At 38.2% G+C, this 72089-nt stretch overlaps 3 protein-coding genes across 7 annotated transcripts in view; 1 reads left to right on the top strand and 2 right to left on the bottom strand.

Annotated features, from left to right (window-relative positions):
• The window catches only part of LOC122015264 (CTP synthase 1-like), a 4976-nt gene extending 4462 nt beyond the window's left edge, over positions 1 to 514 (bottom strand). Inside the window, exon 1 of one of the 3 annotated variants that reach the window (XM_042572058.1) lies at positions 241 to 514. In XM_042572058.1, the coding sequence (XP_042427992.1) occupies positions 241 to 358 (118 nt within the window). In that variant the 5' untranslated portion in view covers positions 359 to 514. Of the gene's footprint in view, positions 127 to 240 lie in introns of those variants that run through there. The other 2 variants (XM_042572057.1, XM_042572060.1) reach the window with 2 other exon arrangements.
• Positions 515 to 42952: 42438 nt separating this feature from the next.
• LOC122016813 (bidirectional sugar transporter SWEET4-like) lies at positions 42953 to 45030 on the top strand. Its single transcript, XM_042574220.1, has 5 exons — positions 42953 to 43137; positions 43204 to 43240; positions 43355 to 43733; positions 44421 to 44540; positions 44618 to 45030. Exons 1-5 carry the CDS (start codon positions 43092 to 43094, stop codon positions 44807 to 44809), a joined length of 774 nt encoding a protein of 257 aa, XP_042430154.1. The 5' UTR covers positions 42953 to 43091; the 3' UTR covers positions 44810 to 45030.
• A 17623-nt stretch (positions 45031 to 62653) lies between these two features.
• Positions 62654 to 66165, bottom strand: LOC122016422 (rootletin-like). 3 transcript variants are annotated; one of them, XM_042573719.1, is made up of 4 exons: positions 65799 to 66163; positions 64552 to 65731; positions 63232 to 64337; positions 62654 to 63144 (listed from the first exon to the last, which is right to left on the bottom strand). In XM_042573719.1, the coding sequence occupies exons 2-4, from the start codon at positions 65693 to 65695 to the stop codon at positions 62806 to 62808; spliced, it is 2589 nt and encodes an 862-aa protein (XP_042429653.1). In that variant the 5' UTR covers positions 65696 to 65731; positions 65799 to 66163; the 3' UTR covers positions 62654 to 62805. The 3 variants fall into 3 exon arrangements, with proteins under 3 accessions (XP_042429653.1, XP_042429652.1, XP_042429654.1); XM_042573718.1 differs by having other exon boundaries at positions 64552 to 65697; XM_042573720.1 differs by having other exon boundaries at positions 63232 to 64304; positions 64552 to 66165.
• Positions 66166 to 72089: the final 5924 nt, after the last annotated feature.

The following is a 72089-nucleotide window of genomic DNA, read 5'->3' as shown; positions in this document are numbered from 1 at the left end:
CAAAGGAGTGAATCAGGCATCTGTGTTCCAGATGAGGCCCGAATCTTTTTGCCCTTGTCCGCCATTAAATCAGAAAGACGGAAGGAAAATCCATCTTTTAAAAAGGGAAAAGGGAGGGGAATGCGATTCAAGAAACGATTTTGACGATTTGAAACGAGAACACGCAAGAAATATATTATATATATATATATATATTAACATATTTTGGTTAGGGAGGATATGAAAGGCCGAGGCGTGTACCGATCTTAATGGAGGTAACGCGGAGACCGCAGGCCTTGAGGAGGACGCCGATGCTGCTGGCCGTCACACCTTTCCCCAACCCACTCACCACTCCGCCCGTCACCAACACGTACTTCATGATCTCTCCTTCGCTCTTTCTCCCCCCACTAACGCTGACGGCAATAGCAAAGAAGCAGAAGAAGAAGACGAAGAAGAAGAAAGAAAACAGCAGCAGAAGACGAATACGATGAGAAGCAACAACGTGGTTTATTTATAATCCTCTCGCCCAACAATCCCCATGCTCTTCTTCCCTTGAATACGAAATTTCTTTAATTCCTAACATTAGGAGAGAAACAAAAAAGGAGTTTTTTTCCACAACGTAATTCTTTTTTTGCTGAAAAAGCGCGTTACTTTTTGAAATCGTAATGATGTCCATGTTTACTACAATATGAAGATTTAAATGTAATTATAGTTTTTCTTAAAATTTGACATCACTATTTAAGTTTTGCGGTGCAAAAGTAACAACTCATCTTTTTTTTTTAAATTAAATATTGCAAAGTAATTAATTAACATATCCGTCTGGTCGTTGAATTGGTTTATCCGTCTGGTCGCTGCGCGGCTTTGGATGTTGTTGTGGCGGGTATTTTAATTTCTTGTTCTAAGTAAAAGCAATTAGGTGGCTAGCTAATTTGTCTCCCTGCGAGACAGAACATAGATTTGATGTTATACATCTGTTCTAAGTAGGTTCATCAGTGCAAACGTAGCTCCTTTTGTTTTACTCTTATAAATGGTGTTTTTTGAAATTATTGACGAGGTAAATGCAAGATTTCCACGCTTCAATTGAAAGGGTACACGTCATTTACACAAATATATAGCGTTCTCCTTTTCAAAAAGGAAAAATTGATAGAATAAAGTTACATGTTCCACAATTTATAGAATAAAATGGATAATGTTAAATCGCTCGGCAAAGGGTCATGGATGGATTCAACATCTCACATGGCCAAACATCATGTCGAGGAGAAACAAAATGGAAAAATTGAATGCCTTGACCTATTGGCCTCCTGATCGGACCAACAACACCGACATATAATTTATCAGAACGTCACATTGGTGCTCTATGTTAGGTAAAAATATGTCCTTAGTTGAATCATGATGAAATCGTGAAAAATACTCTTCCATATGGGGATTCTCTCGGTACCTAATTTATACATCTGTATTTAATTATGAGGTTGATGATATTAAACCACTTGCGATGAATAATATCATGTTTTTCATTTTAGTAATTCACAATAATATTAATTTCTTTTTCTGCCTTTTAAAAATAAAATTATTTATTTTTGAGAAAAAAATTTAATCAAATATTCTCATTTTTAATATTCTAGATAGAATGAGTTTTGTTTTCAATGGAACCAAAGTGGACTGATGAATTACTTAAGATCTTGTTTTAGTTATCTACATGCTGCTGACTATTGTAGTAAAAAGATAATTGCTATCTCATATATTCCTCCGTAATTCGTCCCAGATTATATAAATAGATTATATAAAGAATATATGATAAATCATCAGATTAATTTATAACGTGAGAGATATTGAGAGATTTTTCGTTAAGGATATATATCTATAAAAAAATTAATATAACTGGACACGACGAGAATGAACCTGCCGACTAGTGAATTAAGGAAGTGAACGAATTAAACACGATGCCGACATTAATGGCTTCGCCTGAAGTTGCCAAGTGGCGAACTAACACGCGACCCATCGGGTAGCGCCACGCATCGTTCTCATGGTTCCTTTTCCGATCGAGACACCCGACCGCACCGCGACCTTCCCGCCATCTTCAAATCTCGTAATCGTAGATGCCCCGACCATCTGGAGATGACTCGGCCGGGAGACGGCCCAGAAACAGCGCGCGCGAATTCACACGCGGCGCGCAGGGGCACGTGGTGGGGCCGCCTGCGGGCGCAGGCAGAGGCCGCAATCACATGAGTGAACGAATCTAATCGAACGCAGACACAGAATCTGAGGCCGCGCCAGGTCGTATCTCGTAATGGATTCGTGGAAGAACGGTCGTAACCGCCTTGCACCGCCCGTGGGCCCGGTGCCTGCCGTCGGGATCGTGGGATGTCGGCGGATTCTGCGGTCCGGTGGTTGCCGGATTTGAATTGGATAAAAAACCATGTGGGCGGGCAGGTCGCCGTATGCCTGTAAGGTCATTTAATCGGGGACCACAACCACCATCATCGAGTAATTTTACCGCCCAGATTCGGCCTAACGTGTCAGCAGAATCTTGACGGTTTAGTAGTCGTTTGCTTCCGTTAGATGTCGTTAGTTAATCAAGCGGCAAAAATAGCAGTTAATTTAACCCGACCAACTTTGCCGGCCGTTAGATGAATGACCACTGATCAAAATCAATGCAAAAGGAATGAAAAACAATGCATACAAAGTGCAGCAATCAATTTGCGAGTAAGCGAACGCATGCCAAACAGGGTATGAATTGGTGACCAAGACAAATCATGAAACGAATAAGATAACGTTGGCCCAGAGGCAAGGTATGGAGGACGACCCAGCTTGATGTTTCATCACGCACCCACATGACTTGAGCCAAATTGGTACGACCTATGATCTGACAAGACTGTGTGTAGGGATTACATGCATGAACACATGAATCCTTTCACATGCGTCCTTTTTTTCCTATTGAACTCTCCTATCCTTTTTTTCCCTAATTACACACTTTGGGAAAGCAGTTGGGTTTAGTTCAGGTGACTACTAGGTCAATTGTACGAATACTATAGCACTTGATGCAATGATAAAAGAGGACCCATTAAATAATGAAGATAATAATTAATATGAATGTCAAAGTTAAGAAGGTCAATGGTAAATGATCAAACGTTGAGGGACTAAGTGGATCTCTCCAATAGTGGTTGATCGGGTATATATTGTCCGATCAGTAAAGGACTGATCTAAGCAAAGCGCCCGTTTAGCAAAAATCATCACACGATCGTCACAAAGCAGAGAAGTGTGTGTATGACCGAAGCGTTAGTCCGGTCTGGCGGAAACAAACTATCGCGACTTGTCGTCATGCGGAAGAGCAACCGAATCCGACCGAGCGGAGGAGTACTCAGTCGAGGGGTTATCCCGCTCGGCCGAGCAGATGGATCACTGACGTATCCTTCGGGGAGATAGCACCACTAACACAAGATATGATTAACTAGCGGATCATACGACGAAAGCTTCTACTGTCTTATCAGGGATATGCATGCCCTGTTAAGGTATGGTGTCAGAAGCACTTTCCTGACATGTTCTTTCATAGGACAAATTGAAGAATGTGTCCACTATCAATTGGAGAACGTGCCCACGTCTCAAGAGAAGTGCGCACATCGTACACCATGACACTATATAAATGGGTTCATACATCGACGGAGGTACACGTTATTCACTATTCACACTTGTGTCTACTGTTGCCTCATCTGTTTCATCTTTCCGGTGACTGACTTGAGCATCAGAGGGTCAACACCGGTGACTCCTTCCCTGGCTCGGTACTGACGTTTCTTGTGTTGCAGAGGAGCGGAATCTATATCCAGTCAACGCTGTAGCCACATCCCCAGCTTGCCATCTCCACGATTTTCGGACAGGATCATATTGGCGCCGTCTGTGGGAACGTAGCTTGCATCTGAAATGCGAAGATGGAGGATACTGGATGACTCGCTACGATGACTTTAATAAAGGAGGAGCTGGATATGCTGATACAAGCCTGAACGACAAACATAATAGAGTAACAACAACAGGTGTTGGCCGATCGCTAGGTACAGGAGCCTGCAGCCTCAATAGTGGGTCATCAAGCCGGATATGGAGATCGAGTGGAGCATGTACCCGTTCAGGGACAGAGTAAGAAACCGACCGACATATATGGAGATGCGCCTAACGTGTTGATCCCCTTCCATCGAGCACTTTTGCACACTCCATATGAGGAGCTAAACCAAGTGGATAAGGAACGAGGATCCTCCTCGGACGATGCGCCCATTCAGGACGTGCGTAAAGGGAAAGCACTAAGGAATGATGATTTGCCCAAGGGGATCAATCAACAGTTCTCTCAGGGAATCTTGGATGACCCTCTGCTAAAGCACTACACCCAGTTGACGATCGGCGAGTACAATGGAATGATCGATCCGGACGACCATCTGGCCCAGTTTAATAACACGATCACACTTCATCAGTACAACGATGGGGTGAAATGTTGGGTCTTCCTCATGACCTTCTCCGGATCGACGCAACGCTGGTTCAGGAGATTGCTGAATGGATCAATCCATAGCTTCAAAGACTTCCAAGAGGTATTCTTACATCACTTCGCCAGCAGCCGCGGCTACCAGAAGACGAGCGTTAACCTGTTTTCCTTGAAGCAAGGGCCCAAGGAGGCATTGAGGGCTTACATCAAGTGTTTCAACCAGGTGGCCATCGATACTCCATTAGTCTCCTCGGAAATATTGGTGAATGCCTTCACCCAGGGGTTCACTGAAGGAGAGTTCTTCTGCTCACTCATCCGAAGGTCGCTGAAGGACTTCGACCACCTGCTCAGGAGTGCCTTCGTGGAGTTCCAGAAATTCCTCCTAGAGCTCTTTGGCGGAGTTGTAACTACCGATTTGATTAACCTTCTGGGGTGGAAGGGCGCTCAACAGATGAAATTCTGCTTTACCATTCACCATGAAATCAGCTTGTTCTTTCTTCATCCATAAACATTCTTCCTTTATAGCTCCATGTTGGTCCTTGGGGGCTATAAAACCATATTTTATGATTAACAAAATCTCAAAATCCATTTTAAAAAATACCTCCATCCAACATTTCCATTGTACGAAGTCTCCCTCGAACTTTGGTGAATGAATGCTTGCACCGGCCATTGCCTTGTTTCTTTAGTTGGCAGTTAGTCCTTCTGAGGCGTCCTCGCTCTGATACCACTTGTTAGGACCCTTGGTGGGCTGCTAGAGGGAGGTGAATAGCCCTGCAAAGAAAAACAACCTTCCTCGGATGTTATAGCTTAATTAAACACTTGCATGACATAAATTAAGTAAATAAGGAAAAGAAGAGGCACGAAAGAGTTACTTGGTTACAACCAGGAAGGTTGTTAATCCAAGGAAATTAAAAAGCGCACTGAATTCTTCTTCAGGTGAAGAAGCCTCTTTACAGCAATAACAACACTCAAAAATCAAAGCTAGACAGAAGAAGTTGTTTACAAAGTGTTTTATTTCAGCTTCAGGGACCAGGGCTGTATTTATAACCCTGGTTGGAGTGTCACTACAAAAAAAACACCCATATAGGAGCAGTTTTTTTTACTTTCAAAAGCGGTTTTCAAGCGCTCCTACACTTTTACCAACGGTTGCAAAATTGCTCTTCTTGTTGCCTTCCTTATATCCTATAGTAGCGATTTTTGTAACCGTTGGTACAAGTTGAAAAACTGCTCCTATTATTCTATGTAGGTACAGTTTGAAACCAATCTTACACGTGCATGTAACAATGGTTTCAAACCGCTTCTATAGGTATAAATCCAGGAGCAGTTTAAACCGCTCTACAACCCTTTAGGTGTAAGAACAATTTTAAACTGCTCCTGCATGCCATGAATATAAGAGTGATTTTAAAACACTATTGATGCTAGAAATTTAGGAGTGGTCCAAACCACTTCTAAATGTCATGGGTATAGAAGCACTTCAAAATATTGTTAAAGCTAGAAATATAGGAGTGTTTTTACAATATATGAGCAAATTCAAACCACTTCTAAATGTCATGGATAAAAGGGCATTTTAAAAAACTTTAAGAGCTCTACAAACCACTCTTGAACCGTGCTCTTATATGTCACGAAAATAAGAGTAATTTCAAAATTGATGTTAGAAATTTTAGATTTGTTTCAAACTATGCTTAAAAGTACAATCTATTGATTTATTAAAAGTGATCTAAATAATTTTATAGATTAAGCTACCTAATCAATTATGTAAATCAAAATTATCATGTTAATTGTGCCTAATGATGAATAAATCAACATGATTTGAGATTAGATACTTGCGAATACTAAATTAAAAGATGTTTTTAATTACAACTCTAAAGATTCTTTTACAATCAAAACATGAAGATTAACAAAAAAATCCTAGAATTCTTGTGAGGATGATCTGATCTCCGGCTTACTCTTCCCTCTGCCTTGCTTCTTGGGCAGTAAAGCCCGATGGATGTTGGGCATGACCCACCATTGGAAATCGTCGCACACACTAGGAGCTTGCCAAGCTCCTCATCATTCTTCATGAGCAATTGAATGTGCCTTAGGATGATGCACCATTTCTGGCCAACTCCAGCACCTTGAACAATAAAGAAATATAAATTTAGGTAGAAAAGGGGATCTCTAGTGAAAGAACAAAACAACGAAGTGATTTACTTCAACATCTATGTACTAGAGGCGTGTAGAGAGAGACCGGTGCACTAGAACCAACACGCTGAGAGTATCGATCGACCCTAAGGTAACGAGCGATGCACCCCACCGGGAACTGGAGATCAAGCTTCTATGACCAAGAAACAACCTTCGCCCCCTTGGCCTTGCTATGGCCACTCTTTGTCGTCATCACCCCCCACCGCCATCGAACTCATCGTAAGAGATAGAAGCTATTCGACGGACAAAAAATAGCAGCAACGATGGATGCTAGATGTGTAGGATTTGCGCATGATTTTATTGAATGAGTCATCACTCGGATTGCCAGCGCGGAACAGCTTTCACATGGTTATAATCCCCCTTTTCAATTAAGCAAAACATGCTCCCCAAATCCTCTAGTATCAATAATATTGAATAAATGGCAATAGCACGATGTAGTCAATCTCATTGGGTTTTTTCACTTTTATTTTTACACATTTTTATTTTTATTTTTATTTTAATATTTTTTACACGTATTTCCTTTTTTATTATTTACACTGTTTTACTTTTTTTTTTAAAAATTTTTACACGATATTCCTTTTTTATTTGTTAACATTTTTCCTATTTTTAATTTTTACACATTTTTCCTTTTTTATTTTTAAATATATTTTTTTATTGTTTACACGATTTTCCTTTTTAATTTTTTACACTCATTTCCTCACATTTTTTTTTTTTTATTTTTTACACGTTTTCTTGTTTAATTTTTTACAAGTTTTTTATATTATTTATTTATCTACTAGTATAATTTAGATGTGTGCAGTTTGAAGCATGTGTCATTTGCAAATCAATTCTTACTCATTAGAAAAAAAAAATAGATATGCTACCTTAGCGGCCCTCTTGTGTTGGCCCCACTGGACATAAATGAAGGTAAATACAAGTATACAGATGTTAGACGTATGATGGGGTGACCACAGGTCGTCAGTTCCTAGTAATTGACTGCTGACCATTATGTTAGAGATGTCATGCGTCCACCATTTATATTATACCCTAAGGGCATTACCCATTAGAGAAGAGAATATAAGTGGTTTATGGTCGCACTAATTCTTACCCATTAGAAGAGAGAATAGTTTATAGCAGCACTTTACCTTGGGATAGAAACAATGAGCAGTAATTGTTGAATAAGTGTGAAGAAGCTCTGGAATAGAAGAATATTGCTAATCCAAGACTATAAAAAGTTCACTATGAAGATCTCCTTCGGACAGAGTAGCCTCTTACAATAATGACAACTCACAAATAAAGTAGTAAACCAATAAATAGATTCATATATAAGTGATTCTGAACTACTAAAATCAGTGCTGCATTTATAGCCCTACTTCGTGCACCTGGAAGGGTTTTAGGCGTCTGGGTGTGGATAAAATTTTATCTACGTCACAATGGAATGCAACAGAAGAAGATAGAATTTTCTAGACGAAGCGCCCCCAAGGGCTCCCAGGGGATTCGGACGCCCGAACCGTGTTGATACTGTCCCTTGGACGAAGCGCCCAGGGGATCCGAGCACCTGGAAGGTTCGAGCGCTTGGACCAAGTCCAGGCACCCCGAATAGTCAACTTCTTATTGATTGTCCGATTTCTCCCTATTTCAGCTCCGTTCGCTTGAGTGATTTTGGTCATCCGGAATACGGCTCACCCGATCTCATTTTCTGGCATTCTCCTTAAGCAAGCTTCTACTTCGGCTTCTTGTCCCTCGAAAATGCTGCCCGCTTCCTTCTCGTCCGCCAGCGTACTCTTCCGCAACTCCTCGTTCCTCGGACGTATTGAGCCCGTCGACTCGTTGTCATGTCATCCTTCTAGCTAGCTACGTCTTTCGCTCGTCTTTCTGTGCTCCTAAGTTCTTACACACTTAGACACAAGACATCAAACAAACATAAGACCTAACTTAACTCGATTGACTACATCAAAACTACTCGAGGAACTAAAATCTCCCCCCTTTTAATGTGCATCAACCTAAGTTAGAGTTAGGGTAATAAAAACATAAAGGTAATAAAATAACAGCTAAAACTAGAATTTTCAATTTATAAAATTAACCTCCCCCTAGACTTAAACTCTCATTTCTCATTCTCCCCCTTTGATCACAGCAAAAATAAAATCAGGAAAAAATAACGTTAGAAAAAAAATTGTAGCTTTTTCTAAGGGTTAAGGAAATAGAAGTCAAGGGAAAAAAACTTTTACAAAATAATTTTCTAACAAATCTGAATTTTTCAAGATTTAAGAATCATATTTGTAAAATTATTTTGTGTAAAATCATAATTTTTGCAAGTTAAATTTTGAAATTAGATTTTCATACAAATAAATTTTCAAAATTTTTCTAAGTATTGAGAATAGAATGTATAACAATTGAAATTTTAATTTTTCAAAGATAAGTTTTCAATATTTTTTAGCTTTAAAAATAAGGTTTTCGATAATTAATTCATAGAAAATTTATTGTTTATCAAAAATTTATAAAAAAAATATTTTCAATAGAATTTCAAGGGATCTATCACTATAATAAATTGAATAAGAATTTTGAAAGAAGGATTGTATGAAAAATATTTAAAATAGATATGATTCCAAAAATAAATATTAAAAATAGTTTTATTAATCTAAAAATCATGCTAATTTTTCTCGTTATTCAAAATATAGTGATAATTCTCTAAAAAATTAGGTTTGTCAAAATACATATCCAAAATATTTTAATTTTAAATTATGGCTTTTTAATAAAAAAATTATAAAATAATTTTTAATTGAATAAAATTATTAAAAATTTAATACTAAGAGATTTTTCATTCTAGCAATAGAAGAAAAAATGTCAAAGATAAATATTAACAGTAAGCATATAAAATTAATTTTGAAAGTGAAATTCATATTTCTAAACATAAAACATGCATAATCATTTATTTTAGACTAAGCAAGATTTAGGGACTCAAAATAAATTTTTACCTACTAGATTAACAAGAAATTTCTTGGGTATATATTTTTATGATAATTTTTTAATTTGACCCTTAGGATATTTAAGATACCAATTTATACTTTTATAATTTTTTTCAGGTATTTTGATTATAACATGCAAAGTGTCTTGATTTTTCAATTTGGTCCTTCAATTTTTTCATTTTCATCTTTTAGTTTATCATGCATTTCTAAGGGGCATGTACTTGATAAGATTAGTTTTAATTCAAAAACTTTCTTTTTTATTATTTTTTTAATTTGAGCTTATATAATGATCTAGTCATAGATTTAATACTTGAATATAACTAGTCAGGAGGTAGTAAACATCACTCACTTACCAGATCTGCTCTAAAGTTTGTTTCTTCCTCCTCGTTGTAGCTTTCTTCTGAGGAGCCTCCCCCTTCGTCTATACTTTCCTCCTCGTGACTTGCCATTAGTGTAAGTCCAGCATACTCCTCCAAATTAGATTCTGATGACGACTCATCCCAAGTTGCTTTCATATTTTTGTACTTTGTTATTGTACTTGGTCCTTTCTTGTTGTCCTTCTTCTTCATTTTTGAACAATCCTCCTTGATGTGTCCTTCTTCATTACAGTTATAACATCTTATCTTCCTTGCTCTTCTTTTCTTTTCTTGTACTTGATTACACTTATTAGTTTTAAAAAATTTCTTAAATTTTCTTACTATACATGTTGTTTCATCATCGTCGAGGGAAGTGTCAGCGTCTGATTTATCCTTCTTGGCTTTTAGAGCAATATTGTTTAATTTTTCTACTTCCTGAGAATCTACACAGTGAGACTCGTGAAGTTCAAAAGTTGAAAACAAAATTTCAAGAGTACTTACCTTGAGGTCCTTAGAGAAGTAGTAAACATCTACTAAGACTGACCACTCTTGTGTTCTCGAAAAAGCGTTAAGTGCGTACCTTAAAGAGTCACAATTTGTTACTTTTTCTCTGAGATTGTTGGGGTGATCAGATCTTTGATCCTTGCATGGAGCTGGCTACCTTCTCTCCTATGTTCATCCGGAGGTTCATCAGTTGGCTTCGGAGGATGTCCCGCTTTGCCGGTTTGGCTTCCAAAGTACCTTCGTGAAGTTTCAGGAATTTTTTTCCGAAACATCTTTGGTGGAGTCGTAACTTCTGATCCGACTGACCTCCTAGGATGGAAGAACACTAAGCAGATGAAACTCTACTTTTCCATTAGCCACGAAGTTGGCTTGCTTCTTCATCCATGTGTACTCTTGTCTTTCTCGGCTCAGTGCTGATCCGTAGGTGCTACAAAACAATATTTTATAATTAATAATATTTTAAAGTCGGTCTTGAAGAATACCTTCATGTGCTTTTTTAATGTTAAGAAATCTCCCTCAAATTTTGGTGGGTAGATGTTGGATCCGGTCGTCTCTTTTACTTCAGATGGTGGTTAGTCTTTCTAAAGCGAGCCTGGCTCTGATACCACTTGTTGAGACCCGTGCAGCCAGCAAGAGGGGGTGAATTGCCCTGAAGAAAAGAAAATAGACCTTTCTCGATTTTTTGAAATAATAAAACACTTGTATAAAAAAAAGATTGATAAACTAATTAATAAATAAAAAGAGGCACAACTATTTACTTAATTTATAATTAGAAGATTGCTAATCCAAGACTATGAAAAGCTCACTATGAAGATCTCCTTCGGGTAGAGTAGCATCTTACAACGATGACAACTTACAATCAAAGTAGTAGGACAGTAAATAGATTCATATACAAGTGATTCTGAACTATTGAAATCAGGGTTATATTTATAGTCATGCTCCGAGTGTCTCGGCGTGGATAAAATTTTATCCACATCGTAACGAAATGTAACAAGCGAAGATAGAATTTTTTGGTCCTGGCGCCCAGGCCGTGTTGATACGGTCCCCTTGGACTAAGCGCCCCGGGGCGCCCAGGGGATCCAAGCACCCAAATTGGGTTCGGGCGCCCGGACAATCTGGGTGCTTGGACTTGGTCCAAGAGCCCCGAACAATCAACATCTTGTTGACTATCTGATTTCTCTCTGTTCCGACTCTGTTCGCTTATGTGATTTCGGTCATCCAGAATAGGGTTCATCCGAACTCATTTTCCAACCTTCTCCTTAAGCAAGCTTCTACTTTGGCTTCTCATCCCTCGGAAACACCGCGCGCTTCCTCTTCGTCCACCAGCGTACTCTTTCACAGCTCCTCGTCCCTCGGACGCACCGAGCCTGTCGACTTTCTCCCATGTCGTTCTTCTAGCTAGCTACGTCTTTCGTTCGATTTCCTGTGCTCATAAGTTTCTACATACTTAGACACAAGGAATCAAACAAACACAAGACTTAACTTAACTTGGTTGATAACATTAAAATTATCTCGAGGTACTAACAGTGACAACCTAATTAGGTCAAGTTTGTTCCTTGATAAGTGAAGTATTTGACATATAACCAGTTCTAACTTTGCCATGTGCTCTAACACTTGTCCGTTGATCACTTTTGCATCTTTATTCCACCATATTTGATTTGTATGCCCTTTTTTAAAACATACAAATGTTTTCCAGATAATTTCATTTGTCCTCTTATTTTTCTTGCTATTGTTTATCCTTGCGCTAAATCTGGCTTCTCATGGATATCCATTATAGAATGAAAATGCATCCTCTATTAATAAGAATTTCATCCCAATTTTTGGCTTTCGATCATCTCTAACTTGGGAAATTATAGCTGCTCCTCGCCGCCATTTTCTTCCATTGCTAGGGAGTGTTAGATTCTGTAATTTTATGAAGTTCTCAGCTAGATCTTGTTGTGGCATAGAGTTAAGCTTGTTAAGAAGAATAGAGGTTCTGGATTACCAATATGCTCTGGATTGCAAATGGACATTATAGTTAGCACGTTGTAATAGCTACGGTATCGTAGTCGCTACAAAATTCTTATTTAGGGTTTAGAACGTTGTAGCGGCTATGGTACCATAGTTGCTACAATGTTCTTATTTAGGGTTTAGAACGTTATAGTAGCTATGGAACTGTAGCTGCTACAACGTTCTTATTTAGGATTTAGAACGTTATAGTAGCTATGGAACTGTAGCTGCTACAACGTTCTTATTTAGGATTTAGAACGTTGTAGTGGCTACGGTACCATAGCTGTTACAATATTCCTATTTAGGATTTAGAACGTTGTAGTAGCTATGAAACCGTAACTGCTATAATTTTCTTATTTAGGATTTAGAACGTTGTGACGGCTACGATTCTGTAGCTTCCGTAGTTGCTTCAACGTTGAATCCGACCATAACAATGAGATTCGGGTGAAGGAGGAAGATGTAAAAACCCCTTCGAATGAGAACTGAACTGACATATAAATCTAAATCTTAAATAATAAAACAAGGAAGTAATCTAAATCTTAAATAATAAAACAAGGAGGTAGTGAAGAGTTAAAGGAATATAGGCGCATACATGGACATTGTAGATGAACGACCATAGGCAGGTGAGGTGAGGTGGCACCGAGGGAGTTGATCGGCAAAGATGATGAGGAACGCGGAGTCGAGGAATTCGAAAGGGAGTTTTGAGAGAGAAAGATGAAATTAGAAAGATGTATCTTTTTAATTCTAATGGTATAACTTATACGGTTCAATTGCTACAGTTGAAATTTTTTTTTGAAAAAAAAAAAAGTGACGAGCATTGTTTTATATATATATATATATATATATATATTTATATAAATGATGGGATCCACTATATATATATACTCTAATTACGACTTGCCTGATCAACCTTCGATATCAAAACCTTGCTCTATGAAACGATCATATCAATGCAATAACTCCTCTTAATTGTCACATTTAGATGATGCTCTTCGTTGCTATATATCGACTAGGGGTCGATGTAACTAATTAATTAGGACAGCACAGAGAAGCCATGTGGGGAGGAGGAGACAGCAATTAATTGATGATATAATGGGAGGGTAAATGCTCGTTGAATATCCACAAACAACTTAAAACTTCAATTTTTTCTTTTAAAAAAAAAACTTAAAACTTCAAAGGAGTGGTGGGTGGAGGCATTTGCGTCGGATCGTAAACAAGTTAATTTTCTTCTCGTTTATTAATATTTCTGAATTAACGACTTACATGGAGGCCCATTTAATAGTTGATTTAAAGGGTATTGGGCTCAAATTTGAGCTGATTCAATCCAAGGCAGGTCGGGCCATTAGTGCTTCAATAAGATAATATTAGGTCAGGTATTTTGAATATATATACTAATTTTTGATATGGTTAAAAGGTACAAAATACCAGGAAAAACAAAAACTAGTTGATTAATAAAATTTAAAAATAATATCTACTTTCTCTACCGAACATTACCAATACCAGAGTGTGAAACAGACAGAGCTGGGAATCAAATCTGGAGCCTAACTCGAAGAATTGACAATTCGTTTATAAATGGAATACTTTATTCAACTAAGTAGCTTAAGGCCGCGCCATGTGTCAACGCGATTTTGGCTTCGAGACAGCCAAACCACCAAATCCAAATCCACTATTTCGACTATAAAACAAAATCACTCGATACAATTTTCATTTTAATTCCTCGACCAGAGTTTAAAGTCGAACCGAAAGTGATCGGCTTTCGGTTACCCATTGATCGGTCTTGCCGTCTTCGCACGTGTTGGCTCGGCTATTAATTCCCGAACAGCGCACTTGTTTGGGCGACACGTCATTCTATTTTGAGCTTAATCATTTTGGTTTGGGCCTCGCTTGCACTTTCTTATTTGGTCAACTGTTTCGTCCATTTCTTTGTTTGTGACACCACAACTGCCACTGTCGATCTTTCTTTGTTTATTTATTTTTTTTTTTTTTGCAATTATACTTTCCGATAAAGAGTCACGATAATTTAAAAAAAAAAAACAACTAATTGCTCAAATATTTCTGACAATAGAAAGGGCAACGATAGAAATAAGCTTGCGTGATTGCGAGACAAAACTAGGAATTTTATATTGAGGTGAAAGATGTGTGTTTAGTTGAGGGGAGTATATCGTTGCCTCTTATTTGCCCATCTATTTCTATACCCTGTATCTCTCATAATTGGACGTTAATGTGAATTTTATTCTGTCATGAACAAAAGAGGAACTTACAAATTTTATAGAAAAAATAAATCTATAATTTATCCTTATAATAAATTTTTAACATTCTTATACCTAGTACTTCATAAGTACGATGTCATACGTTAGAAATTTCAATAATTGATAATTATTTAAATTTAGGTTAATATGTTGGATCTAACTTAAATTATAAGTTTGTAAGATAAGAGAAGTCCAAGAAAATTGATGATCGAATTCTTGGCAAGAAAAAGTTCTTGCAGATCGGAAGATCGAATGTAAGGTAAGAAAAGTTCAAAAAGGTTGATGATCGAATTTTTGACAAGAAGAAGTCCTTGTAGGTCGGAAGACTGGATGCAAGGTAAGAGAAGTCCAAGAAAATCGAGAATCGGATTCTTAGTAAAAAGTGGGAACTAGAGCAAATCGTGAGATCAGATATTAAGGTAGATGAAGACTCGAAGATGAGGAAGCTTCATGCACAAAGTCCAAGGAACAAGAGGTTCATCTGACATGAGGTAATTGTATTGGGAGATTGTTGGTACAATTGTCATTAGGTCAAGGTTGATCATTTTGACTAAACTCGAGTGAATTCGAGTTTAAGTTTCGATATTTAGACAATATATTAGAAGAGGAGGTCAAGTAGGTTGAAGTTGAACGGATACTTGACTGAGAAGTCCTAATGAGAAGTTAGGCAAAGATAAGTCTTAATTATAGTTAGGCAAAGGAAAGTCCAACTGGGTCAAGAAGGACCACATATTAGCAAAGGAAAATCCTAACTAATATTAGGCGGGGTGGAAGTTTACCGAGTGATTAGTCCTTGTAGGATCGTTGCGCTAGAGGGGGTGAATAGCACTCATGGCTTTTCACGTTCGTTTAAAACTCGGAGTAAAACGCAGCAGAATAAATAAAGAACGGAAGTAAAAAAAAAAACAACGCTAACAAGTTTATTTTTACTTGGTTCAAAACCTTTGATGACTCTTACTTCAAGACCCGCGATCGTCGATCACTTTCATTAGACAATCATGAATAGCTCGAACGAGATTACAAATTTGAAGTACAATAGCTATAAAATAAAGTTACTAACAACCAGGAGAATTAGCAGAGATTCGATCATCGGTTGTCAGCGCAGTGTTTCAGTGTCGTAGAGTCATTTACGAAGCAACGCGCAAGAGCAAAAGTTGTTCAAATTGTTGTGTTGTAGTTGTTGGTCGAACCCTCTTTTTATAGTCTCATCCGAGTGTCTGGATCCCTCTCCGGGCGCCCCCACTGGGCTGATGTGGTTGTATCTCGTCGAAACTTCATCCTAGAAGTTTATCTATGTCTGGGCACCCGGACCACCTTCGGGCGTCTGGAACGCTGACATGGGTCAGTCAATCGACACGCTCCAACTCAGCATGAAGATAAATTTTTGTTGGTATGGGTGCCTAGAGCAACTCCGAGCACCTGGACAATCCAGGTGCCTCAATGGTGAAGGTAACCACCTGAGGCGCTCCCTCGTTGCCACTGACCTAGGTGCCTAGAGCAACTTCGAGCGCCTGGACATCCAGGCGCCCGGACGTCCAGGCGCACGGACAAGCTTCAAACACCTGGAGCCTTGTTTTCCAGCCATCTTTTGCTTTCAATCACCCGCACCACAAAGTTAGAAAGATAAGCAATAACATGTAAAGTAAAGTGAATTTTAATATCTGGTCCTAACTTTGAGTTTTGTTGAAACTCTAAGTCAGACTAATACCTACTGTTCCCTCTATGGAAAACGCGTCCTCACCTACTCCTCTTAAGAGAGATTACCTTTTATCAAATCAGTCTTCTAGATCGTCTAGACTTTTGCTCACCATCTGAGACCTCGGGACTTTCTACTAGACGTCTGATCCCTGACCCGTCTGATCCCTGACCCATCCAATCCCTGACCCTTCCAATCTTTCACCTAATGGTACCCCCAAGGTTATTTTGATGTGATCAAACAAGTTAAGTTAGGTCCTGTTGTGTTTAACCTTGTGTCTAAGTGTACAGGAACTAAGGAGCACAGGGCGTTGAGCAAATGATACAACTAGCGAGAAGGGCGACACTGTAACGACCCGCCTTCTACTAACTAAGCTGTAAGGCCGGACCGTCACATTATGCTGTGCTAAGCTATATCCATGACCATCACTAAGTCTAGGTGCGGAAGCTGTACTAATTAAAACTTTGCTAACTATTATCATTTCATGATTCTATATGGGATAAAGGGTGTAATCTAAACTATTCATATCATATATTACATTCCCCGTGGTCAAGGAACTGAATTAAGAGTTTCTTGCTGATATCAGGCCTCCCAATCGATCCACAGATCGATTGGAATGGCTTGATCGATCCATTGATTGATCCAGGTGGCTACTGTATGCGGAACTTAGGTTGGATCGATCCAGTGATCGATTCAGCACGCTACTGTGCTCGAGGCAATATTCTGGATCGATCGGCTGATCGATCCAAACTAGCCAATCGATCCAGTGATCGATCCCAGGGCCTTCTGTTCGCGACGGAAGGCATCCAGATCGATCGGCTGATCGATCCAGGAGCTTACTGTTCGCGGTACGAACTTCTCAATCGATCGGCTGATCGATTGAGAAGCCTCCAATCGATCGATCGATCGATTGGGGTTTCTGATTTCGTACAGAAGTCTGATTTTAGTACTGCTTCGTGCCTCAATCACACATACAAGTTCTAAAATGACTAGGACACAATCTAGCATCACATAACTAATGTTCTAAGCATGGTAAGGTGCATAATTTACTAGTTCATAGCATTTAACATACTGAAGTAAGGAAAGTAACAACTTAATAAAATGCTAAAGTTTCAGATTTATTTCTAGTTTCTTCAAGGTCTTGATTCCAAGTTCCATCCACACACATCTTCATCGCATTGCCCTCCAGCCTCCGCTAGTCCATCTTTCCTTTGCCTTTATCTACAGTATAAGGAAAGAGTATTTGTAAGCTTTATGCTTAGTAAGAAACCATCTACCTCACAAAACATGCATCCGATGCGAATTATGTTTTTAAAACATGCTATTTAAAATACATTATGAATATGCTAAGCATGGCATGGCATACAACACATAGAAGCAAAACTGATCATGACAATAAAGCTAATCATAACTATCACGTTGTATCAACAGAAAGCTAAATTGATACTAAAGCTGAGCTAAGCTAATACTAATCTGATGCTAAAGCTGAACTGAACTCACATGACTAATTTGTGATGGTTGAAAACTATATTCATAAGTAGATTAAAATAATAATCAAGCTGCTGTTTGGGTCCGGCAACTGTACTTGCTATGCGCGCATCCCTAACTAGACCCGGGTTTGCAAGTCCCGAATTTAGTAGGGTTACTAGGTTGTCTGAACCTAGGGACGACTGTGGGAGTCTAACCCAATGGATATCTAATCCAGTACAGTGCCACTGAAAAAGTAAAATACTGAACATAGCTAATTATTGCTTGTCTCGCTCTTTCTAGGTTATCTGAACCTAAAGGCGACTATGGGAGCCCACCCATTGGACATCTAGTCCTATAAGAGCTGTAGCAAGACTAAATAAGCTGTGAAAATGCTTCTATTGCATTTATCTAAGCTAATAAAATGCCTAAGTTGTATTTTAACTGCGCTAACAATTTATTCGAACACTTGGTATGCGCTAGTTCGCATCCTTTATGCTGAAAGTCTACATACTACTAAACTGAAGCTTAAAATTCATACGAAAACTACTTATACTGCAGGTGAGGGGTTTCTTACCTCCTGTTCGAATTTCCTTACAAATCTAATCGCTAGGCTTTCCGGAGGAGAGATCTCTTCGACGATCTACTCGCGTCTATGCGTTCCTCTCGCGGAGGGGAGCGTCCTCGTGTCGGAGTTGTCGCCGGTAAGTACTCCTATGGCCCTAGGGACGGAACCCTAGGTGTGCTTGTGGTTGGCGCCGAGAGAAGAAGGAGAAGAGGGAGGGGGCAGCGTGAGGTTAGGGTGAGGAGGAGAAAAGTTACGTTAAAAATAACTCTTCACTTATTAATTCCCTATTTATATTAAGTGGGTAATTTCGCCCAACTCTAATATAAATTTAATTGCCTCCCTTTTCTTTCAGCACGGCCCTGCTGGGTTCACTTGGTTACTGGAGTTCGCTATAAGTCGTAGGACCCAATAGGTCTCGGGTTCAATTCTCGCGTAGGCTATTTTCGTTCTCTATTTATTTTTGCTACTTCCGCTAATCTAAAAATTTCATAAAAATATCCTAAAATTCCAGAAAAATACTAGGATATTTCTAATAATTATTTTGAGAATTTTCGGGCGTTACAATCCCTCATACCTTATAAAAAGTTCATCCTCGAACTTAGAATAACTCTGGGTACTTCTGTCTCATACTGGCTTCTGTCTCCCAAGTTGCCTCTTCTGTTGTGTGATTTTGCCAAATGACTTTTACTAATGGTACCTCCTTATTCCGTAATTTCTTAACTGCTCGATCTACTATCTGAGTAGGCCGACTGTCATAGCTGAGGTCTTCGCGGACTTGTACCAGCTGGGGCTCAATCACCTGGGTGGCATATGGGATATGCTTCTTCAGCATAGAGACATGAAATACATTATGAATAGCAGACATTTCCTGGGGTAGCTCTAGCTCATATGTCACCTTGCCAACTCTCCTGCTGATAAGGTATGGTCCCACATATCTGGGACTTAGTTTGCCCTTCTCCCCAAAACGCATTACTCCCTTCATGGGAGCTACTCTGAGGAACACTGAATCCCCAACTGAAAACTCTAAGGGTCTGCGCCGTGTATCAGCATAGCTTTTCTAGCGGCTCTGAGCTGTCTCTATCCTCTGGCGGATCTGTTGTATAGTTGCTGTGGTATCTGCTACTAGATCTGTCTGAAGTTCTAGTTCTTTCTGTTCACCACTCTCATACCAACAGATTGGAGATCTATACCTCCGCCCATAGAGAGCCTCGTAAGGTGTCATGCCGATAGTGGCCTGATAGCTGTTGTTGTATGCAAATTCTGCTAAGCTCAGATATTTGCACCAACTTCCCTTGAAATCTAGGGCACATGCTCGGAGCATATCTTCGAGTACCTGATTGACTCGCTCCGTCTGACCATCTGTCTGAGGATGGAAAGTTGTGCTAAATTTTAACTTAGTGCCCAATGCTGACTGTACATACTCCCAGAAGTGTGATGTGAACCTACTGTCTCGGTCTGAAATAATGGTTCATGGGACTCCATGCAGTCTGACGATCTCCTTGAGATACAAATGAGCTAGCTGTTCCATGGAGTAGGATATCCTGATAGCTAAGAAGTGGGCTAATTTAGTCAATCTGTCGACTATTACCCAGATGGTATCAAAATCATTCGTGGTTCTGGGTAATCCCACTATGAAATCCATAGAAATGTCTTCCCACTTCCATTCTGGGATATGAATAGGCTGCAAAACTCCTCCTGGTCTCTGATGTTCTGCCTTAACCCTCTGGCAAGTCAGACAGGTGCTAACGTATCTAGCGATGTCTCTTTTCATCCCAGGCCACAAAAAACGTTTCTTTAGGTCCTGATACATCTTGGTGAAGCCTGGATGCATCGCATAAGGAGTCCTGTGAGCCTCATCTAAAATCTTCCTCTTTAGTTCCTCCTGATCTGGAACACAGAGTCTGTCACCGAAATACACTGCTCCACTGTTAGCCATTCTGAACTCTCCACTTTCTGGTTCTGCTATCCCTTGCTTGATTTTCTGAATTTCAGGATCCTGTTCCTGAGCTGCCTGGATATCACCAAGTAGGGTAGATGCTAAGGTCATAGTAGAGAGCTGTCCCACTATAAGTTCGAGACCGAAATTTGTGATCTCCTTCTGTAGGGGTGGTGACATGACTGCTAGCGATAATAAGGTAGCACTGGACTTTCTGCTAAGTGCATCTGCTACCCTATTGGTTTTCCCTGGGTGGTAGAGGATGTCTATATCGTAGTCTTTGACCAGCTCCAACCATCTGCGCTGCCGCATATTCAGATCCTTCTGAGTGAAGAAGTACTTCAAACTCTGATGATCTGTATACACTCTACACTGAGCTCCATACAAGTAATGTCTCCAAATTTTGAGGGCGAACACCACTGCTGCAAGCTCAAGGTCATGAGTGGGGTAATTCCTCTCATACTCCTTGAGTTATCTGGAGGCGTAGGCAATTACCTTGCCATCTTGCATCAGCACTGCTCCTAGTCCCAACTTAGAGGCATCACTATATATATCAAAGCTATCTGTGTTCTCTGGTAGAGTCAGAATAGGTGCACTGGTCAATCTCCTCTTTAGCTCGCTAAAGTTGTTCTCACAGTCCTCTGTCCACTGAAATTTTCTGTTCTTTCTGGTAAGAGCTGTCAGTGGGGAGGCTATCCTGGAGAAGTCCTCTACGAATTTTTTGTAATAACCTGCTAATCCCAGAAAGCTTCTGATCTCACTGGCGTTCCTGGGTCTTTTCCAGTTACTCACGGCTTCTATCTTACTGGGGTCTACCATGATACCATCCTTTGAGATGATGTGACCCAGGAAGGACATCTGATCCAACCAAAATTCACATTTTGTGAACTTGGCGTACAACTGGTTCTGCTGGAGGGTCTGCAGTACTATTTTCAGGTGATCTGCGTGTTCTTCCTGAGTTCCTGAATAGATAAGGATGTCATCGATGAATACGATAATGAACTTATCTAAGTATTCTCTGAATACTCAGTTCATGAGGTCCATGAAAGTAGCTGGAGCATTTGTCACACCAAAGGGCATGACTATGAACTCGTAATGTCCGTATTTAGTCCTGAATGTTGTCTTGGGTATATCCCCTTCTTTAACTTTCACCTGATGATAACTTGATCTGAGGTCTATCTTAGAGAACACTGCTGCTCCCTTTAGCTGATCAAACAGGTCATCTATGTTAGGATCTCTTCGTACGGCTAGAGAGGGGGGTGTGAATAGCTGACCCCAATTGCTCGCGTTTCTTTCTACAAACTAGGGTTAGCGCAGCGGAAACTAAATGCAGAAAGAAAACAGGAGAAGAAATCAAACCTTAACGCAAGGATGTAACGAGGTTCGGAGATGATACTCCTACTCCTCGGCGTGTCCGTAAGGTGGACGAGCCCTATCAATCCGTCGGTGGATGAGTCCCCGGAGAACCGGCTAATATCAACTCCTTGTGGGTGGAGAAACCTCGCCACAATCACTTGCAACAGCAAGCTAAGAGTACAAGAGAATAGCAAGAACAAAATACAACAGGAATGTAAACACAGTAGCTTGCCTTCTCGTCGACTGGGGTCCCGGATGAAGTAGCAGCTTCACGGACAGATGCAACAAGCAACTCAGCAGCAGCTGATCCAGTTGTGGAATGAAGCTCACGCGAAGCTTCGACAAGGAGGAGCTCAACAAAGCTCAAGCACAACAGCACTTCGCAACAGGAAGGAAGAAGAAGAAGTTATCGTGCAGCAGCAGCCCTCCTTTTATACCGCGAAGAAGACAGCGAAGAAACTAGCCGCTGCGTCGCAGCTAGAACCGATCGGTCTACGGACCGATCAGGCCGATCGGTCCCCGACCGATCGGTTAGTGCACGTAACCTTGCGTACTTCGATGCGTGGACCGATCAGGCTCCGATATCGTCTCTGATCGGTCCCCCGATCGGGACATCTTTGATCGATGCCCGTGGACCGATCACCGCTTCTTTCGCCTCTGTTACTGGCGATCGGTCACCGATCGATCAATAACCGAACAGAGAGTTTCGGTATCTGATCGGTCACCAGACCGATCAGAGCAAACAAGGTATCACTGGATCGGTCTGGTGACCGATCCAGAGCTTGGTTTTTGCCCAAACCAAGTTCCAAGACTTCCAAACCAATATCCGGTCAACCTTGACCTATTGGTACTTCATCCCAAGCATCTGGTCACTCCCTTGACCTGCTAGAACTCCCTGCCAAGTGTCCGGTCAATCCCTTTGACCTACTTGGACTTTCCAACACCAGAAGTCCGATCATCCCTGATCCATCTGGATTTTCCCTTGCCTGGCTTCACTCACCAGGACTTTCACCTGGCTTCACTCACCAGGATTTCCACACTGCCTAACATCCCAGTTAGGACTTTCTCACTGCCTGGCTTCACTCACCAGGACTTTCCACACTGCCTAACATCCCAGTTAGGACTTTCTCATTCACCTAGCTTCACTCACTAGGATTTTCACCTGGCTTCACTCACCAGGATTTTCCCGAATGCCTGGCTTCACTCACCAGGACTTCCACCTTCACCTAGCTTCACTCACTAGGATTTTTCCCCCCGTGCCAAACTCCCTGTTTGGACTTTCCCCGTGCCAAGTCTCCATACTTGGACTTTTCCAGTGCCAAGTCTCCATACTTGGACTTTTCGCGTGCCAAGCTCCCTGCTTGGACTTTTCCGTGCCAAGTCTTCATACTTGGACTTTTCCCGAATCAGGTCAACCAGGTCAACCTTGACCTACGGTTGCACCAATAATCTCCCAAACATCTATTCTTGTCCCACATCAAGAATAGAACTCTCTCACGAGTGTCAAACATCAACATGCAACACAACTAGGTCCGACAATCTTCCCAAGTCAAACATCAAAATACAACTCGAGTCACGTCAACTCGAGTCGGGTCAACCAGGTCAACCTTGACCTAAGGTTGCACCAACAATCTATTCTGGGAAGGGGATACCTGTTCTTGATAGTGACTTGGTTCAGCGCTCGGTAGTCTATACACAGGCGCATGCTCCCGTCCTTCTTGTTCACGAACAACACAGGCGCTCCCCATGGTGAGTGATTAGGGCGTATGAAGCCTTTGTCAAGCAGCTCCTGTAATTGCTCATGAAGTTCCTTCAGTTCTGCTGGAGCCATGCGGTACGGCGCTTTGGAGATAGGATTTGTACCGGGAATGAGTTCTATCTCAAATTCAATCTCCCTGTCTGGTGCTAGGCCTGGTAACTCTTCAGGGAAGACTGCTGGGTAGTCACATACGACTCGGACCTCTGCTAGCTGTCGGTCCTTGTCCTGACTAGTACTGACTACGTGTGTTAAAAATCCCATACATCCTGAATCCATTAATCTCTGTGCTTTCATAGCTGAGAGAAACTTTTTGGCCTTTCTCTTGGGTTCTCCGATGAACTCGAACTGTGCTTCTGCTTCAGGTTGGAATACGACTTCTATTTACGGCACTCGATGGAAGCACCGTATCTGATCAAGAATTCCATTCCGAAGATGACATCGTAGTCAGTCATATTTAGCACTATCAGATCACAAAAGAGTTCTCTGTCTGCTATAATGACTGGCACTGCTCTGAGCCAGTGTGTGGATACCATAATTTCTCCTGAAGGCAATGTCGTCAGAAACTGACTACTGAGTACCTCTGAAGGTATTGCTAACTTCTCGGCAAATACCCTGGATATATAAGAATGGGTTGCCCCAGTATCGAATAAGACAGTTGTACTTTGCTGTAAAATACTAATCTGACCTGTAACAACTGTCGAGGCATTTGCTACATCTTCTCTGGTGAGTGAGTAGATCCTCGCATTTGTCATAGCTGGAGGGGCTTCTAGTCTGCCCTGGCTGATGTGTGGACCATCTAGAGCGGCCTGCATCTGATATAACTGAGCTGGCTGGCCTCCATACTGAATCGGCTGGGGTAGAGGAAGACTAGTCTTGTTCGGGCACTGCTTAGCCATATGCCCTTCCTGTCCACACTCAAAGCATCCTCGTGTGCCCTTACGACAAACTCCAGGGTGAAATTTCCCACAAGTAGCACACTTTGGATAACTGAGCTGTTTGCTAGCTGGCCCTCCTTTTGGGTAACTCCCTGGTTTGCGCTTGTTGCTGGAGTTCCCTTTCGAGTTGGAGCTATGGCCCTGTTATTTCTGAGTGCCTGAGCCTCCTTTCCCTTTGGACTCTGAGAGGACTTGCTTCTGCTGCTTAATATTATTCTGGTAGTGCTCGGTGGTCAGAGCATTGCTGACTAGTTCTTCGGTGGTTTGCGGCCTATGAACGCCGCCAGCCACATTCATTGCTATTTCCGGCTTCAGCATCTTGAGCATCAACCGGACTCTTTCTTTTTCTGTGCTGACTAGTTTGGGGCATAGGCGAGCCAATCTGTTGAATTTCTTCACGGCTTCCTCAACTGATAGGTTGCCCTGACGAAACTCAGTGAACTCGTCGTAGTGGCGGTTTGTGACCCGCATGTGAAAGAACTCCTCGAAGAACTCTTTCTCGAAGTCAGCCCATGTCATCTGGTTTACTGGGCGCTTCGCTCTAATTCTCTCCCACCACATGCGTGCATCTCCTGTCAGACAGAAGGAGGCGCACTTCACCTTCTCATGTTCTGGCTAGTCCAGAAGCTTCATTGTACTCTCCAGTGTTTTGAACCAGGCTTGAGCATCCCATGGTTCACTGGTGCCTGAGAAATTCTCTGGCTTGACTCTCTGCCACTGGATCAAATAGGCTTCTCTTCTTACCTCTGTTGCTGGGGCTACTGGTGCTATAGGCTGGACTGGTGGAACCTCTAAGACTACTGGCGTTGCTAAGTTTGGTTCCGGGGTGACTGTGGGAGTATTCTGCTGATTAGCCTTTAAGATGGCTATTTCCTGCTGTTGTTCAACTAACTGCTGCTGTAACTGAGCCACTAATGATGTCAGGTCTGGGGAGGCACTGAACTGCCTGCCTCGTGCTGGGGCTCAGTGGCTGGTGTCCTTCTAGCTGAGCGTCCTCGTGTCATTTCTAGAGACATAGAGGACATACATAACTGATACAATCATAATTGCATATCTATGGTTATCATGTTAGGTACTATCATAAACAAGCATGCTTCGTTTATCTCTAACATGAAAACAAGAAATATAAACACAGTGAGAGATGTTCTTACTTGGAAGCTGCAGGTTCAATGCTGATGTGTGTGTAGGAAGTATGGAACCTGGCTCTGATACCACTTTGTAACGACCCGCCTTCTACTAACTAAGCTGTAAGGCCGGACCGTCACATTATGTTGTGCTAAGCTATATCCATGACCATCACTAAGTCTAGGTGCGGAAGCTGTACTAATTAAAACTTTGCTAACTATTATCATTTCATGATTCTATATGGGCTAAAGGGTGTAATCTAAACTATTCATATCATATATTACATTCCCCGTGGTCAAGGAACTGAATTAAGAGTTTCTTGCTGATATCAGGCCTCCTAATCGATCCACGGATCGATTGGAATGGCTTGATCGATCCATTGATCGATCCAGGTGGCTACTGTATGCGGAACATAGGTTGGATCGATCCAGTGATCGATTCAGCACGCTACTGTGCTCGGGGCAATATTCTGGATCGATCGGCTGATCGATCCAGACTGGCCAATAGATCCAGTGATCGATCCCAGGGCTTTCTGTTCCCGACGGAAGGCATCCGGATCGATCGGTTGATCGATCCAGGAGCTTACTGTTCGCGGTACGAACTTCTCAATCGATCGGCTGATCGATTGAGAAGCCTCCAATCGATCGACCGATCGATTGGGGTTTCTGATTTCGTACAGAAGTCTGATTTCAGCACTGCTTCGTGCCTCAATCACACATACAAGTTCTAAAATGACTAGGACACAATCTAGCATCACATAACTAATGTTCTAAGCATGGTAAGGTGCATAATTTACTAGTTCATAGCATTTAACATACTGAAGTAAGGAAAGTAACAACTTAATAAAATGCTAAAGTTTCAGATTTATTTCTAGTTTCTCCAAGGTCTTGATTCCAAATTCCATCCACACACATCTTCATCGCATTGCCCTCCAGCCTCCACTAGTCCATCTTTCCTTTGCCTTTATTTGCAGTATAAGGAAAGAGTATCTGTAAGCTTTATGCTTAGTAAGAAACCATCTACCTCACAAAACATGCATTCGATGCGAATTATGTTTTTAAAACATGCTATTTGAAATACATTATGAATATGCTAAGCATGGCATGGCATACAACACATAGAAGCAAAACTGATCATGACAATAAAGCTAATCATAACTATCACGTTGTATCAACAGAAAGCTAAATTGATACTAAAGCTGAGCTAAGCTAATACTAATCTGATGCTAAAGCTGAACTGAACTCACATGACTAATTTGTGATGGTTGAAAACTATATTTATAAGTAGATTAAAATAATAATCAAGCTGCTGTTTGGGTCCGGCAACTGTACTTGCTATGCGCGCATCCCTAACTAGACCCGGGTTTGCAAGTCCCGAATTTAGTAGGGTTATTAGGTTATCTAAACCTAGGGACGACTGTGGGAGTCCAACCCAATGGATATCTAATCCAGTACAGTGCCACTGAAAAAGTAAAATACTGAACATAGCTAATTATTGCTTGTCTCGCTCTTTCTAGGTTATCTGAACCTAAAGCTAAGTTGTCTGAACCTAGAGGCGACTGTGGGAGCCCACCCATTGGACATCTAGTCCTATAAGAGCTGTAGCAAGACTAAATAAGCTGTGAAAATGCTTCTATTGCATTTATCTAAGCTAATAAAATGCCTAAGTTGCATTTTAACTGCGCTAACAATTTATTCGAACACTTGGTATGCGCTAGTTCGCATCCTTTGTGTTGAAAGTCTACATACTACTAAACTGAAGCTTAAAATGCATACGAAAACTACTTATACTGCAGGTGAGGGGTTTCTTACCTCCTGTTCGGATTTCCTTACAAATCTAATCGCTAGGCTTTCCGGAAGAGAGATCTCTTCGACAATCTACTCGCGTCTATGCGTTCCTCTCGCGGAGGGGAGCGTCCTCGTGTCGGAGTTGTCGCCGGTAAGTACTCCTATGGCCCTAGGGGCGGAACCCTAGGTGTGCTTGTGGTTGGCGCCGAGAGAAGAAGGAGAAGAGGGAGGGGGCGGCGTGAGGTTAGGGTGAGGAGGAGAAAAGTTACGTTAAAAATAACTCTTCACTTATTAATTCCCTATTTATATTAAGTGGGTAATTTCGCCCAACTCTAATATAAATTTAATTGCCTCCCTTTTCTTTCAGCACGGCCCTGCTGGGTTCACTTGGTTACTGGAGTTCTCTATAAGTCGTAGGACCCAATAGGTCTTAGGTTCAATTCCCGCGTAGGCTATTTTTGTTCTCTATTTATTTTTGCTACTTCCGCTAATCTAAAAATTTCATAAAAATATCCTAAAATTCCAGAAAAATTCTAGGATATTTCTAATAATTATTTTGAGAATTTTCGGGCGTTACAGACACGGGAGAGAGCCGACGGGCTCGGTGCATCTGAGGAACGAGATACTGCGAAAGTGTACGTGGACGGACGGGAAGGAGGCGCGCGGCGTTTCCGAGGGACGAGAAGCCGAAGTGGAAGGTTGCTTGAGAAGGCCGAAAGTTAGGTTCCGGTGAGCCCTATTCTGGATGACCGAAATCACCCAAGCGAGTGGAGTCGGAGCGGAAAAACCTAAACCGAAGCAAGGGGAGCCGAAGCTGGAGGCCCGATGTTGACTTTCTCTTCGGGGCGCCTGAAACCCAAGTTTTAGCCATTTTGATGTGGTCTTTGACCGTTGCGTCGGGGATAAGTTTTTATCTCACTCCAGGTACCCCGACCAAGGCTATAAATATAGCCTTGGTCCAAGAAGCTAAATAGAACAAACATCTTGAGAAACAACACTTGTACGCTTCTAGTTTTCGTTTAACTTCATCTTTTTGTACGATCATTACTGTAAAGAAGCTTTCTCTGCCTGAAGGAGATATTAGTGCACTCTAGTTTCTTGGATTAACAACCTCCCCGATTGTAACCAAGTAAAAACTTCTGTACCTTTGTCTTTTTGATTCCTTATTCATTTTTATGCAAGTATTTGTTTAAGTTAGTTGTCTGAGAAAGGTATTTTTATTTTTATTTGTGCAGGGGTAATTCACCCCCTCCAGTCGGCCGCCAAGGGTCCTAACAAGTGGTATCAGAGTCATGACGCTTCAGAAGGACTAACCGCCTAGCGAAGCACCGAATAGATGGTCGGATTGAGTATATATCCACCGAAGTTTGAGGGGGAGTTCGCGAGTTGAAAAAAGAGAATGCATGTATTTTTTAAAACCGATTTTGAATTACTTTTAATAATGAAGTTTGGTTTTGTAGCACCCGAAGGTAATGAAGAAAACCAGTGGACGAAGAAGGAGCAGGCCGACTACGTGGCAAATGACAAAGTAGAGTTCCATCTGCTGAGTGTCCTACCGCCACAAGAAGTCAACCGGATCGGCGTCTAAAACTCAGCAAAGAAACTTTAGGAGAAGTTCCTTGAGCTACACAAAGGGGCGCCCGAAGCCAAGCTCGCGAGACGAGACTTACTTTGTAACCAGCTCACCAACCTTCAATTTAAAGAAGACGAATCCATTGCACACCTTCACTCGAGGATTAAGGAGCTCATCACCAAACTTTTGAATCTCGAAGAAAAGGTAAGCAACCGAGATTTCCTAAAGTACGCTCTAAATGTTTTCCCCAGAAATACGAAATGACATCATTAGTAGATGTCTACTATATCTCTAAGGACTTAGAATCTGTTATCTTAGAAGAGTTATTTTCAACGTTTGAAGTCCATGAATCAAGATGTGCAGATTTAAAGAAGGAGCCAAAGCACAATATTGCCCTCAAGGAGAAGATGGATGAACAAGAGTCAGAATCTTCTTTCGACGACGAGGAAACGACGATGATGGTAAATCAATTTAAAAAATTATTTAAATCTAGAAAAACTAACCATCTATAGGGTAGAAAGAGAAGGAAAAATCAGATGCTACCACTGTAATGAAAAAGGGCATGTTAAAGACAACTGCCCTAAATTGAAGAACAAGGACAAAGGCAAGAACAAGAAGCCCGTCCAAACGAACAAACACAAAAACCTGAAGGTGACGTGGGATGAAACGTCGTCCGAATCAGAGATTGAGGGTTTCTCCAGACTCGCGTTAATGGCAAGCCATCAAGACGACGAAAATGAAGCAAGCTCGTCCAAAATGAGCATTGAGAGCATCGATGAAGGGGGAGCGACATCGAAAGAAAACAACACTTTAGGGGAGCTACGGATAATGGGATCGACAAGGTAAGTTAGGTACGATCTCTTCCTCCTGATAAGTCTTTTAAGTTTATAAAATATTTATCAAAGAATTGTTGCAAGCTAGAAAAAGAAATTAAAGAGTTAAAATTAATTCTAGCAAAATCTTATCCATTAGAAGAATTTGATAAAATTAAATTGGAAAATGACAATTTACAAAAAGAAATAAAAAACTTAAAAAATCATGCATGCTTGAATGTTAGAACTCAAAATTTAAATAGACTAAGCTGGCATCTTAGATTTCATAAGGGATAAATTAGAAAATTTTCAAAGAAATATGTTCCTAAAAAATTCTTAATTAATCCAGTTGGCTGGAACCTATATTGGGTTCCAAAGTCTTGTCTAACTTGAATTTTAATTAGACTTAGCACTTTCAGCGAGAAAATTAAACGTTTGAATTTCTTTAAGAGGTTATATCTAGAAAGTGGTTGTTGTTCCAATAACTAAGAAAGTCTAGTGTCTCGCCACAGCCTAGAAGTCAATTAATAAAATAAAATGTTTAATTAACTAACTCATAAAGCATTTAATTGTAACTAATGCTTAAAATAGTTAATCAATTTTTTTTTTAACTTAGATTTTTTTTAAAAAAAAAAACTTAAAGTTTTTTTAATTTTACCAAAATTATTTCTATAAAATTAGTTTTTGTAAACTTAGAAAATTATTGATATTTTTTATGATATCAAAAATAATTTTTTTTACTTAGAAAGTTTTTCTAAAATTATTGCAATTTTTTAAGTGCTATCAAAATTATTTTCCAAAATTTTCAAAAACTTGATAAGTTTTTCAATTTTTTTTAAAAAAAATTACTATTTTTTGAAAAAGTTATCCTTAGATTTTCGTTAGTATCCCATTTTTTTATGTGATCAAAGAGGGAAAATGAAAGATTAAGTCTAGGGGGAGGTAGTTTAACCTTTTTAAATTTTTTCACTTATAATTACAAATTTATTGCTTTTACTTTATGTTAATTTACCCTAACTTAACTTGGATTGCTCACATCAAAAAGAGGGAGATTGTTGGTACCTCAAGGTTATTTAATGTGATAAAAAAAGTTAAGTTAAGTCATGTTATATTTAACCTTGTGTCTAAGTGTACAGGAACTTAGGAGCACAGAACGTCGAGCAAAAGACGCAGCTAGCGAGAAGGATGACACAGGAGAGAGTCGATGGGCTCGGTGCATCTGAAGGAAGAGGTGCTGCGGAAGAGTACGCGGGCGGATGAGAAGGAGGCGCGCGGGGTTTCCGAGGGATGAGAAGCCGGAGCGGAAGGTTGCTCGAGAAGGTCGAAAGTTGGGTTCGGTTGAGCCCTATTCCGGATGGCCGAAATCACCCAAGCGAGCGGAGTCTGAGCGGAAAAACCCGGACCGAAGCAAGCGGAGCCGAAACTAGAGGCCCAGAGAGAAAGTTAACAAAATGTCGACTTTCCCCCTTCAGGGTGCCCGGAATGATTTCGGACATCCGAAGCAGTCCAAGCGCCTGAAACCCAAGTTTTAGTCATTTCAACGTGGTCTTTGACCATTGTATCGTGGATAAGCTTTTATCTCACTCCAAGCGCCTGGAACCCTTCCAAGCGCCCCAACCAAGGCTATAAATACAGTCTTGGACCAGGAAGCTAAACAGAACAAGCATCTTGAGAAACAACACTTATACGCTTCTAGTTTTCGGTTAGCTTCATCTTTTTGTGCTATCATTGCTGTAAAGAGGCTTCTCCGCCTGAATGAGATATTAGTGCGCTCTACTTTCTTAGATTAACAACTTCCCCGGTTGTAACCAAGTAAAAACTTCCGTGCCTCTGTCTTTTTGATTCCTTATTCTTTTTTATGTAAGTGTTTGTTTAAGTTAGTTGTCCGAGAAAGGTATTTTTATTTTTATTTATGCAGGGGTCATTCACTCCTCCCCCCCCCCTCTAGTCAGCCGCCAAGGGTCCTAACATCACCTAGTGTCCACGATGTAGGTCTCGTGCGGTCGACAAGAGAGGGGTGAATTGCACTGCACAAAAAAAATATATACCTTACTCAAACTATTGGGCTTTAAACAATTACATACTTAAAAAAAATAATAGAATTAAGAAGAGTACGAAACAAATAATTTTACTTGGTTTGCAATCAGAAGATTGTTACTCCAAGAAAAGTAAGCTCACTAAAAAGTTCTCTTTCTCGAACAAAACGTCAGAGGCGGAGAAGCCTAATCGATTGGCGAGACATCCCAATCGATTCAGAAAGTCTTAATCGATTACCCAATTGATTCACAAACTCTTTGTTCTCTCATGAACGGTCTTAATCGATTAACCCAATCAATTAAAAAGTCTTAATCAATTGTCTCAATCGATTCCCTCTCCTCTCAATAAAACATTGTCTAATCGATTGACTCAATCGATTAGTAATGGTTGAATCAATTGGTCTAATCGATTCAGCCCCTGTTTGTGCTCTTGCGACAATTGCACCTTAATCGATTTGGCAGCCAGCCTAATTGATTCGAGCAAGCCTTAGTCAATTTCCCTAATCGATTAGGCTTGTCTTAATCAATTGATATAATCGATTACCAATCCTAACTCACTATATTCGAGTCTAGGATTTTCCTTACCCAATATATGGTCAACCGTAACCTGTTAAAACCTTCCTACTAAATGTCCAGTCAACTTTTGACCCACTTGGACTTTGCCAACTTCCCGTTGGACTTTCGATCACCAAGTACGATCCTCCTTGATCCACTTGGATTTTATTCTTGCCAACATGCAATCCTCCTTAACCCACTTGGACTTTCCTTTACCTAATGGCAGTTAGGTCTTTCCTTTGCCAACGTGTGGTCCTCCTTGACCCACTTGAACTTTCCTTTGCCTGACAGAAATTAGCACTTCCCTTTGACAACGTGCAATCCTCCTTGATCCACTTGGACTTTCCTTTACCTAATCATAGTCAAGACTTCCCTTTGTCAATGTGCAGTCCTCCTTGACCCACTTAGACTTTTCCTTATATAACCCTCAAGTTAGGACTTTGTCTTGCCTAACCCTCGAGTTAGGACTTTGTCTTGCCTAACTTCCGAGTTAGGACTTTGTCTTTGCCTAACCTTCAATTAGGATTTTGTCAATCAAGTATCCAATACTCTACAACCTACTTGACTTTCCTCTTATATATCGTCAAGTATCCGATCAACCTTGACCTACTTGACCTCTTTCGGATATTTTCCAAACATATTGTCTAAACATCGAAACTCAAGCTCAAATCCACTCGAGCTTAGTCAAACTAGTTAACTTTGACCCAGGGACGATTGGACCAACAATCTCTCAACAGAGGTTTCATAGTGCATCTATGAGTGTGAGAAGCATATCCTTAGATTAGCTACCTCAAGGAGGCAGATACCAAGTAAAATAAAGGTATTAGCATTGTTTCAAGTTTTATGTTGCAACAAATAATCAATGAAGCAATTGGAGTTATTCCCCCCCCCCCCCCCCCCTTCTAGCTCTCAAGTGTCCTAACAAATTGGTTTTAATTGGTACATTAAACGGAATATGTGCTTGAAGGTTTAGAGATGGAAGAATCCTATTTTAGGGTTTACCAATTAAATTTTTTATTTTAAACATTGGAAAGACATGGAAAAGATCATGTGTTTAAAAAGATAAAGATATCTTTATTGAAATGATACCTTTTGGATAAAATCTAAAAATAAAATAATAAGGGTTGAGGCTTAAAGTGGATAATATTATATCATTATGGAGATATGTAAATTCTTTTGGACAAAACAAATGGTATTAGAGTCATGATAAAGACTGGATGTCATATAAGGTGGCCTTTGACGAAGTTGAGGAGAGGTTCGGAGCAGGTCAAGAGTGATCAAATGCTTGCGGAGAGACCTGAAACAGGTCAAGAGTGACCAGATGCTTGCGGGGAGGCCCATAGCAGGTCAAGAGTGACCCGATATGGATGCTTGCGAGGAGGCTTGGAGCAAATTAAAAGTGACAGAATGCTTACAGGAAATCCCGAAACAATTCAAGAGTGATCGGATGCTTGTCAAAAGACCCATATCAAGTCAAAACGACCAGATACAGATACTTACGGGGAGACCCGGAGTAAGTCAAGAGTGGTTGAATGCTTGCGGGAGAGGTCCGGAGTATATCAAGAGTGACCGAATATTTACGGAAAGACCCAAACTTTAAGAGTAATAGTGGTCATTCATTTGAGAGAATAATTATTAGAAATACAATCATAGTCCCATATTGGAAAGACATGAAAAAAATAATAGATTTAAAAAGATAAAAATATCTCTATTAAAATAAGACTTTTTAGATAATGTCTAAAAATAAAATCATAAAACTAGACTAAAAATTGAGGTAAAGGACTTATGATAAATAATTTTCATAAAAAAATTATTTTAAGAAACTAGACTATATTTAATAGAAGTTGAGTTTGTTAATCTCAAGTAAAACTCTGCCCTTACACCTCTTAAACAAGACAAAGGACTTGCTATAAATGAACTCACCTCTTTTGATACTAACTTGATTTTCATTAAAAAAAAATCCAGTATTTACAATACGAAAGGAACGGCTTATATCAGTATTTGCAATAATGAACAAACTATAGATTGTTACCAACCATATCTAATTATTAAAAGGTTAATTATACGAGTAAAGAATCTTCTCTGCCAGGAATATTCTCTTAATTGCGTGTTATTTATTATAATAACGATCGGAATCAGGTGGGATTATAATATTAAAAAAAATACTGCCTGCATTAAAACTTGATTATATCGTGGAATTGTTTAGAAAAATAAAATAAAAAAAAAATTAAATAAAGTAAAGTAAAAGTGAAGGCAATTGAATGGGCAGGACTCAATTGCACGCTCCTTTCACCCAGCTTCTTCCTCTAAAAGGTACACGTTTGATTTGCACAATCAAGGCATTTAATTCAGTGTGAAGAAATTAAGGATGAAAATTAATACGCGTGTTGCCCAATAAACTATTATTTATAAACACTTATTTGTACACATGTTTGTTCAGGTGACAAGTAATATTTAAAAAATCAATAAAGTTAATTGTGGATAATGGTTCAACGGATCGAATCCAGTAGATATGTTAGGTGTTAACCCTGTTTGACCTATTGTCCTGCTAAACTAAATCAAGTGAAGTGATCGATTTGACTCATGTTCATACTGATTTGATGGTTGCAACAATTAAATCGAACACGATCCATCGTATTTAATTATTTAATTAATTATTTATTTATTTTATAAAAAAATTGGTCTATAAAATGCACCCAAAAATGAGAATAATATTCACTGTGACTGTGAACCCCACCCGAACCTTAGTGCAGGACCAACTAGCAAATCAACTATTCATTGATTTAATTTTTTTTTTTTTAGCATAAAAAAATATTTTGTTGCGAAATTGATGGAATAAAAATCCTTTTTCCCCATTAAGATCGACACTTGTCATCTTTTCCAGCCTCAGAAACATCTAGTTTATCCAAGAGAATATTTAAACAGTACACATTTTATTCCACAAAACAAAACAAAAAAAAACTAATTATGAGAATATATCGAAGTGCCTACATGCATGATGATCCCCCACTTATTGTCGAGATTAAAATAAAATAATTACAGATGTCTTCAATTTTTTTGGATGTCATTTCACATTCATGCACGAATCTTGGAGAAAGAATATTTAATTAAAGGTATAATTAATAAATAATTAACCACACAAACATAAATGCAACGGGGGATAATTAAAGCATTAGCGTATCGTGGCCTTGTCATTCGCCTAATGCGGTCATTCCTTTCACGTTTTTAGGCTACATTCAAAGTCCTTTATAGTTAATCTAGTTAATTAGCGTGTGGTTTACCCAATGAGTCATGGGTGGGTCAACCGACAGACAACCCATTGACTTTTAGCAAAGTTGAGTGATTGTTACTCAAGTCAAACTTGATAGCTAAGTTTAGAGTTATTAATAAACTTGATATCTTATAAATTAATTTTGGAGTTTTATATTATTTAATAACATTTCTTAAAACTAAATAAATAAAATGTTAACTTATTTAATTGAACTAATTAATTAAACAAAGTAAAATACAAATTTTAGCATCGTTATACTTGGTTTGGCTTGACTTGGCTTGGATTATCTCCGTTCTTTTACGATGCTAACGAAATTCTAGAAGTTACGAATCGATTAATATATGATTAAATAGATTTGACATAGATTCCCAATAATTGATCACACATGTAAGTACATTAAGTAAAGCAATTGGCATATCATTCCCTCTGTCTCTTGTTCCTGTCACTTTCTTTTTGGTTTCCTGTTTTTGGCCTACTTATGATTCTTGTAATATAATTTACACATAATTAGGATGCTATCTACCCTATGTGAAGAATTAACTTTGGTTAATTATTACTAGTATGGTTTGGAAATCAAATTGCGGCTCAGTCGATTCGACACGATTTAAATATTGATCACTTCAATTATATAAATATATGCTTAACCAAATGCATACCAATGATCAAAATCTTAGATCCACAAATTAACGAACTAAAAAAGAAATTCAATGGATGCCCAAAAGAAAGAAAGGAAGCAAGAAAGAAAGAAAGAAAGGTAGGTGGGCTAGGTATAGAGTTGCCACCCTCCCACTAAGGTCTCATCCAATTGATTGTTTCGACAACTTGATAATTTTCCTTCATTGATGTGCGAGAGGGAATTTTTCAAGGCAATTATTCGCAAGGAGAATATCGGCAAAATTTTCCCCACTCAAGGCCATGCATTTGGAATTTTTTTTTCGCATGCAAAAAATAACGTACGGGTTTGAAAGAGCATCCCTTTCTTTTTAGGTATATGGCAATTCATGCATCGCTTTTATCTTCATCATTTCATTTGTTTTGTGTATCTCGCGTTGTCACAAATCTCTTGAGCTCAAGTATTTTTCTTTCTCACAAGTTCATTTGCCACAATTTTTTTGTCTCTTTAAATTAAAAGAATAAAAAAAAACTCAACTCAATATGTATAATTAACATATATTTTGATATATTAAGACAATATGGATAGGATTGTAAACCAGTGAAATCAAGTTTAAACTTTGTTTGATAAGATAATTGAACCAAGTTAAACCAAGCTGAGTCTAAAATAAATTAAATCGTTAAAATAATTGTTTAAACTTAGTTTGATTTTTTTTTTACAAGCTTGAATTTTGTTAGTTTAGATGATATCAAGCTCGAGCTTGTTTAATATAATTGTTTAAAAATTTTATAGTTTTAAACTTATTTAATTGATTATTAAGTTTGATGTTATAAATTTATTTATTCATTTAAAAAAATATTTATTTATTATTTGGATGAAAGTTTTATTAATGAATATGATTCACAAACTTTGTTTGTAAATATTGTTCATGAACCGTTCACAATCCTTATTTATAAATATTAACGAGCTGAACAAATATATTTTCAAATTTATTCATTTAGTTTAATGAATTATTTAAATTTATTCATTTAATTGATTTTATATATATTGAATAAATATAAATAAATTTTTATCAGATCGAACGTCAAATTTAGTTAAGCATGGTAAAGGAGTAGTCTTTGAGACCCAAAGAGCTAGGCATCATGTAGTTTGAGAAAAAACTAACATAAAGAAATGGAAAATAGTATTTTTCAAAGATCCAATTGATCGAGAATAAAAAATTGAAGGGACTAAAATGAAATTTAATTTTTAAAGAAAAAGTAGGGGACCCTTTGGGATCTCCATTCTCAAAAGGTTGGAGAGGTGGATGTAAAGTTAGACAAGGTGTGCGTTCTTGTTTTGGACTTTGCTTCATCGCCTTTTTGAGAAGTGAATGAACTCCATCTTGCTTCTTCCTCTCCATAAAGATTATTAAATTCATGTGGCAAATAATAGAATAAAAAACATATTAATTACTATCCAATCCATTAGTGTGTGTATATATATATTAGCTGTTTGTTAGATCAAATAACGGGAATACAGAAACTTTCTTTAAACAAAATGTCAATCAATTGGACTTCATATAACAAAGGAGAAAAAAGGGTTTTTTTTTTGAATAAATACATAAATTCTAATAGAAGAGTTTGCAACCATAATAACTCACAACCAACTTGAGTCATGGTCTCCATTCTACTTTTACACTTGCTCTAGCAATATTATTTTTGGTTTTTTACTATGCAAAACAATTGGATTTCCACCAAAAAATTGCATATGCTTAAATTTATTATGTTCATAACATAATATCTTTCAAATGTAATCTTCAACATAAGAAATAAGAGTGCAAATTGAATTAATCTTGGCATTTATAGCGAAAGCCCCACTATAATTAATACCACATGCTTGGGAACATTATTTAGCAACTTTAAATCAATCTACCCTACTTTAGGTGTATTGTTTGTTGGAATTGTGAATGAAAATAAGAGGGGAATGGAAATAAGTCTATTGTGTATGAGAGCTTAAGTTTCACATTGAAAGTTTGAAGACTAGTTGACTGGTTTTTATTATTTCACATGCATCTATAATGTGAACAAATACATAGGGAGAGTCTTTCTCTCTTATGCATTTGGCAGCCTTAGATTATTAGCTCAGGTCAACTTAACGAAATAAGTTTGATTTGATTTGTAATTTCAATTAGGACTACGTCCTCTCTATCTCCGACAAGATTGTCCAACATGCTTGGCAATGCACACTAGTTTCTCACCATCACAATCTTCATAAGTTTGTCGATTGTAGCAAAAGGTGCACACTAGTGTCTCACCACCACAAGCTTCGTAAGTTCATCGATTGTAGCAAAAGGTGTTGGGTAAGGATAATCCTAAACTTGGATCAAGTAAGTTAGGATTAGTCATTCGATTAGGAAATCGATTGGAATGTAACTAATCGATTAGTGTCATTTCTCGCAAAGGTGTCAGAATCGATTAGGACAATCAATTCTAACCATATTAATCGATTGGGCTGATTGATTAAGAGATGTTTGTCGCGCGAAGCACAGTGAGTTAGGGAATAGATTCAACCCAATCCAATAGATTGACACAATCGGTCCTGCCTTCGGCACAATCGATACAAAGCTCAGGGACACCTTTGCGTGTCTCCGTTACCTTTTAGGAGGCTTACGCCCCATAAAAACTATCTATCTGAGACTGCCCCTTGGCCCGTAGATCCTGACACAAGGTTAAAATTCTAGCTCTTCCAGAGTGGTATCTCACTGATAACTCGACCCCCACCCCCTCGGAAGGAGGGCTTCTTCTCCTTCCACCTAAGCTGTGCAAGAAAGGCCCAAAAGCCTCAGAAAACAGTAAAGCTCCATAGGGTCTTTCTATCCAGGTGTGGGTAGTTCGTATCTTCACAGATATGTCTATTTCACTAAGCCTCTCTCCAAGACAATGCCCAAATCGTTACGCCTTTCATGCGAGCCAGAATTTACTCAACAAGAAATTTTGCTACCTTAGAGCCGTTATAGTTACGACCGTCATTGATCGGAGCTTTAGTTGCAACAGTGCCAATCGATGGGAAGAAGTTGGCGAAGCGCAATAGGGTTTAGAATCGATTGGGCAATCGATTAAGGTTTTTTGTGAAAGAACAAAAGGTTGGGTAATTGATTTAAGCCTTTTGAATCGATTGAGATGACTCACCAATTGATTATAGTTCAAAAAAATAGTCGGTGTCCAAATGTTCGAATGACGTGACAATCGATTAGGAAAAATTTGAATCGATTGGGAGGTAATGAAGAACTCTAGAAAAGGGTTTTGTGGACATTTCGAAGGCATCGGTTCTTGCGATGTTGGGGAAAAGTGTTGTTGCATTTCCAACTGATTAAGAGACATTTACAAGCACCAAGAGATCAAACTAGCAAGGTGTTCACTGTATTATATATTTACTTCCTTGTTTTCATTGTATTCTTGTTGCGAGCTTGTACAAGACTTTTCCACCTTCGAATTGTTTCCAAGAAGGAGTATGTTCATAGTGGAGTTCTGTGCACAGTGTGGATCATTGAATTAGTCACTTCAAGGAGGTGGATGCCAAGTAAACAAAGGTGTTAGCATTGTTTCGAGTTTTCCGCTGCAACAAATCAACATGACGAAGCAGAAGAAGCTATTCACCCTCACCCCTAGCTCTCCGAGTGTCCTAACAAGTCCGACCCTAAGTTATATAAAGGAGCGTAAATCATGGGGGTTAGCTTATACCGTCAAATTGGTTAAGGGGTAGGAGGGGTTTGAATTCCCCCCTTCCATAGTGAACTTAGGAGAGAGAAGAAAACCATCTAATGCCATAGATTGCATATATAGACCCATTGCTAATAAAGTCTTCATTTAAGAAGTTAAAAAACAAAGATACATAATTTAAGTAAGAAAAATACAATAGAGACATATTCCATCGATCGACGATCAGGTTTACCAATAAAATATTGATGATCTTGAGCAAAGCACAATACACACACTAAAACAATTTGGGAGGGACCAGAAAATAGTTATTTCTCATGTTGCAGTGGTGCTTTGAAGTCTAAGTCTAAAAATGACATACGAACAACTTCAATACAACATGTTTGAAGTCTAAGTTTATATAAATTTCATGTTTAAGCTTTTTTTTTTTTATTTCAAAGATATATGTTTCAATAATCCTAAAAATTAAATTATTTTCGTTACTGAACAAAATATTGCTAATTAATTTGACAATTAAATAATTATAAATTTTATGCACAAGATTGAATGGTTCACATATGACAAAATAGTTCGTGCAATATATCTACTGGAAGAGATGATACAGCTTGATTGAGCACTAGTCCTTACTTTATCTCTCCATGGATTAGAGTTGACCCTTGGAAGCTGAAACACGAAGCAATAATTTGGCATGGCAGATAAAAAAAATGCCCATCAATGGAGATTTGGACCATACATGTGCAATCAAGGAACAAAATGCAGCATATATTCTCTCACTTTGAGAATTTCATAAAGTATTAGTAAGCCACATATAAGTGTGATTGCATATTATATTATATTATATTATATCACTTTTATATATATATATATATATATATAGTATTTTGATCCGTTGCATAATACGTGAGGTCAACGTGTGTATGCGCTTCTCATGCGGAGAGGTGCCTCTATGCGCGTGATTTTTAAAGATCAATATTAACATAGTGTTAGCTGATATTGATTTTAAATCAGCGTTGGTTCTAATTCTAATAATTCCAAATCAGTACGGGTGTTGATATTTAAATATCAATATCATGTTGGTATTGGCTGGTATTGATTTCAATCAATACTGATGTTGATCTTTAAAAATCAACATCGCACCAACTTGTATTGGTCTGTAAAAAATTAGCACCAACGTAATGCACTAGTATTGGTTTGAAATCAGCATCAGCCAATACCAGTGTTAGTTTGAAACCAGTATCAACCAGCACCAACGTGATATTGGTGGTGTTGTTCTTTAAATACCAACACCAATACTTAAAAATTAGTATCAATGCTGATGCTGACACCTTGTATGTAAGAAAGAGAAAAATATTACATGCAAATGACAGAGAAAAATAAAAAAAAATTTTTTGACTCCGTTAGATCATCCACGTATGTTCATCCACGATGACCTATACAAGGATATGTAGGGTATATATATATATATATATATATATATATATAACTGTTGTTTTTTAAAAAAATAAAAAAGTAACTCAGTTCATGTGATTTACTAATTTGTGCTAAAATAAAGTGAGATTAAATGTGAAAAAACTTCTCTTCTCTCAATATCTCCTTGTGAATTCTTATATTATTCTCCCTCATCCAGCGTAGCCTTTTTATTTTCCATCTTCCTTTTATTTATTTTGCTTCAATTCCTTTTACCTATACTGTTATGACTTAAAATGTTTTTTCTTAAAAGATTCTATAGTTTTCATTCAAGTATCTAATTATTTCTTAGATCTCTAATACAGTCCAAAGTGTTATGTTCTGCTTAAATTTTTTCAAAAAATAATTAACTTATTAATTTATCCAATATAATCATCAACCTAGAATAATTAAGCCTAATAATAAACTAAATTCAGATGTTAAAAAGAGTGTTTTTTTCACCCTTAATGATGTTGTGTTTGTAAGGCATATTCAAAATTAATGTAGAAAAATATATTTTTTTTAAAAAATATGGATAATAAAATTCCATTTTAAAGTCTCATATCTACAAATAAAAGTTCTTAAATATACTTAAAAATAACAAGATCTCTCACCAAAATGTCCTAACATTTTAGGTTAGGTTGGTTTTAAAAACCCAACAATTAACTGAAAAGGCACATTTATCGGCACTAATAACTCCAGATATCGGAACATCTTTTAAAACTAATTAAAGCCTCAACTAAATCAACTAATTGCGCATCCGTTTAACTCCTTTCATGCGAACATGAAAGTTACAAGAAATGTAGAGCACGTGAAGGATGGTACAGTTAATTAGGCCTAACCGAACTGGAAAATTAATGAAAACGCATTAATTAAACACTTAGGGATGGGCATATCTTCCTTGTCACAAGGAAACTAATTCGTTGTTTCGTCATATCTCATCACGGAGACGTAAAGTGATTCCATAGTTTATTGTACGCACGATTTAAAAAAAAAAATGCAATGGGATGGAGAAGGCCGTCCAAAGACCAAAGTTGGTAGGCACTAATTAACCACATGACAAGAACAAAGTTTGACACGAGTCTAACATATCTCATCGCAAGCTAAAGATAGATATCCATTGAAATTAAATCCACCACATGATAAGTACAGATCAAATGTGCCCCCAAAAGAGAGGTACGTACCTATATTTTCTCGCAATGTTTTTTTGCTTTGCTTAGACTTAATTAGTATGGTAAAGAAAATAAAGGAGTTGATTTTTATTATTATTATTATTATTTTTATCTCATCCAAATAGCAAGAAATAAAAAATTGGATACAAATTACTGCGAGAAAAAAAAAATACTACACATGCACGACGATTTCACGTGAAGATTTTATAGAGAACGGTACAACGTACGATCTTTGGGGTTTTAATTATGACCGCTCGATAAATGGAACAGAAGACTGAGGAAAAACTTTTTGGCATAAGAAAGCAATTAAATCTACGCGTGTACATATGGATCATCTACGCCTTTTCACTTTATTTTCAAATCTATACACATCAATAATTAATTCGAAGCCATGCATACTTTAAGCCTAGCCACCGTGCTCAACCATATCCACCCTCTCCTCCTCCCTCCTGCCTCTATATATACGTATTCCCCTCCTTGGGATCCTCAGAATAACATCCATCACCACCACAAAGAAAGATTTCTGTATCTCCAGAGAAATCTAGAGAACAGAAGAAGTTATACCTCCGTTACAGTCTGTGTACCTCTTATCAAGATTCTTATCGTTCTTAGTCCAGAGAGATGACAATCTCAGCCGAAACCATTCGCACTGTGGTCGGAATCATCGGTCAGTAGTTCATGTCTAATGTGTAGTTTCATCCTTCTATATTTGAGCTGGTTTCTTTGGTTGCAGGGAACGGGACGGCCCTTGTGCTCTTCTTCTCGCCCCTGTAAGCTTCTTAGCAAGTTCAAGTGATCGTTAATCAGTAATAGACAACTAACGAAGTTGGGTTCTGATGGAATTGGTTAGTTAATTAAATACGTGAATGATTTGTGTTTTTTAGGCCTACGTTCCGAAGGATATGGAAGAGCAGGAGCGTGGAGCAGTTTCCGGCGGCACCGTACCTGGCGACGCTGATGAACTGCTTGCTGTGGGTGCTTTACGGGCTGCCGCTGGTGCATCCGCACAGCATGCTCGTCATCACCATCAACGGCTGCGGCCTGGTCATCGAGCTCAGTTACGTCGTCATCTACCTCTGTTTCTCCAACAGGCGCCAGCGCCTCCAGGTCCTCGGGGTGCTATTCCTCGAAATTGCCTTCGTCGCGGTCATCGCCATCCTAGTGCTCACGCTCTTCCACACCCACGGACAGCGCTCGCTCGTCGTCGGCGTGCTCTGCGTTATTTTTGGCACCGTCATGTACGCCGCCCCTTTGTCCGTCATGGTATGTGTGATGCTTCTTTCTGAAAACGAAAAAAAAAAATATTTCAAATTTTTTCTCTCTCTCCTAGAATTGCATCCTCTCAAAGCAGACACAAATATTGGGCACAAAGTGACAATACTTTTCCGTTTCGAGTTACCAAGTGGGTAGTGCAAAAGTAGTTCAAATATTCAAAATGATTGCCCATTTCGGAGGAGCAAGCACGTCGCTTTCAAATCGGGTCCGAACCGAACTGGCAGAACTGATCCAGTTCATACAGCTCGACGGGACCCGGTTCGATATCAACGTCTTTTCCACCGCTGAACGCTAATATGCTCCATTTATTGCAGCAACATACTATGTTTTTAGAATAGGAGTCTTGAACCGGTTAACCTCATCTGCTTCTAGTTGATTAGATAGTAAATTAGAGATTAATTTTTGACAGTCTCTGAAAAAAAAATTATTCTTTAATTATTTGACAGAAATTTTTTTATTCTCTAATTATTTCAGTCAATTATATACTGAATTTGTGATTTACCTTCATAATATAATCTCAAGGGGGTTAAAGGTGAAGGTGAATTAGGAAGGACATCCGATACCAATATTTAAATATTATGATAATATAATTTTCATTTGTTCATATATACTTTTAGCTGGATAAATATTATTGGATGCTTATCTATGCTAACTAAAAAGAGGTGTATTGCGCAGAAAGAGGTGATAAAGACGAAGAGCGTGGAATTCATGCCCTTTTCACTGTCCCTAGCTTCCTTCATTAATGGAGCATGTTGGACAGCCTATGCCCTCATTCGCTTTGACCTCTTCATCACTGTGAGTGTATATTTAATTCCTATATTACTTTCATTACAAATAATGGCATCTAATGCCGAGTTGTTTCATGATTTCAGATTCCGAATGGGTTAGGAGTGGCATTTGCAGTGGCTCAGCTATTACTGCACATTATCTACCACAAATCAACAGTGAGACAAATAGAAGAGAGGAAGAAGCTGGAAAACGGAATTGCCAAGCCAAATGGAAACCATGAAGCTGATCTAGAACTCGGCACCAAAACTAATGGTGTCAAAAATGGCTCCAGTTAATTCCAAGAGGTCGCTCGCAATAAATGCCGTGGGGAAAGATGCAACATGGCCAGACAGTAATAAGAGATGATTACAAGCTGCTTATGATATCCTTAACGAGTTTGAGAACTGTAATAATACTAGTGCTTTCAGATTTTTAGCGGCCTACTTTGTATTCACAACCTTAAAGTTTGAAAGGTTTGTGAGGCAATGAAAGAGCTCACTGCGAGCATCGCATCTAAGTATGGGGATCATTTACCACTACATAAAGCAATAGAAAACACAGAAAACAACAACAGGGGAGTAAGTGCATTAGAGAATGAACATGAGAAAGACCAACAAATATTTAAATGAAAACATATAATGACCAAAAGAGTTATGCCACATGTGGCACACGACTAACAGATATCTGAACAAAATGGGCGTACCATAATTCGTAAGGGAAGATATTGCATCCATCATTAGTACACTATTCCGTTTTGTTGATCCTTTGGATTTAGTAACCATTGTCATGTTATGCTGCTCCACTCAAATACCTACTAACATCAAATCAAAGGCTTATGTTACAATTAAAAAAAAAAACATGTTTTGAAAAATGCATCAACCACATCAGCTTAATTAACATCCTATCTAACAATAAATTTGTATCAGAAAGCAAACAGACTACTGAAAGAGACTCTCCAAGCATAATTATTAGCATTCTGTACCATTTCTACTTACATACTGTGTTACTTGGGAATGCACGAGAAGTATCCACCCAAAGGAGCACTAACCTGCAGACAAAGAATATGATGCCAGGAAAGTGCTCCAACATTCATGGTACTACAGGTCACCTAAACACTAATAGCAGAGATGAACAGAGATGGATTATTGCATGACTTTGATTTTATTTGGGGTCAAGAAATGACATCCTCCGATGGTCGTATAAAGCATTATATTGGGCACTCTAGAGCAGTAACTAATGGTTGCAAGGATTTCTACAAAACGAACTGTTCTCCATATATGAATCCGTAAAGACTCCAACAATTCTAAACCAGATCTTAGCATTGATCTACAACAATTTAAACCAAACCGAAAACGATGAATTACTGTAAATTGAACCTAAATAGGGAGTCATCGCCATTGTTTGTTGTTGCTAGAACAATCTGAAGATCAAGAAGACAAGAACCTTTACAGCAAGTTGATAAGAAGCAAGGCGACAGGAACCGTATTCCTCTTTCGAATGAGATGAAAGAAGTTCCGTTACTCCATAACCCTTCAGGGACCCAGCCCTTTATATATACCTTAGGCTCATTTAATTTATCAGCCTATCGTAAATAATAAAAACCGGATAACAGACTTCGACATACAAAATCCATATACTTTAATTCAATCCACGGTTAAAACATTGATTAGATCACTTTATTAGGTTTAATTATTAATGACAATACCGTCTGCACGAGAAGCATCCACTCAAAAGAGCACTAACCTGTTGACAAAAAAATGATGCCAGGAAAGTGCTCCGACATTCATGAAGTACTACAGGTCACATAAACACTAACAGCAGGGATGAACAGAGATGGATTATTGCATGACTTTGAATTTTGCTGAGTCAAGAAATGATGTTAGGTTGAATTTAATATCGTTAAGGTGAGCTCACATAGGATTTAAGAGATTTACTATACCGAAACTAGTTAAGTGATCTAACTTAAAATTATTAGATTTCGAGTTATTTGATGTAGATTCAATATGTAAAACTTTTTAACTTAATCCGTTATTATCTATGAGTTGATAACAGATTGAATTCCTAAATAAAGGGAAGATCAATCTTGACCTAAATTCTTATTCCCATTGAGCGTGTCATTGTTGGTTCTCATAAAACCTAAGTCACATGGATTTTAAGAACCGTATAAAAATTCACATATAAGAAATACAAGAACATATGAACATGAATCTTCGTTTCATCAATTAAACATGACATAAGAAAAATAAAGACATAAACATAATAGACAAGGAACCTGATTGAAGAGACATATCATTGTTTTTAGCATCATCGGTTTGATTTCTGTGGAAGAAGATACAGCGGAAAGGAAGGTTTTCCAAGGGGCTTAAGAGATGACGACGCCGTAAAACTTCTTGTCAATGGGGAACAAGAAACTATGTCAAGATTTCATCCTAAACCCTTGGGGACCAACCCTATATATAGTAGACATCAATTATCAACCCATAGATAATAATAGATGCGAAACTATAAGTTCATATATATATTGAACATCTATTATCAACATATAAATGACAATACATGTAAAACTAAAGGTTCTACACATACAAGATCTACATCTAACAACCGAACCCAATAAGCCTAAGTTAGATCACTTTAGAGGATTCAGATCGTATTCACATATGCAACTTATAAATAAGCTCACCTAATAAGGATAATTATATCCAACAATCTCCCAATTGAACTATATGTGAATTGTATGTGGAATACAAATAAAATTTTAATTGATATCAAACTTTATGGGTACACGATACCCTTGCAAATAATTTGGTTCATTAATTTCATTAGTATAGGACTAAAGAGGTCATAACTACTGTATATGATTGTAACAAACTCCAACAGTAAAACTCCAACAGTAATCACATTATTAATGCCATTAATGACATAGGTCAAGATGTAGATGTGTAGAGTGAAAATTACATAAAATGTGATCAGTACATGTCAATTTTCAACTGGTCCTAAGATGACCTCAAAAGATGTCAGATCATATTTGCAAAATACTTTATGTTAAACTGCAATAGCAAATCATGATCCAAATTGTATAAATCTAAAAGGAATCTGTATATTATTTACAAACACCAAATAATAAATAACAACAGTAAATAATGATATCATAGTAAGAGTGTCAAACAAACATATAAATTTCCATTAATGTTTTGAACTTTAAGTACGTACAATAATCAAAACAAATGTTTATCTTTATTAATCAACATAGAGCAATAAATACAGACTCCTACTAGATGAGTTCTTCTTCCATAAGAATGACTCCCATATCCACAACATGCGCATGAAACACCTTAGGCACTAAGCCTTTAGTGAGTGGATCGACCAACATGGAATCTATGCTGATGTGCTCTACCATAATCTGACAACTCTGAACTCTTTCTTTAACTGCTAAAAACTCGATGTTGATTTGTTTAGACTTCGACGAACCATGGTTGCTCTTGGCATAAAGTTCTGCGGCTTTATTATCATAGTAAATCCTCAATGACATGCCAATGCCATCAACGATCTGCAATGCTGTGATGAAATTCCGCAGCCAAATCCCGTGATTGGATGTTTCATTGCATGCTATCAACTCTGCCTCCATAGTAAAAGTGATTATTAGCGTATGTTTGACACTCTTCCAAGATATAGCCCCTCCAGCAAGCATGAAGATATAGCCCGAAGTGGACCTCCTGTTATCTAAGCATCCAACAAAATCAGAGTTTGAATATCTAATCACCTCCAAGTGATCTGATTTTCGATATGTGAGTATATATCCTTTAGTTCTTTGCAAATACCACATCACTCTCTTTACCGCTTTCCAGTGTGACGGTCCTAGGTTACTAACATATCTACCTAACATTCCCACTATAAATGTTATATCTAATCGAGTACAAACTTGTGCATACATGAGATTTCCCACTGCTGACGCATATGAGAATTGTTCCATCTCCTTTATTTCAAGTTCAAGCCATGGACAGTGCTGCAAGCTGAACTTGTCACCTCTTGACACAAGTGTCACCAAGTGTATAGTTCTGCATACCATACTTTATAAGCACCTTTTCAATATAGGCCTATTGTGAAAGTCCAAGAATGTCTCTTGAACGATCACAATAGATCTGTATGCCTAAAACAAAGAATACTTCACCAAGATCTTTCATTTCAAAATTACCAGATAGAAATGACTTAGTTTGATGCAGCATACCCTTATTATTGCTCGCAAATAATATATCGTCCACTTACAAAAAAGTATAACAAACTTGCTCCCACTGAACTTGACATATATGCACTGATCAACAAGTTCTCTTTAAATCCAAATGAGGTAACCACTTGATCAAATTTCCATTACCACTGACGTGATGCTTGTTTTAAACCATAAATGAATTTCTTTAATCTACAAACTAGGTGCTTTGAGTCTTTAGACTCAAAGTTCTCTTATTGCACCATATATATGAGGAATGTAGTTTTTACGTCCATATAATGTAGCTCCAAATCATAATGAGGTACAAGTGTCATGATTATCCTAAGGGAGTCTTTCGTTGACACAGTTGAGAAAGTCTTCTTGTAATCAATGTCTTTTTTCTGAGTGAATCCCTTGGCAACAAGACAAGTCTTATACTTTTCGACATTGCCCCTTGAATCCTGCTGGATTTTAAATATCTATTTACAGCCAAACATGTTTTTTTCCTTCAGGCAATTCGACAAGTTCCCAAACATCATTGTCCGCCATAGACTTCAACTCTTCTTGCAGAGCGTTAATCCACCTTTCAGGTTTAGAGTATTGTTTGACTTCTTGGAAAGATATAGAATCACTCTCCAACCCTATGTCAAAATCATACTCTTGGAGATAAACATAATCATGAGAATTTGTGGTTATCCATTCCCTTGTGGATTGTCTTAAAGGCACTTGTGTTTGAGATGATTAAGGTATTTGCTCATCAATATGAGGCAATACTTCAATTTCTGTGGCAGGTTCCTCCAATTGCATTGGAGATATCATGGAAATATCTTAGTTCACTACGCTCACTAGATGTGTGATGCCCATAATGTGCGGTATGATAACCACACTGCTACTAATCGTACTAGTAGTGATCACAGGAGGATCACCAATGCATTACTCAAAAGATACTTCCCTGACCTTATCACTCCCACTGTCCTTAATGAACTTGACATTTCCCGTTTCGAAGAAGTATCTATTAGAGGGATCATAAAATTTATACCCTCTTGACTTCTCAGAGTATCCTATAAAATTACAGCTAACCGTTCTTAAGTCCAGTTTCTTTTCATTAGGCTTGTAAGGTCTAGCTTCAGCTGGACAACCCCAGACGTGTAAGTGTCTAATGCTAGGTTTTTACCCATCCACATCTCAAATGGGATTTTAGTTACTGTCTTACTAGGTACTCTATTGAGTAGGTAAACTGCAGTCTTGAGTGTTTCGCCTTACAAGGACTCTGGTAGAGAAGTGAAAGTCATTATACTTCTTACCATGTTCTTTAAGGTTCGATTGCGACACTCAGCTACACCATTCTGACTAAGTGTACCAGGCATGACATACTAAGGCACAATTCCACACTCAGCAAGGTAATTTACAAAAGGTCCTAGACGTTGTTCACTTGATCCGTCATATCAATCATAATATTCACCTCCACGGTCGGATCGAACAACTTTAATTTTCTTACCTAGTTGAAGTTTAACTTCGGCTTTGAAAATTTTGAACATGTCCAAAGATTGTGATTTCTCATGAATAAGGTACAGATAGCCAAATCTTGAGTAGTCGTCTATGAAGCTAATAAAATATGCGTGTCTATTCCAAGATGCCTTAAGGAATGGTCCACAAATGTCCGTATGTATTAGCTCCAAAACATTACTACAACGGCTAGCCCCCTTGTTCCTTTTGTTAGTGGTCTTTCCCTTAACGCACTCTATGCAAATATCAAAGTCTGACTTGTCAAGAGAATCGAGAATTCTATGTGACATTAACCTTTCTATATGTTTTTGGATATATGTCCTAAATGCCTATGCCACAACATGGAAGAATTCTCGTTGGTCAATTTACGTTTCGTACGTATACTATGCATTATTACCATAGTTGTTAGAGGCGCGAGGCACACCGAGGCACAAAAGGCTCCTAAAGCTTGAGGCGCGAGGCGCGAGGCGCGCCCGAGGCGCGAGGCGCGCCCAAGGCGCGCGCCTCTTGAACATGATGTTGATGACTACTAACTATTGACACACTCATATAATATGTCAAATATGATAACTATTAATATTCAACACACATCAATATCAAATATGACAAGCAAAACAACACCATGATAAAATTAATAAAAGTTTTAAACTTTCAATTTTCAACTTTCTAATTTAAATTAATAAAGTTCATCAAAACAAGCATAATAAGTCAAATTAATCATCAAGATCAGGATCATCCTCATTGTATTCTTCTTCTTCTTCTTTATCTTCATCTTCTTCAAATTTAATTTCTTCTTCTTCTTCTTCATTTCTAAGTCTTAGAGATGAGTGTCTCATAGAGGAAAATGTATTCCCTTCTCGACTTGTTTAGGCCTAGCATGTGAACTAGAGGTCATGAATGCAATATTTTTTCCTCTAGTACAATATTCAGGCTCTTTAGCTCCACTAGCCCTAGCAACGACATCCCATGTCAAGTCATCACCTTCAAAAATCAACTCATCTTCTTCATTATCACTTTCTCCATCTATTCTACCCATCAACCATTCATTACTATCATCGATATCTGTCAAAGAGATGGGGTTACGTGCATCATACCAAAGTTTTAAGGCACGATTGTATTTCACAAATATCAAATCATTTAAGCGCTGCTGAGCTAACCTATTCCTTTTTTTTTGCTATGAATCTATAGAATGTTAAAAATCACAATAAGTATAATAAAATAGCAAAGAATATTTTTTAATTATAAAAGTAACATACAAATAGTATTAAACATTTATATTTATTACATACCTACTCAAATACACTCCAATTGTGCTCACAACCAGAAGCACTACAAGTGAGGCTAAGCACTTTAATAGCAAACTTTTGCAATTCTGGGGTATTTGCTCCATAGCATTCCCACCATTCTGTTGGAGATAATGCTCTTCTATGTCTAATTGCCACATTCCTCCCAAATAGCTCTTCTGTCTTTCGATATATAAAGAGTTGGGTAGTGATTTTATCTTGCTCGGCAGCGCTTGAAACCAATCTCTCCATAGTTTCAAACAAATCATTCACCACTTCTCCACAGATATTTGAATTTGTGTATGAATAAAAATATTCTGGATTCAAGTAATGTCCTGCAGCATGCAAAGGCCGATGAAGTTGACATTCACATCTTGTATCAATGATCTCAAACACTTCTTTGTATTTCTCTTCTTTCTCTTTAAAGGCCTTCATAATTGTTTCTTTTGCCCTATCCATAGCCTCATAAATATAGCCCATTGCAGGTTTTTTTTCGCCATCAACTAGTCTCAGAACACAGACTAAAGGGTCATATATCTTTAAAATATGCACAATACTGCTCCAAAATCTAAGTGTCATGATGATTTTAGCTACCTTCTTCCCCACCGCTTCTTTTGCCCATTTACTCTATGTCCAATCCTTTGAAATGAACATTTTTCTTAAATTTTGCTTTTGTAGGTGCATCCTTTCAAGAGTGAGAAAAGCAGTAGCAAATCTTGTAACACCCGCCCGACAAAGCTCTTTTTGTCTTATGAATTGCCTCAACATATTTACCATATCGGGGCGAACATAAATGTAAGCATTCACACTCGTTATCGTCTTCAATGTTATTTTAAAATCAAGTAATTTCCCAATATCTTCTAAGATCAAGTCGACGCAATGAGCAACACAAGGAGTCCAATACAAGTGTGGCCTTTTTACTTCTAATAATTTTCCTACAAAAGAAGTTAGAAAAGTAGATAAGTTTAACATATATAATAAAAAGCATATTGATAAGAAAGAATTAAATAGATTCTTACCAGTAAGCACATTGTTACTTGCACTATCCGTAACAACTTGAACAACATTTACTTCTACATGCTCCACAAATCGATCAAGCAACTGAAATATTTTCTCTCCAGTTTTTGCATAATCAGAAGCATCAACCGATTCGATGAAAACTGAACCTTTAGGAGAATTCACTAAAAAATTAATCAATGTTCTCTGCCTTTTGTCTGTCCACCCATCTACCATCAAACTACAACCATACTTGGCTCATTCTGTTTCACATGACTTAATGTAATCATTTGTCACACTATCAATAACCTTTTTTTAGAAAAGGAACCCACACCTCATGATAACTAGGTCCTTTTAGACCTATACCATATTGGCCAACCAAGTCCAACATTCTTTTGAAGCTTGAATAGTTAACGACATTAAAAGGAATTGCTACATCATACATCCACTCAGTTATGACCATACAAGCTTTTTCACTCAATTCTTTCTTGTATGTCTCATTTATCGTAGTTTGTCTTTCTTTACCTTTGCTACTTTCAACACTTTTTTGTACATTAGGAGGAAAATACGTATCCATTGGACTTATTTGTTTGGGCCTTTTTTGCATATTCACTGATCTAGAACTTGTACTTATACTTATAGGCGGCACAACTTTAGCTCCAATATCATCCATATTAATATCATCACCAAGAGGGTCTACATCCTCAAAGTCCAATGTCGCAAGTTTAGAAAGATTACTTTTCTCCATTTTTTTCTCTATGAAAATTTTAATTTCTTCATGTACATGAGGCAGACATTTATTGCAAGTCGTAATATTTCGAAACCCTCTAATAAGATATTGTTTTACACGATAGATACCCCCTTTTGTAACTTTTTGACAAAAGTTACAAATTAAATCATTTTTATTATCCGGATTAACACTTTGAAAATAATTTTATCCCAGATCTTTTGATATATAAGTTAGAGTATCACTACTACCTTCCATGATAATTGAACAAGAAAATAACCTAAAAAATAAAATAAAATAAAATCAATACGGTACCACTGTACCAACAATAGAAAAACACTATACAGTCTGTACCAGTAATAGAAAAATAGTAAAAAACAAAAAGCAAAACAAGACAAATAAAAATGAAAAAATAGTAAAAAAAATGAAATATCAGATAGCAGCACCAATACGAACTAGTAAAAATGGAAAAACAGTACCAAAAAATCCAAAACCGGACACCAGTAGGAAGCAAAAACACAACCTGCAAAAATGAAAAAACAGGAAAAATAAAACAAACAAAATTGGATAGCAACACAGCAAGAACACGAACCGGCAACTCAAAGAAAAAAAAGAACAAGCAGAAGAAAATAAGATACAGAACAAAGATAAGAAAAGAAGAATAAAAAGAAACGAAGAAAAACTGAAAAGTGAAAATGAAGAAGAGAAAAAGAAGAAGAAAAGAAATAACAGAAGAAGAAGATGATAACAGACGAAAAAGAAGAAGAGAAGAAGAAGAAGTGGAGAATAGAAAAACAGAAAAAAGAAGAAAAACATACTTGGGCGACAACGCAACTCAGCAATGGCGCGACTCAGTGATGGCGTGACTCAGCAATAGCAGCGGCGGATGGAAATGGGTTCAGGTTTCTTCTTCTTCATTACGTTCTTTTCTTCTTCCCTTTTATCCTTTTCTTTTTCTTCTTGCATTCTCTTCTTCCCTTCCTGTGTTCTTTTCTTCTCCTGTTTCCCGTGCCCTAATTCCAAAAAAAGTTGGTTTGGATTTTTTTTTGTTTGAAATCTAGATTTGTTCATGATCGCGCCTTCATTGAGGTGTAAAGGCGCCCGAGGCACGCAAAGGCGCGCGCCTGACGAACAACGCCCGCCTCGCGTGGGAAGAGGTGTTTTTCCCAGCGCCTTGTGCGCCTGACACCTCAGGCGTGCCTTTAACAATGCAAATTATTACGTTGTCAACCGTAGGAGTAAAGGTGTTCAATTTATAAAACTTATCAATCAAGGAACCATTGCCAACCAACACTGAATTAAAGAAAATACTGAAAATTTCATTTCTAAATGAACAAGAATAACCTGATTTGTCCGAACAAAAATAACCTGATTTGTCCAAACAAGAAATTAAAATTAAATTTCTGTCGAAAAGAAGGTACAATAAATATATTTTCTAAATCGAGAAAGACATTGGTCCCAAAACAAAATCTAAAAACACCAATCGACTCGACTTTAGCCTTCTTTCCATTTCCCGTATAGATGTATCTTTCACCATCAAGCGGAAGATGGCTCCTAAGACAACCTTGCATAGTGACACTTATGTGAATAGTAGCATTGGTATCTATACACCAAGTGTTTGTGGGTACAAATTTATGTGTGAAAAGTACATAATTTAACTGAAAACCAAACACACAGAGGCAGAAAACTAGCTCTGATACTAATTATTGGGTGCTACTCAAAGTTCCGTTCTGTTTCCCCTGTATAAAAATTTGTACAAGTACAAAACTTTTCCTAGCAACCCATGTGTTCTTAAACTTGGATTGGAAACGAAACTTAACATTTTTACTCCAAGTTCAAACCATGTGTTCTTCATAAGTTAAACTTGGATTGGAAACGAAACTTAATATTTTTACTCCAAGTTCAACTCATGTGTTCTTCAGAAGTTAAACCATATTACAGAAGTTGATTAAATATCTATTTCAAGGATTGACTTCCAGGTCGTTGGCGAGGCACTCGGCCTTTTTGGTTATGGGATCATCCACCACTTCCTAGACAAAGTCTTTCAAAGAAATTGAATATTTAAACTCCTCATAGTAAACCCTAGGTTTAACTAAAGAGACCTTAATCGAAGCACAAGATCAAAACACAAAATCACTAACCTCTTGTGTTGGTATTTCAGGATCCATACAAAGAAAAACTAAACTAGTTCGCAGCGAAATAAAGAACTAGTTGTACCTTTCCTTGTATCTAAAGACCTCTTGATCTTCTGTTGTATTCCTCTCCTCTTCTTGGACGTCGTATGAGCGACAATCTACCAAGACGAAGACACCCGACCTTCTCCTTCTTTTCCAAGTTTTCGGCCACCAAAGAATACAAAGTGAAGAGGCCTCCTTCTTCTTCTTCTTCTCCTCCAAGCAACCGGCCACCAAGGTAGAGTCTTCTCCAAAGGGGTGCTGGCCCTAATGAAGAAGAAAGGATGGATGCCGTCAGCCTTTAGGGAAAGAAGACAATAGAAGAAGATAGAAGAAGGGTCGATCACACAAGATAATAAAAGAGGAGTCTTAGGTTGTGTTCGTTTTTGGGCACCTCCCTCCTCTTTTATAATCTTTGCTAGCAGCTAATAAGGAAAGTTTTTAATAAAATTTCCTTTTATTTGCTATTATAGATTGTTATAAAAAAATAAAAGATTTTAACAAAATTAAAATCTCTCTTTTAAACCATTGTAAATAGTTATAAAAGGAAAGATTATAACAAATTTTTGTTTTAAACAAAATCTCCCTTTTATTCTTATAATGGTTGGTTACAAAAGGAAAGATTTTAATAAAATTAAAATCTCTCTTTTAATCCATTGTAGAAAGCTATAAAAGGAAATATTTTAACAAAATTTTATTTTCAACAAAACTTTCTTTTCTCTTCTTGTATGATCGACCCTATGCTTGGGCACCAAGCATGGCTTGGCCGACCCACATCTTGGGCACCAAGAGGGCTTGGCTGACCCCTTGCTTGGGCACCAAGCAAGGATGTAGTCGACCTCTCATTTGGGTAAGAAGGAAAATCAAAACGGGTGAACGCGAGGCTTTATAGAGGCTACAACAGGGACCGAGAGGAGGAATTAGTTTTGACCTCCCGATGAGCTTGAGCTTCCTATGTTTGACCCGAACATCCAATTCAAGTTCATAAATAATAACTCATACCACTAAAGAGTTATTATTGAACTACCGCACCAATCCCATATTACATTATGAGCTCCTTCTAATCATGAGTGCATTAATCTCCCTGTGTTTAAGATATCGAATATCCATTAATTAAATGAGTTACTGACAACTCACTTAATTAATATCTAGCTCCAAGAGTAGTACCACTCAACTTCATTGTCATGTCGGATTAAGTCCACCTCAGGGTTTACATGACAATCCTTATGAGCTCCTCAAGGGGACATCATCAACCTAGATAACTAGGACACAATTTCCTTCTATAATCAACAACACACCATATAAATAATATTATTTCCCAACTTATCGGGCTATTGATTTAACGAATAAATCTCACCCATTGATAAATCAAAGAAATAAATACTAAGTATATGTGCTTGTTATTATATCAGGATTAAGAGCACGCACATCCATAATAACAGAGGTTATGTTCTTTTATGCAGTCAGTATAAAAGGAACAACCTCAAATAGTCATGCTCAATACACACATAGTGTACTAGTGTAATTTTATAGTCAAGGTAAACTAGTACTAAATTACACTACAACTATTCCAATGGTTTGTCTCAATCCATATTGGTTGTGAGCTACTATTTATAATTTATAAGGAACTTATATCATGATCTTCCGTGTGACACCACACACCATGTTATCTACAATATAAATTAAATGAACAACTGTATTTTACTAAATACAAATATTTGACCAATGTGATTCTCATTTCAAAATAAATGTTCATACAAAAAGCTAGACTTTTAGTATACATCATAACAACTATACTGTAAGCCAACTTAAACTTGCAATTAAGAACGAAGAAAATAGCAGTAAAAAAAAAGATTGAGAGTTAATAGAGGGCAAGCCTACCCTAATCTTACAGTCGAACCTCGTTTGATGTCATTGACCAAGAAGTTGATGTAATCACTGGGACCGTCATCTAGGAGGCGGATGTTCTCCGTGATATCAACTTAGGAATTACGAGGGATGCCTCGTGGGACATGTGCTTGAAGATGGTACGGTCCTACTCATCCTATCGCGCAAGCCGATGGAATCAATGTTGTCGGAGGAGAAGCAGGCATTTATGTGCGTCTTACGGTGGATGTGGCAGAGGCGTTTGGTTGCGGTGGATGCACACTGTCTCGTCATTGATGAGGAGCCTCCACTTCTCTTCGTCCTCGTCCTTCCTGCGCTCTTGGTGATTGTAAACACTAACCCTAACACGATGGATCCCCTCAAACCATTTCCTGCTCGAGTGCTTACTTTCAAACTTCAAACAAATAAGCGAGATTGCTCCTAAGGAAGCCCAACCCAAGTGATGACCTAACGGGCTCCCCGTCGGAGATCTTTTTAGAAATTAGCGATTTTTTTTTCTATTTAAATTTATATATGCAAAAGAGAAAAGGATGTTATTTTTTTTCTAAATAAGGACTCCACCTTTACTTTTTAATCAAAAGGTATCCTTACTATCGTTCCCATGTTCCAATATGTACATTTACCCAATACCTTCCGTATTATTTTCATTATTGTTTTTTATTTAAATTCTCAATTCAACATGCACATTATAGTAATTATGATTTCATATTTACTACAACATATACTTAATCAGTTTAAAAATATTAATTGATCCTGTCTGAGAGCTTGCGAGATGAAACACTAGGCGACGATGAGTGGTGACGTATAATAACTCTGGTGTCGATGAACGGGGATAGATCTGAGAAACCCACAATGGACCCTATCGATGCTCGAATACAAAACAATTGATCCGAGAAAGCCAAAGCGGATCTATGAATAATACCTCGCAAAAAGGAACTCCGACGAAGTGGCTCCGGGTGTTGGTTGCTACTCGGAAAACCTATAGGTTCCACTGTACAAAAATTTTGTACAAAGGTCTGAACCTTTTCCTAGCTACCATGTGTTCTTTTAAATTAAATTTTGGATCGCCTGCGGAACTTAACACGTTTGATCCAAAACTTAATCTATTTGTTCTTTTAGGTTTTGACTTGGATCTCCTGCGGAACTTAACACGTTCGACCCAAGTCTCCTTAAGTTATTAATTCCATTAAATATTAATTTCCATAAAAGGTTCCCAGTACTGACGTGGCGAGGCACATGGCCTTCTTGGATATGGGAGCAACCACCACCGACTAGACAAAACCTTTAATAGAAAGCTAATATTTAATTTCCTAAAATAACTTTAGGTTAACCAAAGAGAACAATCAAATCACAAGGAAAAGAAAGAAACAAAGAACACAACTTCGAAGAACATATTCGAAATACTAGAACGTAAGCCTCTTGTATTTGGTATTATTTCCATAAATAACTAGCATGATGCGGAAATAGAAATTACTAGTTATACCTTGTAGAAAAACCTCTTGATCTTCTACCGTATTCCTCTTCTGACCTCGGACGTTGTGTGGGCAACGATCTTCCAAGATGAGAAACCACCAACCACCTTCTTCTCCTCCAAGCAAGGTTCGGCCACAAAAGAAAAGCTTCACCAAGGAGAAAAACCAAAATACTAACCAAGCTCCAAGAGATGCTAGCTTTCTCTCCTTCTTCTTCTTCTTCTCCGAGTAGTATCCGGCCACCACAAGAACTCCAAGGGAGAGGGAGAGGTTCGGCCACCACAAGAGGAAGAGAAGGAGATGATGGCCGGCCACACCAAGGAACAAAAGAGAGAGAGGAATAATAGATGTTGTGTCTTATGAAGGCACCCTCACCCCTTCTTTTATATTCCTTGGCCTAGGTAAATTAGGAAATTTAATTATAATAAATTTTCCTTAATTTCCTTGACATGATTTAATTGAGAAAAATAAAATAATATTTCCCCAATTAAACAATGATGGCCGGCCAAATCAATAGGAAGCAAATTGGACAAGTTTCAATCAACAATTAAAACTTTCCTTATTTGTTTCCGGAAATTTTAAAAAAATTAAAATTTCTCTTTAAAATCTCTTCATGGTTAATAAAAGGAAATATCTATAATTTTAATTTTATTAACATGTGAATAATTTTAAAGAGAAAATAAAACATCTCTCCAATCTACAAATAAGGAAAGAGATCTAATCTCTTTCTTTAATCTTTTGTAAATCTTTTACAAGAGAGATATTTTAATTTTAATTCTCTTTTAAATTAAATCTTCCACATAATAATAAACATTAAAATTAATTTTTCTTTTTAATTAATTATGGCCGGCCCTACTAGCTTGGGTTCAAGCTAAACCCAAGCTTAGGCCGGCCCTAGCTTGGTTCCCAAGCTAGCTTGGCCGGCCCCCTTAGGTGGGTATAGAAGGTGGGTATATGTGGGTATAGTACTCTATAAATAAGAGGCTACGATAGGGACCGAGAGGAGGAATTGGTTTTGGTCTCCCGATAAAATTAAGCATCCCGTGTTGCCGAACACACAACTTAATTTTATCAATGATAATTCATTCCACTAGAGAACTATCATTGAACTACCGCACCAATCCCAAATTACATTTTGGGCTCCTTCTTATTATGAGTGTGTTAGTCTCCTGTTTAAGATATCGAATGTCCACTAATTAAGTGAGTTACTGACAACTCATTTAATTAATATCTAAGTCCAAGAGTAGTACCACTCAACCTTATTGTCATGTCGGACTAAGTCCACCTGCAGGGTTTAACATGACAATCTTTATGAGCTCCTCTTGAGGACATTATCAACCTAGTATCACTAGGACACAGTTTCCTTCTATAATCAACAACACACACTATGAGTGATACCATTTCCCAATTTATCGGGTTTATTGATTCATCGAACTAAATCTCACCCATTGATAAATTAAAGAAATAAATGTCAAACATATGTGCTTGTTATTATATTAGGATTAAGAGCACACACTTCCATAATAACTGAGGTCTTTGTTCTTTTATAAAGTCAGTATAAAAGGAACGACCTCAAATGGTCCTACTCAATACACTCTGAGTGTACTAGTGTAATTATATAGTCAAGATAAACTAATACCTAATTACACTACGACTTTCTAATGGTTTGTTCCTTTCCATTCTGGTCGTGAGCTACTGTTTATAATTTATAAGGTACTGATAACATCATCTTCTGTATGTGACACCACATACTATGTTATCTACAATATAAATTAAATGAACAACTACAAACAAATGTAGATAATTAGACCAAATGTGATTCTTTATTCATAATGAATGTTTACAAAGCTTAGGCTTTCAGTATACACTCCAACACCGGGGATTAGCAAAAACTCTGTGATCCGATGGATGAGCTGATCTCGTCTTCCTGCACATGATGAGACCAACTGACAAAGCGTTAGTGACTTAAGACTGGGGTGGGAATCCCTGGCTAGGCCTTCCGACGCTCAAGTTAGTCTCTGGTGAGATGAAGAAGAAGCAATATGAAAATTAGGGTTTAATCTGGATGCAATGCGTATGTTTGCGTACCTTGCCCATGGAGAGGATTTTCCTTTTTATTCCATCTCATCTAACCTCCACAGTCATGAGGTGGAGCCCGGTTTGTTAAAGTTTGTTAAGAGATGACGTAAGCCAGAACTGCAATAATGGTTTAAGAAATCTTTTTCTTACCCCAGATGTACCTTCTTTTTCGTTTAGCATACATGCGGAGAATTCTAGAAGATATTTACTGCCAAATTGATTAAGCTGTCATATGATTGTATATTGTTATGGTCCACCTGTTACATATACCTGGTTAGTCACATAAGCTTATTTTGCATATATGAGGAATATCTTCTGTTCGTACTAGTCTCGGTCGATGTTCTGTACTAGATCAGTTATTTATGTTCGACTAGAACTTCATTAAAATCATGTAAGGTTGCAGACCTTTATGTTTGATCTACTTCTCATACCCGGTCGGTCTATTGAGTTCGGACGGTCACACTTGGCCGATCGAGATTAACCTGTCGGGCGTATAAAGGCACTATTGCCCTTTAACCCTTCCTTTGGTCGATCGTATACTGTTAAATGTCTCTACGCTCGACTAGTCTATAAGCTCGGCCGGTTTTATCTTATCGACCGAGACTAATCGGTCGAGCGTGTATAGGCCTTCAGGATAGCTTAATGTTAAGTGCTCATACTTTCGGTCGGTCTCTTACACTTGACCGGTCTCTACCTACCGAGCTCATATGCTCGACCGACCTATTGAGTGCAACCAACCCTACATCATTGACCAAGATCAACCATCCAGTCTTATAAAGATATTATTACCCGATAACTCTTCCTTCAATCAGCCATATGCTCAGGATCTCATGAGACTACATACCTTTGTGGCTAGTCTACGGAACCCGGCTAACCTTTGCCCACCGAACTGATAGGCTTGATCGATCTATCGCACTCGCCCAACCTCTGTCTATTGTGCTCGAGGCTAGGAACTTTTACACTCGACTGACTCTTTATGTTTGGTCGGTTATGTATGCCCGGTCGAATATCCGTGCTCGATCAGTCTGTGCTTACCAAACTCATATACTCGAGTGTCCTTGCCACGTTCCGGACCGCCCAAGGTTAAACTTTCTTTACGCTGGATCGATCCTTTATATTCGACCAACCGAACATACTCGGTCGGTTTTTTCGGCCGGTTCTACATGCTCGGTAAGTCCTACATGCTTGGTTGGTCCTACATGCTCGGTCGGTCTATCACTTCCGACTTGTCTCTCTCTGCCATGCGTGTAGCGACCCCCCTTTGTCGGGTCTAACCTTTTCCGAGCGGCCCCTCCTCTCGCCCTTCTCAGCCTTCCTCATCCTCATTATCCTTCTTCCCTTCTCCTGAAAAGGGGTCCCCTTATCATAACTCATATCATTAATATTGTTACAATTAGAGTTTTATAATTATTACAATGTGAATTTAATTTTGTTCACCTACTATTCACATTATAGTAGCTAGGGTTTTATAACTATTATAATGTTGATTCAACTTTATTCACTTAATATTTATATTGTAACAACTACAAAATTATAACTACTATACATATTGTAACACCTATGATTTCATAAATACTATAACATATTCAATCAGTTTATAATTTAAACAAGAAATTTAAATAGAAGATGACAATGGGAATAATAATGAAGGACAAAAGATAAATGATGAATAGCATGCTATTTAATTAAAAAATAAAATGGGGAGTCCTGATGATTAGGGAAAAAATGCCTTTTTTTTATTTTTATCCAAATTTTAATTTTGGAAAATAAAAAAAATGAAAGGTTTCACTAATTTTCTCTATAGAACTTTTATCCTTTCAAAATGTATCAATTATTATAACAATAATTGTTTAGCTCCTTTTTACATACATATATGACAACAAAATTATTCTGATTTGACCGAACTATTTCAGATCATCACAGAATGCTCATAGCTTAAATGTAGCTTTTAGCATCCGCATTCAATTTCATCTGTGGAGAATCCCATCAAAAGCTAATGTTCCTTCAAGATCTCCAATGATTCGAGAAATTCTAACCTCAAGGCCTCTTTGTACCTCTCTGAAGAGAGTCCTGACAATGTCTGCAAACAACTCTATATTGAAACCAACAGACTCATCCAGTCTTGCAGCAGCAGCATTAAGGGTAGCGCCAAGCCTCGACTGCATCTCCATCAACTTCTGGCCTGTCGCCACTATATACCGTTGAAGCTGAAACGTTTCTTCCAGAAAGCGCGCAAGCGTTTCGCTTTGTTCCTTTGTCCTGCCATTCTGCACGTCTCTTCCGCCTCCTGATTTGTAACACTCGTTCTGCAATTGAAAGAAAACATAAGAGAATGGATTACATTAAACACTTTCTCAGTACATGTCTAAGTATTTCAATTAACAGAAACTTACCATTCTGCTGCACAGGTTGTTAGTCTTTTCTTCAAGAGACTGGTATCGCTTGAGTTGCTTGTTCAGTAAAGATTGCACCAGCAATAAGCCCTGGTTCTGCTGCTTGTTCTCATATGTCTCCTTGTCGCTAGACACGTCAGGTGTGCTTGGGTTTTGATCATTATTTGTTATCTGCATCATTGCCGGTGAAGAAGCCAGCTTTTCGAGCACAACCAGCTGCTGGTTTAGCCTTTTGATCTTGTAGGAGACTCCGAGAGCTTGGATATCCATCTTCAAAGAAGTATCCCTTGCAAGGGATGTCTTGATTAACGACAACTTATTTGCAGTTTCAGCTTCTTGCTTGCAGTTAGCGTTGGCTTGAATATTAGCTAGCTCCAAGTTCATCTCTTTCTTTTCAATCTCTTCGCCTGCAGCATTGGAACTGGACACCACAGGCGTGCTCTTCGCTTGGTCTTCAGAAGAACTACTCCCTGAACTTTGTTCTGGGGATGGCATTTCACTGAACCCATCAGTATACTCCCGTGAATTATAATTGGATGGTGATGGTGGCTCAGCTGCATCACTTTTGTTAATCTCTGTGTGTACATTTTCTCTTTCCTCTGTGTCATTGCCAGCATCCAACCCCATTGCCTTGCTGCTCGTCTTGGGGAAATCACCAATCGAATTGGCCATTGAATCATCTGTTTCCTTTTTTTGTTTATTCTTTGTGATCTCTACTTCTGACCAAAGAGCCTGGCAAGCATCAGGTGTGGGGAGATAGTACAGATTGTTTCTTTCTGAGTTCTGAACATGGAGATTAAATTGCTCCTTCAATAATTTGATTTCCTGTTCCTTATCCAACAACCTGGCCTCCATTTTGACATTTTTTCCCTTCAAATGGGATAAGTTGCCATTCAAGTCTTCAATGTGGGATCTCAGCCTCTTTGTTTCAAGTTCCATGCTCAGAAGCTGCCACCGAAAAGCTTCCAACTCCTCATCTTTCTGCCTCAGCTGCTCTGTGAATGCTTCAACCTCTCCACGATGTTTCTGCTCAAGGATGGCTGCATACTTTTCTGTTTCCTTGCGAACCCAATCTTGCAGTTGTTGGTAGTCATCCACAGCCAATGCTAGAAAAGCAAAATGAGAAATTTGGAAGATATGAAAAGACGATATAATTTGCATCGGTGCTGAGAGTGAGAGATATTGAATTTGAGATGGTTAAAATTGCTTGTTAAGTAATCTAAGAATGGCTACATACTATCTGTCTGAAAAGTCTTTCTTAAATGGTTCGATTTGAGCACTAAACGATAAATTTAATGGGAAGAGCATAATTAGTCATACCAGCATCACCATTTTCATCAAATGAGCAGTAATCATGGCACTTTAATGCAGTTGATGTGGAAGATTCTTCTTTCTTATCTTCAGCTTCAAGAAGTAGATTCATGGAGTTATGCCCAAGGGATCCCACTGGCACCAATTCCAGCCTCCGATTCCTCAATGATCCTGTGTCCACAGAATGAATGTCCTTGAACTTCTTGTTCCTGGAGGATTCCCACATGTTCCTCCACCTCTCCATCTCCAATTCAGCTTGTTTCTTTTTCGCCTTTGAAAGCTTAACCTCCTTCAGAAGCGTCTGTCTCTCAGCTGCGTCAAGCTTCAATTTCCTCAGCATCGAAGACAAAATCTTGTCTTTTTGCTCGGAATCCCTCTGTATCCTCAAAATCTGTTCTGAAAGCTTATCGATCATAGCAAAAGCTTCCACCTTCTGTTCAAGAGCCTCCTCGAGCTCTTGCCTTGCCACCTCCGCTTGCCGGAGAGTGCGGTTCATCTCGGCGTCCATTTGATGCTGCTTCGAGACTATCTCCGCGAACGCGGTCTTGTGCTTCCAAAGCTCGGCTGAGTGGTCCTGCGCCGCCCTTTTAGCTCTATCAGTCATTTCATCGAGCAACTCGTCGGCCAAGTGTAGCTTCTCCTCCAACTCCTTCCGCTTCCTCGCCTCCGCTTCCAAGGCTTCATCTTTGAGCATCCTCGCCCGGCTTTCTCCTTCAACCCTCTTCTCCAGAGTCGAAATGGCGTCGTCGTGCTTAGACTTGTCAATCTGGAGTCTGTTGGTCAGGGCCTGGATCTGGAAACGGAGGCTCTTCCTCTCCGCGATCCATCGTTGTTCATGGGCAGCGAAGATAGCTACGACCTTCTCGTTTGCTTTGGCGTCCTCCGTTCTCCGCTGCTTCATCTCTTCCACCTCCAAATGAGCCTTCTTTAGCTTCTTCTCCATGGCCTCCCCCCTCGCTTGGGCTCTCTCCACCAGCAAACCCAGCAGCTGAGCACTCCCCTTAAGCATCATCTCCGCTGACCGAGATCCCCATCCGCCATTGACATCAAGAAGCTCCCTCCTCTTCCTCGATACGAGATCAAGGGCAACAAAAGCGCACGAAACTCCAAAGTAGAAGGGATACGCACCCAAAAGCTGCTCATCGCCTCCCATTTCTAAGAATTTTTTCTCTCACGGACAAATTAACAACTACAATCGAGCATAACCAGCATGTCGATGATGAACAAAAAAAAAAATGGACTTTTGGACAACAAACCTCTTAGAATTCTTCCACGCACTACGATTCAAGGACACCCGACAATCAGAAGCAATCCGAGGCAGTGCACCACTTCATTGTAATCGAAAAGCAGATTTTCTTTATCGGCAACAAACTCTCAGAATTTTGCCTGACAAAGGGAATCGAGAACAACGAGAGCCAGCAGTCAATCAATTAGCTACAACAACTTCACTGTTCCAATAACAAGTTGGTGGTGGCTTTATAATCCCGAAGCGAGGATTTCGGATGCAGAAAGCAAAAGAGATTATGGTGGGCAGCTACATGGGATGAGGATTGCTGGCATGATTGAGAGAAAATGATAAACAATCATGGCAGTGAATTGGCGTACAAGCTTAATTATTCAAAATAAGAATCAAAGAAGAACGAGTGCAAATTTTACGACGTTGCTACGTGCAAAAGAAGTTTAAATTTTGAAAGGTAGTAAAATAAAACTCACCTTTTTTTACAGAAGAATCATTTGTCAGAGGAAAAGGAAGCACTGAAACAGTGGAAAGGATTCCCTGCTTGGCTTTCAGTGAAAAGACCAGGCGGCTCCAACCAAAGACACACAAAAATGTAGTTTTGTTTTATATGAAATTCTAAGTAAATGACCCTGCACAAAATAATAAAAGTTGCATGTGCTTGCAATCTCAAGACCAAAACTGGATATGTTTTCGATTCTAAATTGTCTTAATTAATCTCATTAATCAAAACTAAGATTGAAATCCACCCGGAAAAAAAGGAACCAATGTTCCTGCTTCTTGTCTGCTCCCTCCCCTTAGATATCTACTCTTGAGACCTGTAATTGTCTGTAAAGCAGGGAATTGCCCTAGAAAAGTAGGGCAGCCGAATCCCAATAAGCTCCCCAACTCATATATTCACGCATCTGATTAACCATTCCTTATATCTTATACATCACGAAGGCACATCAAATGCTTGGTGCCAAGTAAAGGAAAAGAAAGGGCACATGGAGGGAGTGAGCCTTTTGGCGCGTTGTCTTTCTGTAGACGACAATCAAGAAGATTAATGGTGACTTCTTATTTTGATTGAAAAAGACCATAATGGGTGCTTAAATTAGTTTGTAAAGGTTGTCATCCAACAATTATGGACCCTTAAAAGTAAATTAATTATAGACCTCAGGTGGCCGGTCGTCTTTATAATAATGTTTAACTCCTCCGGATTTGTCATTTAAAATATGTTTTCTATCAAATAAAAAAATATATTTAAAAATTCAGCTAAAAGTGTTTTCATGTCAATCCAATAGTTATCTATTATTTTAACGATAACGGCGAACACATTTTCATGAATTAGGGTGCATTTTGTCATGAAAAGGAGGGTGTACTTGGATACCCTAGTAATAGGTATCAATTCAAAAAATAATTAATAATAATTAATTCAAGTAAATTTTTGTTTTCTAGGCGCGAATAATAAATGACTGGAGTGTTCGCTTACCTGAAGAGCAAGTTGCTATAGCTTTAAATAATGTCAAGGTAGTTTGAAATTAAACTCAATGATTAACCATGCTTTGTCGTTGACTAACGGCAGAGTAAATGCACGTCAGCAAATCTAGCGGAAACTTGTCGAGGGCCACGATCTTTTGTCCGCCTCAAATAAGCGAATCCAATAGTAATTGTGGGTGCTCTTTTTATGCTATTCCAAAAATCTCCTCAAATATTATTATTATTTTTTAATTTTTACAGTTGCATTAATTATTAGATGTACAAAACTGAACCACGTGAAAAAAAAACATATATCAAGAGGATGCATTTAAACAAATAGTCAAGAAAATTGTGGAAATTAAAAAATTTAAAAACATCCTCAATTATTTTTATTGTCAAAAGAGAGGAGGAAAATACCTGGAGATTGCTTCTGATTTGCTTCATCACATTGCTCCGTGAAGGACAAGGCAGAAAGCCATGAACAGAACATGCACATATATAAGCTACGCCCATATCTAAACATAATAGTTAATTTTACTTTCTCGACGAGGTGGAACATTATTTGCAATATTTAAACGTCCTTTTCCTTGTGAGTTGGGATTAATCTGTTTAGAATTTGTTAATTGAAGAAAATCAAATGGCTTAATTACAAATGGCAGTCGAAGGCCGGTGGCTTGAACCGGAAGCCATGGAATTGACCAGCGTTAATTCCGACAATAAGCATTTAAGTTTTTTGGTTTAATTTATAATCATTTAATTATCCATGAGAGTCGTAATCTGAAGGGCAAAGAAGGTCTACGGATTAATATCACTGCATGTGGATAACAATTAAATGGATAATGCTAAATAGTCAGAATCTGATCATCCAGAATATATACATATATGTATATGTATGAGTATTTTAGTAATATCATATGTAAATATTAATTACATATATGTACATGCATGCATTATAATTGGGAGATAAAAATTTCTAACTGGCCAGATTCTGGTCAACAAGATTTATCCTAATTAATTGTAGCTATGCGATATAATTATACAAAAAATGTGGAACCGCCACATCAATGACCCCCCTAGAGTCGGTCCCAAAAAAGTGATCTAAATTTTATTCCAAAAATGAAAATTTACTGTATTGCATAAGCATTTACACTTATTTCGTGAACAAAAACGAAAAGGGTCGTTTCATCATAAAAATCATCAAATTGTATTTATTTTTAATAAAAAATTATTAAAAAGGATATTCCATTATCAAAAAATTTATCCTCAAAATATTCCTTATTCAACATTATTGCTACAACAATTCAATAGTTGTTACAATATGCATAGTTACCGAATGTTATTTTTTTTATTGCCAAAGTTGTTGCAGTAGTTATCACTAACGGCCACAATATGTAGAGATTACTAAGTAAGGACTATTATAATTATTTAAAAATGATTTTACTTAAGTTAAAATGATTTTGTTGTAATTTAAATAATTTTGACTAAGTTTGTAAGAATATTTGATGTAATAATACTTAGAGTTTAGTATTTAGGATTTAGGGTTTTAAAATTTAAAATTTAGCCACAATAGATGCTATATATATATATATATATATAAGGTAGAAAGCTACTTTATAGTTGCAACATGTAAAATCAATTATTTCAATGTTTAGAGTTTAATATTTAGGTTCAATATTTTAAAATTTAGATTTTAATCATAATGTATAGAAGTTATTCAATAATTAATATAATGCATAGAAGTTAGTAACTACCATAAAATTTAGAAACAACTCGATAGTTGCTATATCATATAAAAGTAATTCGGTAATTGTTATAATAAAAAAATCTATTTCACTAAAATCATAAATTCTAAAATTTATTATATCAAAATAACTTTTACCAATTCAGTTTAAATTATTTTAAATGTATTAAATCAATTGAAAACAGTAAGTATTAGTGTCACATGTTATAACAATTATCTATTACTTGTACGCATTGTATCAGTTACTAGCTCTGAAGGATAAAATGTTCTCTGTATAAAATATTGATGAGCCATCCTTTTAACTTTTTTGAAAAAGGAATGCATTTACTTAATTTGTGACTTATATTATTATTATTATTATTATTATTAGTCAATTTAGGGTATTCAGACAACTCTCTCTTATGGTACTGCATTACACATGGAAGCAAGGGATTTTTTAAGACCACCGACTGGCAAGTTAGTTCATATAAATACGTCATTATCAATAGGCCTCTGATCGATTTCTATCAGATGTGAAATGTTTTTATAATTTATATCTCTTCCAGATAATAATCTCTTTCAGATAATAACCACTAATTGACGTAGTTGGTTAGTGTAAATATGTTATTGTCAATAGGTTTGTCAATTTCTATTGTGTACGGAATATCTTCATGATTTATCTCCTTTCTAGATTGATCTCATTCGGGAGCTGAGAAGAGTGGACCGTCAATGATATGTTGCTAGTGTTGATCGGGAGAAGACTTTGCTAGAGGGAGACGACAATGCTTGACCTTCCTTTTCACAAACAACAATAGGATTTTTCCGATCCTAGCACTCCAAAGCTTGGGGTTGGTCCCAAGAATATAGTAAGAAGCCGACTAAGTAGCATATTAGGGAAATATGAGGGACGGGCGTAAGGCACATACCCTAGCCCAAGGGAGCGCCCTCTCGTTTAGCTTGGAGGTGGATCGATGAGCTCCTCGTAACATTGGTCGCAACGGCCTCCTCCGCTTCTTTCTTTCTTATGATATCATGCATATATAAGATGAATAGTACAAGATAATAAATAAAATAATTATCTACAGTGAGTCTCTCTCCTCTTTTCCATTCTTCTTTTAGCATGCAAGATAGATTATCACCCAGGTACTCACGGTTCGAGCCCTAGATATGGTGAATTTGTAGAAATTTTTTCTCCAAATGGGGCACACAACTAAAGGATGCTAGGCTGCCCGCTACGAGCGTTTCCCGATTTACCATAGTGGCCGGTGGGAAATTTCTATGGGGTCAAGCCAGTCACCCCATGCTCGACGTTACCGAGCCTGGTTAATCATTTTTTTTAGCATGCAAGGCAAGACTCTTTATAATAGGGGTATTGTTGGGGTTCAATCAAAGTTCCACATTGGAAAGATTTGGTAAAGATCATGAGGTTAAAAGGATGCAAGATATCTCCATTGTCATGAGGCTTTTTGGGGAGAGTCTAAGAGCAAAGTCATGAGGGTCTATGCCCAAAGTGGACAATATCATACCATTATAGAGGTATATGAATAGAGCTGTAAATGAACCAAGCGTTTGTGAACAAGTTTGGTAAGAACTAACGTTAAAACTCTTTTCAATATGCTAAATAAACAATAAAATAAATAAATTTAAATTATCAATCTTAATAACCAATCAAACAATTAAAATTTCAAGCAATCAAACAAACTTGAATTAAGAGCTTGATAACATCTAAATGAACCAAGCTCAAGTCAAACTTGAATTGAGAGCTTAATAACATCTAAACGAACCAAACTCAAGCCAAGCTTGAACACTCATTTCAAAAGCTTGGTTCATTTTAAGCTCGGCTCGGCTCGGCTCGGCTGCTTGAACACCCCAAAACTCGGCTCAACTCGGCTTGTTTACAACCCTATATGTGGACATCCTTTGGGCACAATAAATGGTATCAGAGTCATGGTCCAGATTACATACAATGTGGGGTGTCCTTGAACAAAGTCGAGGGTGGGCCCAGAGTAGGTCAGGATGACCAGATGCTTGCGGGGAGGTCTAGAGCAGGTCAGGATGATTGGATGAGGCCCGAAGCAGGTTAAGGTGACCGTGTGCGGATGCTTACAGGGAGGCCCAGAACAGATCAGCGTGACCAGATACTCGCGGGGAGGCCCGGACCATGAGAGTAATTGTGGTCATTCGTTGGATGCTTGCGGGGAAGTCCATAACAGGTCAGTGTGACCAGATGTTTGCGGGGAGGTCCGGACCATGAGAGTAATTGTGGTCCTTCATGAGGGGAGGATTGTTGGGGTTTAATCAAAGTCTCACATTGAAAATATTTGGTAAAGATCATTGGGTTAAATGATGCAAGATATCTTTATTGGTATGAGACCTTTTGGGGAGATCCCAAGAGCAAAGTCATGAGGGCGTAGGCCCAAAGTGGACAATATCATGTCATTGTAGAGATATATGGACATCCTTTGGACACAAAAGACACGTCAAGACAAAATATAGCAGAGGGTAAAGTTATCCATGTCTAAGTGTCAGAGGATCATGTTACCCTTATCTAGGAGTCAGAGGACGATTCTGTCTAGATAGAGATGTTAGATGTGATGTTGCCCTTGTCTATGTGTCAGTAGGTAAGACAAAAGGTCGATGGCCCAGCAGTCTAATGGAATTTTAATGGATTAACTTGGTTATGCTCTGCTCGACTAAGAAGACTGGTTGGTCGGATGTTCTGTTAGGCAGACTGATTGGCTTGACTCTACTATAATAGGTAGACTAGTTGGTTTTGGAAGAATGAACGGGCAGCCGATCAGATCGGCCAATCGGATAGTCCTTGGTGGGTCGGCCGATCAGGTCGGTCAAGAAAACTGATCTGTCAACTCAATCGGAAATAAGATGGTACCTCTCTTGACTTTGACTCCAATCAACATGCTGTTTTGACCTTCTTTTCCCCTGTGACAGCTTCAATACTCGCCGTATCATAGACAATGGAGGGCCATCTTGTGGGGACTGCCGAGGCGACGTTTTCATCATTTAATGCCAAAGAGAATTTTTAAGACGAAAAACTCTAAAGTTTAGATGGGCTTAACATAAGTTTAAACTATTTCCCCAGTTGTTTTTACTAACTGTCTCACTTTTCTGAAC

This window comes from Zingiber officinale, chromosome 8B, assembly GCF_018446385.1.
Source record: "Zingiber officinale cultivar Zhangliang chromosome 8B, Zo_v1.1, whole genome shotgun sequence".
Classification (NCBI taxonomy): domain Eukaryota; kingdom Viridiplantae; phylum Streptophyta; class Magnoliopsida; order Zingiberales; family Zingiberaceae; genus Zingiber; species Zingiber officinale.
This window is presented reverse-complemented; position numbering and strand designations above follow the sequence as displayed.

Coding starts and splice junctions, on each gene's coding strand:
- LOC122016813 (XM_042574220.1), top strand. CDS start 43,092: ATGACAATCTCAGCCGAAACCATTCGCACTGTGGTCGGAATCATCG. Junction 43,138..43,203: donor CACTGTGGTCGGAATCATCG/GTCAGTAGTTCA, acceptor CTTTGGTTGCAG/GGAACGGGACGGCCCTTGTG. Junction 44,541..44,617: donor GCTTTGACCTCTTCATCACT/GTGAGTGTATAT, acceptor TCATGATTTCAG/ATTCCGAATGGGTTAGGAGT.
- LOC122016422 (XM_042573719.1), bottom strand. CDS start 65,695: ATGGGAGGCGATGAGCAGCTTTTGGGTGCGTATCCCTTCTACTTTGGA. Junction 64,338..64,551: donor TGATGAAAATGGTGATGCTG/GTATGACTAATT, acceptor TTGCTTTTCTAG/CATTGGCTGTGGATGACTAC. Junction 63,145..63,231: donor ACAACCTGTGCAGCAGAATG/GTAAGTTTCTGT, acceptor TTTCAATTGCAG/AACGAGTGTTACAAATCAGG.